The 65,106-nt window shown below is 31.5% G+C and overlaps 9 protein-coding genes across 10 annotated transcripts; 3 read left to right on the top strand and 6 right to left on the bottom strand.

The window, feature by feature from the left end:
- Positions 1 to 11,978: 11,978 nt before the first annotated feature.
- Positions 11,979 to 13,484, top strand: LOC120253400 (S-adenosylmethionine decarboxylase proenzyme-like). Its single transcript, XM_039261743.1, has one exon. The coding sequence runs from the start codon at positions 12,141 to 12,143 to the stop codon at positions 13,275 to 13,277; it is 1,137 nt and encodes a 378-aa protein (XP_039117677.1). The 5' UTR covers positions 11,979 to 12,140; the 3' UTR covers positions 13,278 to 13,484.
- Positions 13,485 to 19,112: 5,628 nt separating this feature from the next.
- On the bottom strand, positions 19,113 to 21,512 carry LOC120256165 (gamma-glutamyl peptidase 3-like). Its single transcript, XM_039263923.1, has 4 exons — positions 21,111 to 21,512; positions 20,414 to 20,581; positions 19,434 to 19,601; positions 19,113 to 19,324 (listed from the first exon to the last, which is right to left on the bottom strand). Exons 1-4 carry the CDS (start codon positions 21,495 to 21,497, stop codon positions 19,229 to 19,231), a joined length of 819 nt encoding a protein of 272 aa, XP_039119857.1. The 5' UTR covers positions 21,498 to 21,512; the 3' UTR covers positions 19,113 to 19,228.
- Positions 21,513 to 23,869: 2,357 nt separating this feature from the next.
- Positions 23,870 to 26,802, bottom strand: LOC120284180 (peroxidase 46-like). The gene is given in 5 exon segments (XM_039290976.1): positions 23,870 to 24,267; positions 24,269 to 24,555; positions 24,640 to 24,805; positions 25,230 to 25,409; positions 25,494 to 26,802. Coding segments are annotated over 5 exon segments (1,008 nt in total). The 5' UTR covers positions 25,737 to 26,802; the 3' UTR covers positions 23,870 to 24,135.
- A 235-nt stretch (positions 26,803 to 27,037) lies between these two features.
- Positions 27,038 to 32,278, bottom strand: LOC120254290 (zinc finger CCCH domain-containing protein 18). Its single transcript, XM_039262418.1, has 4 exons — positions 32,087 to 32,278; positions 30,630 to 30,947; positions 28,496 to 28,556; positions 27,038 to 28,219 (listed from the first exon to the last, which is right to left on the bottom strand). Exons 1-4 carry the CDS (start codon positions 32,225 to 32,227, stop codon positions 27,207 to 27,209), a joined length of 1,533 nt encoding a protein of 510 aa, XP_039118352.1. The 5' UTR covers positions 32,228 to 32,278; the 3' UTR covers positions 27,038 to 27,206.
- A 161-nt stretch (positions 32,279 to 32,439) lies between these two features.
- On the top strand, positions 32,440 to 35,111 carry LOC120283355. 2 transcript variants are annotated; one of them, XM_039290017.1, is made up of 2 exons: positions 32,440 to 32,593; positions 34,631 to 35,111. In XM_039290017.1, exon 2 carries the CDS (start codon positions 34,660 to 34,662, stop codon positions 34,948 to 34,950), a length of 291 nt encoding a protein of 96 aa, XP_039145951.1. In that variant the 5' UTR covers positions 32,440 to 32,593; positions 34,631 to 34,659; the 3' UTR covers positions 34,951 to 35,111. The 2 variants fall into 2 exon arrangements, with proteins under 2 accessions (XP_039145951.1, XP_039145959.1); XM_039290025.1 differs by having other exon boundaries at positions 32,447 to 32,593; positions 34,628 to 35,111.
- A 1,005-nt stretch (positions 35,112 to 36,116) lies between these two features.
- LOC120253290 (nudix hydrolase 3) lies at positions 36,117 to 48,555 on the top strand. Its single transcript, XM_039261623.1, is given in 22 exon segments — positions 36,117 to 36,302; positions 36,383 to 36,562; positions 37,067 to 37,149; positions 37,914 to 38,011; positions 38,486 to 38,619; positions 38,793 to 38,874; positions 39,761 to 39,847; positions 39,942 to 40,048; positions 40,719 to 40,890; positions 41,510 to 41,618; positions 41,650 to 41,776; positions 41,889 to 41,970; positions 42,789 to 42,854; positions 43,975 to 44,052; positions 44,121 to 44,216; positions 44,677 to 44,783; positions 44,941 to 45,109; positions 46,328 to 46,411; positions 46,993 to 47,087; positions 47,188 to 47,278; positions 47,367 to 47,513; positions 48,243 to 48,555. Coding segments are annotated over 22 exon segments (2,325 nt in total). The 5' UTR covers positions 36,117 to 36,228; the 3' UTR covers positions 48,300 to 48,555.
- Positions 48,556 to 48,875: 320 nt separating this feature from the next.
- Positions 48,876 to 51,749, bottom strand: LOC120256953. Its single transcript, XM_039264613.1, has 5 exons — positions 51,567 to 51,749; positions 51,396 to 51,491; positions 50,435 to 50,560; positions 49,331 to 49,370; positions 48,876 to 49,177 (listed from the first exon to the last, which is right to left on the bottom strand). Exons 1-5 carry the CDS (start codon positions 51,708 to 51,710, stop codon positions 49,110 to 49,112), a joined length of 474 nt encoding a protein of 157 aa, XP_039120547.1. The 5' UTR covers positions 51,711 to 51,749; the 3' UTR covers positions 48,876 to 49,109.
- Positions 51,750 to 52,643: 894 nt separating this feature from the next.
- Positions 52,644 to 56,676, bottom strand: LOC120283444 (AP2-like ethylene-responsive transcription factor At1g16060). The gene is made up of 8 exons (XM_039290137.1): positions 56,375 to 56,676; positions 56,151 to 56,233; positions 55,903 to 55,911; positions 55,699 to 55,787; positions 55,525 to 55,598; positions 55,401 to 55,451; positions 55,078 to 55,154; positions 52,644 to 53,288 (listed from the first exon to the last, which is right to left on the bottom strand). Exons 1-8 carry the CDS (start codon positions 56,554 to 56,556, stop codon positions 52,714 to 52,716), a joined length of 1,140 nt encoding a protein of 379 aa, XP_039146071.1. The 5' UTR covers positions 56,557 to 56,676; the 3' UTR covers positions 52,644 to 52,713.
- A 4,691-nt stretch (positions 56,677 to 61,367) lies between these two features.
- Positions 61,368 to 63,513, bottom strand: LOC120283801 (protein ORANGE, chloroplastic). Its single transcript, XM_039290544.1, has 3 exons — positions 63,274 to 63,513; positions 61,737 to 61,886; positions 61,368 to 61,652 (listed from the first exon to the last, which is right to left on the bottom strand). Exons 1-3 carry the CDS (start codon positions 63,490 to 63,492, stop codon positions 61,557 to 61,559), a joined length of 465 nt encoding a protein of 154 aa, XP_039146478.1. The 5' UTR covers positions 63,493 to 63,513; the 3' UTR covers positions 61,368 to 61,556.
- Positions 63,514 to 65,106: the final 1,593 nt, after the last annotated feature.

Here is a 65,106-nt window from a genome sequence, read left to right as displayed (position 1 = left end):
GCCCGAAGATCTACAGTTTTGGAGTGAACATATTTTAATAGCCATCTTCCTGAACTAAGAAGAGAAATTTCGTTTGGATTTCAGCCAATCCTAGCAAAAATGTCATACCAACAGTGCCTAATCTTGCTGTAGTTCTAAAACAAATGTTCCGCTGTTTCATCTACTAGACCACAAAGGGGGCAGGACATCTTTGGGTCAATATTGATCTGATATAAGTACTCTCCAGTAGTAATTCTCCCATGAGCAAAGAAAAACTTTGGCATGAGGGAGAATAGGCAGTTTCCAAATGACTGACCAGCCCATCCAAGAATCATCTAATGAGTCCAAACTAATGGCATGCTCATACGTAGTAAAAGCAACAGAAGCTTTGCAAGAATGCATTCTCCAACCCCAGAGATTGTTAGCAAAGTCATTAAATTTGATATTCTTAAGCCAATTCAAATCTAAATTGTTACCAAACAAATTACCAAGGGTGGCAGAGCAAAAACCATTACAATCTAAAAGATTTAAAAAATGTAACTCTTCCAGATTATCAAGAGACATATTTTAAAAAGTAGGCTTTTTAGCGATAGGAAGATCAAAAAAACAGCAGTCATGCCATAAATCAACATCCAAAGGATTGCAAGACAGCGGTTTAATATTAGGCTTAAGAAAGTTTGCCATGTTACAAATAGATTTATAGAACCAAGAGGAATTTGAAACACAGACCGGATTCCAAAAATGCCAACCATTGTATTTAAATTGGAAAATGTCAACCCAAATTTTGTTTTTAGAATTAAGAATGGAAAAAATGTTTTTGTCCATGAGCGAGTGTTTAACAAAGCGAAGATCCCAAATTCCTAGGCCCCCTCAGACTTTTTAAGAGTAGTAACTGACCAACCAGTAGAGTGGAAACCATGATTGCTGCCAGTTCTTCCCCAGAGAAAAGTCCGAGCAAGTTTGGATATACTGTCCAGAATTGTATTGGGAAGGTTCATAACCAAGAGGATATAGTTAGGTATAGCAAAAATGGTGCTATTGAGAAGGATAATTCTGCCGGCAGTGGTAAGAGTGGTATGATTCCAAGAGTGTAAGGCATTCTTAACCCTATTAGAAAGTGAAGAAGCTGATTTGTGAGCAATCTCCTAGGAAAAATTGGAACACTGAGATAATTGAAAGGAAATCTCCCTAAACTAATTCACAGAATATTAGAGATATATAGATTTGGCAAGTTTTCTATTACACCAGGAAGGAACATAGATGGTAGGTTTATGTAAGTTAGGTTTTTGCTTAGAAATGTCCTGGTAAATTTTAAGGCAAAGGAAACAATTGCGAGCCGATTTCTTGGAAGCTCTAGTACCCAAAATGAGATCGTCAGCAAACATCATGTGATTGAAATTTCTAGGAAAGTTGCAATTAAAACCTTGAACCATATCCAAAGATAAAGCCTTATTGAGAATAGCCGAGAAATTTTGGGAGACCAACAGAAAAAAATAGGGGAGATAAGGGATCCTCCTGCCTAACCCCTCTACTACTATTGATTCAAGGGGTGTGATGACCATTAATAATAAAGGAGAAAGAAGCTAAGGAAAGACAAGACTGGACCTAAGTAATCCAATTAGCATGGAAGAACGCATTCTCTGGAGGGTAGCAATTGTGGCAGGCCATTCAATAGTATCTACGGTCTTTCAATATCAATTTTACAAAGCATCCTAGGGGGATCATGAGAATCAGTTTCTAAGTTGTGAGCAATTTTCTAGGCTCATGTAATTCTGTAATGGAGCATATCTACATTAGAATCCAGTCAAGGACTATTTGAAACTTGGAAGATTAGTTTTTATATCTAGCATCAATCCTTGATAATCTACACTTAAAAAAGAAAATTACTTTCATTGCTTTGAATTGATAGGTAGCTCATCCACTGAATATCTATGGTTTGAACTATGTAGATCTTTGTATAACAAGAGATTAGCTATTGCCATTAGTGTTTAGTTCCAACACAATAAAATGCATTGGTTATCCCAACCAAACCAATTTTCTTTTACTTCATTTGCCATCTTTTGTTAGCAATTTTTTCCCCTTCTTTGTACTCTCTTAGGTATGAGGCGAGATGTTAATATCTTGATCTTCTTGGATGTCAGAAAGGCATTGGAAGGTATATACATTGTCTTGTCTTATTTTTTCAAATAGAATTCTTTGTTTCCAAGTTGTGTCCTAACAAGGATCAATTTTCATTTTAGAGGGAATGAATCTATATATATATATATATATATATATATCAGATAACAAAGTTATCTTGATTGAGGACTTAAATGGTGTAGTGCCTGTAAAATTTTTCAAGAAGATTGAAACATGGCCACGGAGACAACACATAACTTTTGAAAGCTGAAATTTTGGATGGTTTTACCTTGGTGAGTTTGTAATTTTGATGTTACATTGGTTATCAAGTTTTGATTAATTATTGTGAAAAATGAAATTTTTTGTTATAACTTTACCTGTCACTTTGTTATCTAGTTGAAATGTTGTAATGTTGTAACTGATGTTTATATGTAAGATTTTATAAATATAGAGGATTCAAGCAACACTCTTTATTTGTTGAAATGTTGTAATTGATGTTTATCCATCTTTAATGGATCTATTTTGTTTTCTGGGTATTTATAATCTTGTCCTAGTTTAGTTATCTACATTGTGTGTGTATTTTTTTTCTCTCTCTATATGTTTTTAGTGGTTTTTTTTATTTTCTATGATAAAATTGTAATTTATTTATTTATTTTTATATATTTTTATCCTTTAGAAATAAATGTGACATTTATCCACTTATATATAGATGGGAAAGTTGAATTAAAAGAAACATATAAAATCACTTAAATATTAATAATATATTGGTGATTATAAATTCAGAAGTTTATAATTAACCATCCCTTCAACATAATTTTCCCCTTTATATATACAAGTTTTTCATGATTTCACTATTCTTAATTAGGTCTATATACAAATTCATAATTTTAAGCTTTCAGCAGTTTATAATTTTTTTTATAAATAAGTGACAAATGACTCTTATTTATGAAAATACAGTAATTACAGTGATTTCAGAAATAAATGTGACATTTATCCACTTATATATAGATGGGAAAGTTGAATTAAAAGAAACATTTAAAATCACTTAAATATTAATAATATATTGGTGATTATAAATTCAAAAGTTTATAATTAAGCATCCCTTGAACATAATTCTCCCCTTTATATATATATAAGTTTTTCATGATTTCACTATTCTTAATTAGGTCTACATACAAATTCATAATTTTAGTCTTTCAGTAGTTTATAATTTTTTTTATAAATAAGTGACAAATAACTTTTATTTATGAAAATAAACTAATTACAGTGATTTATGAATTTTTTTAAAAAAATTCTTCTATTCTATAACCAGGGGTGAAACTGTTATTTTTCTTATAAAAAGATTTATACATGTGCCATGAACAATATTTAGGCCACATCATACAATATATGAACATTACTATTGAGGGAAAGATACACACTTTTTCTCTACCTTCTAATACTTTTGTGTCAATCCAATCGTTATTGTCATAATTTCATCAGTCGATGAAGATATCAAATAAGCAAAATTGCATGGCGTGAAACTTTGACATCTGTCCCAAATACCACAAACAAACCATGAATCATCACCACAAAAATTAAACAAATAATAAATAAATATCAACAACCGCCCTTGTTTGAATATAGCACTGTTTGATGCACATAAATAAGCATATTGAAGAAGCTTTAAGACTTTGTGAATAAAAACATTTTTTTTTAAATGTAGAAATAATTCATCAACCAACAATTTGAAAATTATTTTGGATGCTTCTCATTAAGAGTTTCCCTAAAAAATAATTAATCCTATTTACTCTTTCCACTAAATGATTTTGATTATTTGAATGTGGAATTATTGAATTTATAAAAAAAGAATCAAATGTGAAATTATTAAAGTTATAAAAATATCCCACGTTTTAAAAACATGTAATCATATCTATTTATATATTTTATGAAATGTTTGTATTTATTGATATACCTTATGATTGAAAATTAATTTATAAATCTTGTGAAAATATAGCTTGATCTTTTGGTTTTTCCATTTGTCAAAATAAATCTTCCAAAAAGGATAAATAACAGTTTTTAAATTTTTTTATTAATTTTTTATCAAATTGTATATAATAATATTTCATAGAATTATATAAATAAACTACATTTCAACAAAAGGTGTATAAATAATTTTTTTAATTTTTTGTTGATTTTGATCGAAGGGTATATAAGTAAATAAAAATCATTTATAAAATTTTATAACTAAACATAATTTTTACAAAAATAATATTATTTTGTCTTTCTTTTGAACATCTAAAATCCATTTCAAGGGATAATTTTAATGTGATTGTACTTTTTTATATTAATTGCACCTTAACTTAATCTTAATATAAAAATGAAATAATTGATAGCTCAACCAAAGACTTAAAAAAAATACATCTAATCAAATCAAATGGACGACATGGATGTTTCAACCATTATATTAACTACTCAATTTTTACTCTATTTTATAATTTTCTAATTAATTACTATAATTAGCTTACCTACTTTTCAGAAAATAAATAAATCAATCAATCAAAATTATAAACAATTTATAATATTGATACCTTACTAACATTACTAATTAAAGTAAAATGGTTATTTAATATTAAATGACTTGATCATGAATTTCACCTATCATTTTTTTCGAACTTTTATTTACTTTTTTATTTACAAAATTAAATTTGAGAGAAAAGTATTTTAACAACCAACAATCTTTTAAGCTATTGGTACCGAATCCTCTGTATAGAATATTCATTTCTCATTTAAAAAAATAAGTTCAAACAAACATGTATGTGAGGTATTAAATCCACATCTGTATACACTATACATTTTGTAAATAATATATATATATATATATATATATATATATTCTAACAAATTCTTACAAACTTCTTTCATTAAATCATCAATTGTCTTTTATACATATAAATGCACTTATGTAACCATATATACATACAAAACGATTTTGATTTTACAGTGACGTGTACAATGCACATAATTATAATATTTTTTAAATTTAAAAATCTTACGATATAGGTGTGTGTTACACGTGTCCAAGAATTAGAAAAGTTGTATACCTAAATGCTTTTTATATTTTTTATATAAAAAAGGAAAGAAAGATGCCTTGACTAGATTAAGAATAGATGCTCATATTTATATATGATGATTAATCAGCAAGAAAGGAATAAAGGCAAGAGAGATAACATTCCAATAATATTAAATACCTTTTTAAAATAACTTTTTGACACTCATTAGATGCATTTAGACGTATGGAAAATGTTTAGAGTTGTAGTTCTAGAGGATGGCAATCAAATATGAAAGGAATTTTCTTTCTTTCTTTCTTTTCTTTTTTTGTTTTTATATGTGTTTTTTTGCTTGAATTATTTCATAGAGAAAAAATAATTATTTTTTTATTAATTAAATAATATATTATTAATAAACCTGAAAGAATACTAACTAGTGATGTTATTTGAATGATTTTTTTAAATGAAGTGTGCACAAGATGCGATGCGGGCTTTTCATGCACCCTCACCAATGAACACAGGGATCGGATTGTATGCCTGTACCCATAATCAAAGACCTTTAGTATTACTCCATCTATCTCGATTTTAATTCGAATAATGACTTTCCGTATCATGTGTCTTTCATAGTTGGTAAGCTACCGTCACCGACTTGAATATATATATATATATATATATATATATATTATTAATAAATAATACTTAGTGACCAAAATAGCCATTATGATTTATGAGCATCTACTTTTTAATAGAAAAGATAACAACAAGATCCTCCAATTCTTTAAATTTTATAAAAATCCCTCAAATTTTTCATATTAATGAAAGACGTCTGTTTTTTTAGAAGTAACAAAAGGCTATTGCAATCAACCCAATGGTAAAAAGAAGGTTATCTTTTCCCACATGCATTGCATATATTATATATTGCCCATAAAGTGAAGGAATTATTTCCTCCATTCCTTCTTTTAGAAGTATTACTTTAATTTTTCTCTTCATTTTAATGTTATATATATATATATATATATATTAGTATATAAATGACAAATAAAGAAAGAACATAAAAAGAGAAAAGTGCTTATATGCTTTTATAAAAGTAAATAATTACTAATATATTCTCATGAATATCATATTTATTTATAGATTCTTATAACATGTTATTATTTGCTTATATATTTTTACGGTTCAAAATTAATCGTATAAATTTAATATATATATATATATATATATAATATTTTCTTTTTGTTTTTTTTTTACTAAAATAAATGAAAAGAAGAGAGTAAATAATACTTTTATGTTTTTTAATGAAATTTCTTAGCTCACTTTTGGTCAAAGGGTGTATAAACAAATAAAAAGTATATAAACCGTTTCTTTTTTTCCATTAATTGTTGTATAAACAAATAAAAATAATTTTAATTTACATTAAATTAGTAAGTAAATATTTTTAAAAATGTTAGTTTAAAGAAGTAAAAAAGAATTATTATGCAACTTAACCGAAGTTAAGACATAAAATTACTCCTAATATAATAATATTAACTTTTTAGAGGGGCAAAGGCAATAAATAAATCTAACTATTTTCCAAAGTGCAAGCCACTATTTAAATAAAAAATAATTATTATTAAAAAAAATAATTAGTAAATAATTATTATAATTAATTTAAATCAAATTTAAATATAATTAAATTTTGAAACTTGGGCTATAAATAGCAATCCATCCTTGTCTTCATTTCATACAGAGAGAGAAATCAGAGAGATTGGGATTGAGATCGAGACGAAACCCTAATTCTCGTTTTTCTAGGGTTTTCAATTGCGTTTGCTTCTCTTCTTGGATCAGTTGGGTATCTTTTGAGAAGGAATCTCTGGTGATTGAGTGTTCTTGGGGTGAAAAACTACATCGAATTGTTAAGTGAGTGATGTTTTCCTTTCAATTCTTTGTTGTTATTTATTTATTTATTGAAATTTGATGTTGGGGGTTTGGGATTAGGTCTGATGGATTGAGTTTTGTGATTTTGATTGGGGGTTTTCTATTCCGGCATGACACCGAGTTTTTTTTTCATTTGTTTTGGTATTTTTTTCTTGAATTGATCTTTGGTTTAGGGTTGTTGGTGGACTGGATTAAGTTTTTGGGGTTTTTTTTAATCAAATTCTATTGTTTTAGGGTTTTCATTGGACTGTTTCTTGTCTTTCCTTCAAGTTTCTCTCTTTCGAGAAGGAAACTTTATTAGTTGGGATTTTTCAATCAAAGTGATCGTATTTTTGTTGGATGATTTATTTTCTTTCTCAAGTTTGATTTTTTTTCTTTATTTTTTGAACTGATTTTTGTTCTGGGTTGTTGATGGGCTAGTTGAGTTTTAAGGGGTTCTTTAATCAAAATTTTCAGATTTAGAGGGTTTTTTTTTCCTGTTTCTCGAAATTCTCTGTTTTGAGAACGAACTTCTGTTGATTGAGGTTTTTGAATCAAAGTGAAAGATCCTTTTGCGTTGATTGCCTTTGGGTTTGGGATTAGGTCTGATGGATTAAATTTCGTGGTTTTGATTGGGGATTTTCTATTCCGGAATGACGCCGAGTTGTTTTTTCATTTGTTTTGGTTTCTTTTTTTCTTGAATTGATCTTTGGCTTTGGGCTGTTGGTGGACTGGATTAAGTTTTTGGAGTTTTTTTTTTAATCAAATTCTATTGTTTTAGAGTTTTCATTGGGCTGTTTCATGTCTTCCCTTCAAAATTTTCTCTTTCGAGAAGGAACCTTTGTTAATTGGGATTTTTCAATAGAAGTGATCGTATCTTTCTTGGTTGATTTATTTTCTTTCTCGATTTTGATTTTTTTTTCTTTTGGAACTGATTTTTGTTCTGGGTTGTTGATGGGCTGGTTGAAGTTTAGGGTTCTTTACTCAAAAATTTCAGATTTAGAGGGGTTTTTTGTTTCTCTGCTTCTCGAAATTCTCTGTTTTGAGAACGAACCTCTGTTGATTGAAGTTTTTGAATTAAAGTGAGCGATCCTTTTGCGTTGATAGCTTTTCCTTTATGAATATGATCTCTCTCTTTTTTAACTTTTTTTTCTTGAAATTGTTTTTGTGTGTGTGTGTGTGTGTGTGTGTGTGTGTGTGTGTGTGTGAGAGAGAGAGAGAGAGAGAGAGAGAGAGAGAGAAGAGTGGATGTTTTAGGGGCTTGTTTCTTGTTTTTTAATCAAATTGATCTTTGTTAGAAAGATTGGGGTTTTTTAATTTGTATTTTTTTTTCTTTGGTTATGTCTTTCTTGTTATTTACTTTAATTGATCTTTGGTTCCGGGTTGTTGGCGGGTTGGATTGAGTTTGAGGCTACCTTTTTTTAAAAAAAATCAAATTCTCTACCCTTAGGTTTTTGTTGGATTGTTTTTCTTGTTTTCCCCTCTTTTGAGAAGGAATCTGGCGGATCCCGTTCTGTTGATTTCTTTTCTTTCTTAAATATGATGGTTCTTTTTTGGGCGTTTTGTTCCTTTTGTTGTATTTCGGAAATAGATTTTGTATGTGTGTGGTTACTTTTGTTTGCGCTCGTTTTTCTCATACTTGATCTGGTCTTTATTTTTATTTATTAATGTATTTTTGCTTGGTCTCTTGTTTTCTTTAATCCTATGTTGATCCTTTTGATAATTTTTAGAAAATTTATTTCTGTTTGATCGTCTTGTGTTTTTTCCTTTCTTTATCTGTTGTTGTTTAATGTACCTATTTTTAATTAGAAATCCATCCGAATTATTAGTGATGCTACAAAAATTGTATTCCTTTTTTTAAATCTCTATTGCTTCTCTAATATGATCTAAGTGGGTTGAATTATGATCCTACTTATTGTTTGCTGGGTTTCTTGTTTTCTTTGGTCCAATGCATTAGATCGCTGCCAGGTTATGTTTGATTGCTTTGATAATTGTTGTGAAATCTATTCTGTGTAATGTTTGTTTCTTTGTATCCTTTCCTCTCAATTAGAAACTCATTGAAATTTCTAGCTACAAAAAGTGGATCTTTTTTAATCTCTCTTGTTTCTTTAGTGTGATCTAAGTCAGTTGAATTATGATTATGTTCATCTCTTGTTTTCTTTGGATTCTTTTGATAATATTTGTGAAATTTATTCCTGTATAATGTTATGTTCATTTTCCCTTATCTTCTATATATTTATTTATAATTCTATTTCTAATTAAAATTCCTTCAAATTTCCCGTGATGCTACATAGATTAGATCTTATTATATTTCTTGCTTATTTTATATGATCTAAGTTGGTTGAATTATGATCATGCTTATTGAGTTTGGTTAGGAGTCTTCTTTTATCTAGATGAGAAAGCTTCTTTGATATAACATTTTTGTGTGTTCTCTTTTGTTATCCACATTTTATATGCACTAAGTTCTGTGCTTCTCATACTTAATTGGTATGTTTTTTTTTGGTTAGGTTTCTTGTTATCTTTGGTCCAATGCATTAGATCCTTGTTGGGCTTTATTGATTATTTTGATAATTATTGTAAAATTTATTTCTATCTGATCTTTTTTTTTTCTTTTTGTCTTCCATTGCTTCTTTGTTTTTATTTGTGTATCTGTTTTAAATTAGAGACTTGTTTGAATTACCGGTGATGGTACATATATTGAATCTTTTTTTCTATCTTTCGCTTCTTTAATATGACCCAAGTGGGTTGAAGTATGCTTATAATTATTTTGACTTATTTTGTTTCTTTTATTTTTATTTTTTATTTTTTGTGAATTTTTTTTGTTTGATTTTTCCCCATTTAAGTTTATCTATGGTGTTGGGCGATAGGTGGGCTGCATTGAATTTTGGGGTTTGATTTTTATTTTTGAATTGATCTATAGTTTTCGGGTTTTTCTTTGGGTTGTTTCTTGTCTTCCCTAGGATTTTTCTGTGTTTGAATCCTAATCTTCATTAATGGGAGCCTTTTCTGTTGATACTTTTCTTTCTTGAAAAGGATCGTTGTTTTAATTTTTTTTTGTTGGATTTTGAATGTGGTTTGAGCTAGGTGGCATCCTGGTTGCTGAATTTTTGATAGGTTTTCGTGTTGTGGAAATAGATTGTGTTTTTGTGTTATCTTTCCCAATTAAACCAAACGTTATCCCAACTTTTTCTTGATTTTTTTAAATTTATTTTAAACCTGTAATTAGTAATTATTTGTAATTTATTTATTAAAAGTAGGGTTAATAAACTTCCATTATCAGTAAATAAAAATTATCTTTTTAATGAAAACATCATTTTAAAAAACGAATAGGTTTTTTTATTAAAATAGATTGCATTCTAACATTTGTATACAATAAGCAAACCGTTCATTGTCGAGGAGATTTTTATTATAACAGTACGGGTAAAATTTTTAAAAAAGAATTAGGAGGTATCTTTGTAAATAATTGTTAAATAATTTGGTATTTTCAATAATTAAAATTTTTAAATAGGCGCTCATTGTTATTTTTTTAAAATATTTTAAAATAATTAATTTGATTAATACTGGTCAAAAGTTGATTTTATTTAAATTTCAAATCATTTCGATGATAATTATTGCTCATCTGTATTTATTTGAGTCTTTCTAGGATTAGAATTTGGGCTCTTCCTAATTTGAAAGAGATTGAGATTGAGGCGAGACTCTAGTGCTCTCACGGTGATTGGGTGTAACAGTGAGAGTGATCTTTTCCTTTTGATTTCGGTGCTGTTCTTTTTGTTTGTTTTGTTGAATTTGATCTTTGGTTTTGGGTTGATGTTATGAATTTTGTAGTTTTGATTGGTGGGGTGGGGGGAATTTTTGGCTGAAGGATGACAAAAACTTGTTTTGATTTCTATTCTTCTCTTTTCCTTGAATTGATCTTTAGTTTTGGGTTTTTGGTGGACTGGATCGAGCTTTAGGGTTTTTAAATCAAATTGTCTACTTTTAGGGTTCTTAACGTGTGGATTTTTTAGAATTTCTCTGTTTTGAGAAGAATCTTTGTTGATTGCAGTTTTCTTGGTTGGCTTGAAAAAAAGTGAGTGATCCTTTTGGTTGATTTCTTTTCTTTGTCCAATATGATCTACCTTTTGGGGCTCTTGTTATTTTTGTTTGATTTTGGATGAGATTTGGTTTTGCGCTGATTTCTTGATAGGTTTTGGTATGTTGTGTTTTTGTGTTATGTTGATTCTTTTGCTAAAGTTTGTGAAATCTATTTCCGTTACATCTTCTGTTTTTATTTATTTAATTATTATTTAATTAGAAACTTATGCAAATTACTTGTAATGCTACATCAATTGAATGTATTTTCCTATGTCGTGCTTCTTTAATACAATTTTTATCCTCATCTTCCTGTATGTGTGATGCAAGCTTGATATGTGTAGATGTTACTGCTGTTTGTGCATCAAGTCTCATGCCAAGTAGTGGTATTTTTTTTTTTCTTGTATTTATACTCTGAGGCATCCAATGCTTCTGATGTATATGCTGAGACATGAATTATTACATGTTACTTGGTTTGATTTATCCCTTCAATGATCTTTGCAACCGTGTCTCTAATTTTAGCATGCATCCCACTGGACATGCTCTTGTAATTGCAAATGATGAGGGCTATCTAATAAATATATTTCTTGTCTTCTTTTCCTTGTTGTTGCAGGTTGTGTGAATGTTTTAATGGAGTCCAAAGGTGGCAAGAAGAAGTCTAGCAGTAGTAGTTCATTACAGTACGAAAGCTCCCTCGGCTACAGCATTGAAGACGTTCGCCCAAACGGTGGAATCAAGAAATTCCATTCTGCTGCCTACTCCAACGTGAGAAGAATAAAAAAAAGAACTCTTGCTCATTCAATTTCATTACTTAAATTCACTTTTTTTGGTTGTTAACCCTTGGTGTTGATTTCTTTTCACTTGCAGTGTGTTCGGCAGCCATCCTGATTGGGCTAACTGACTCAGTTCTTCAGTTGAGTAGGAACGTTTTCATTCTGCTGCTTTTAGTTTTGCAAGTAGACAGGCATTAAGGCTAGCTGCTGTCTAGTAGCCAACACCACTTCCTAAAGCTCTCCTTTCTTCCCTGCTTTCAAACCTGTTTTTGACCCAATGACAATCATGTCAGCTGAACTGATGAGTCCTCTTCCGGTTTCCCCAATTGGATTTGAGGGTTACGAGAAGCGCCTCGAGATTACTTTCTCTGAGCCGCCCATGTTTGTCGATCCTCAAGGTCGGGGTCTTCGAGCTCTTTCACGGTCCCAAATTGACTCAATTCTGGATAAAGCCTCTTGCACAATTGTGTCAGAGCTTTCAAACAAGGACTTCGATTCCTATGTCCTTTCTGAATCAAGCCTTTTTGTCTATCCATACAAGATAATCCTCAAGACATGTGGAACAACAAAGCTTCTGCTCTCGATCCCTGTTATCCTTGAACTTGCTTCGGAGCTATCACTCAGTGTTCTATCTGCCAAATATTCACGTGGGACATTCATATTTCCGGCAGCTCAGCCTGCACCGCATCGTAGTTTCTCAGAGGAGGTAACTGTGCTCAATCATTTCTTCGGTGGCCTTGCTTCAGGTGGCAATGCATATGTTATCGGTGATCCAGCATCACCCGCTCGCAACTGGCACATCTACTATGCCACCGAGAAACCTGAGCGTCGGCCAATGGTGACTCTTGAGATGTGTATGACTGACTTGAGAAGTGATAAAGCATCAATCTTTTTCAAAAACACCGCAGACGGGCACCCATCATTGGCCCAAGAGATGACAAAGCGCTCCGGCATTGCAGAAATAATCCCCGAGATGGAGATTTGTGACTTTGGGTTCGACCCATGCGGATATTCTATGAATGGCATCTATGGGCCTGCATTCTCAACTATCCATGTGACGCCCGAGGATGGATTCAGCTACGCCAGTTATGAAGCCATGGGATTCAACCCTGCCGTAGTGCCATATGGAGACTTAGTCAAGAAGGTCCTAAAGTGCTTTGCTCCCAAAAATTTCTCTGTTGCTGTTACAATCTTCGGTGATCAGACAGTTGATGGTGCGTGGAGCGTAGAAGACCTTGGAGGTTATGCTTGCAACGATCTGATCGAGCAGGAGCTCCCGGGTGGAGGGGTATTGATTTATAAGAGCTTTTCTGCTACCGAGGTGAGAGCCACATTGCCGGAAGAATTGACACTAAAGTACTGGGAAGAAGAAGATGTGGAAGTGAAGATGGAGAAGTTTGTAGTTGCTTTCTGATGTTTGGTGTTGGTCTATTGCTCAGCTAAGCCAGTTTTAAAAAAACCTTTCTTCATATAGTTATCATGCTATGTATTAAGAATAAATAAGCTCCAGACTTGCTCTTTGGAGCAGTGCTTGTTTGGTTTGTGCTGGTATTTTATGCTTTCAATGTTCAAATTCTGAATAATTTCATATGGTTTATATATCATGATGGAAAATTGAATCTATTGTACATTGTGTGCATGCATTGATTTTGGCTTTTGACTGCTCCTGAGAGATTTAGAAATAGAAGTGTATCATCTGTATCTAAATTAAAATCCTATGTATTATTAGATTCAAGAAATAATAAAGGATTGAAAAATGAGGACTTTGAAGGAAATGGGAAAATTTTAGATTGCAAATTACAGCATTAGTTGAGAACTTTAAAAGCAGATAAAAAGAGGGGGGAAAGGATAGAAAAGAAAGTTCAAATATCTTCTCTGTTGCCTGAATTTCAGCTTTTCTCAGATGTACAGCTCTATAGGAGCTCAGAACAACAGGACCTGCATTTCATTACTATAATAATAATAATAATAATAACATAATTTTCTCCACCTAATTCAACAACCATTGGGAAAAAAATTAAAGAAAAAAAAAAGGTCCAAAATGGGGCCATAATCCCCACTGATATGGCTCTCATCATAACAACACAAAGAGTGGGACAAATATGGATGCAGCTTCTTACTTTTGTGATTTGATTCAACCAACTGCTAATGCTCATCACAGTGATCACTTCTTCCTTTTTTCCTAATTTTTAATATGTTTTGCTGCTTCTCCATCTTCATCCTTCATTTCCCATCAACATCAAGTCAAGAAAAAGAAAACATAAAATAGATGAGACAGAACTTTCTTCTCCTTTTTTTTTTAACCATACAATTCACCCAAAATAAAACAATACAAAGCTCAAGCAAAGAAAATTAGCACATTGTACACAGTAGTACACTGTTAAACAAAACATGAAACATACATACAAAATACAAACAACATACATCATTCCCCCCACAAAAATCTCAACATCATCATCATCATCATCATCATATCAACCATCAAACAAACAACCAAACAAACAAACAACAACACCAACAAAAACCATTACAGAGACAGAGAAAAAGAGAGAGGGAAGTGATTGAGCCTATTTTGCCAATATCAAAGTGTTAAAACAGTCACACAAACTTACTAGTAGTAAAACAAGTACCTCTCCTTCAATGGATCTTCATCACCTTCATCCTCCTCCTCTTCAACTTCTTCTACTTCTACTACTACTACACCTACTTCCATCTTTGATGAAAAACCCTAATTAACTTTCTCCTCTTCTCTTCTCCATTCCCTTCCACTCTAACCCTTCTTCTGTTCTCTTCATGTTCATCTCTTTCCCAAAAACCAAACAGGTTTTGGCTATTACTACGCCCTTGTTTCTGGGCCTGCATATACACTGTGCCCGTTGCTTTCCTCTCAACTTCCTAACTCCTTTTAACGAATTGACTTTTTCTGCCCTTGTATTTTATGGTGTGATAGTTGTGAACAGTGTTTGATATTAAGGGTAGTTTAGGGATTTTACAGTTGTGAGGGAGAACCGATGCGACGTACTCCCCCGGATTTTTCGTCTTTCCAGTCACTTAAAAAAAATTAATTAAATTAAATTACAAATATTTACTCGTACACTTGTTTTTTTTTTCCTTCATATTTTTTATTAAATAATTTTTTTTTATTGTAACATGCCGACCGTGTTAAGTAGTATGTACGACCGTGGAGCAAATTTAATAAATACTTATGTTTTTATTATAAGTTCTCTCTTAAACTGATACTCTGTACGAACATATGTGTTTTCATAATGTAAATTTTACAACTCAATCTTATTTTCTTCTAGTTTAGTAATAAATCAAGATTTTGTTGGTTATTAAATAAAGTTAAATAAATTGATAATTTTGAGTTTATTTTTTTTATATACTATTTATTTATAAAAGTCAATTTTACCAACATGTCTTTGAATATGAATGGGTAGGTAGGTAGAGTAGAAAAGCAGTAAGAGGGTAATTTTGCCAAATTAAATGTAGATATTAAAATTTTGAAAATATGGTGGGGGTGAATAGCAAAATGTTGAGTGAAGTGAAAGATTAAAATATTTTCCAGGGGGTTATTTAATAAATGTGATGGGGACGTTTCTGGTGAGGAGTATTAAATAAGGGCCTGGGAATTCATTTATTGGGGGTGGTGTAAATATAAATATATAAAAATATTTGGGAAGGTTATTTTTTAAAATAAATAAATATAAATAATATAAAATAAAATAAAAAATAAAAAATAAAAATAAAATGAAAGAGACGTGGGATACAGTGTTTGAATATGTAGCAGCTGCCAACCTTTGCACTGTTACCTTGCAGCTGCTCCCATGTGCCCACTGACTATTTCTATTTATTTTTATTTATTTATTTATTAATAATTTTTTTTTATTTTACTTTTGATAATTGTTTTGGTTTCTACTTTGTTGATTTAAATTTTTAATTAAATGGTGAAGTTTTCAAATGACAGTAATGTCCCTCATTTGGGTATTCTGTTTTTATTTTATTTTTTAATTTTTTTACCTATTTTACACATACATGGAAAAAAAATAGATATAATACCTGAATTCGTCCATTTATTTTTCTCTCTCTTCCCTTTTGGCCCTTTCTACTTGAAACGCTGCTCTGACTAATCTCTCTACTCGAAATCGATCCATCTAGCTCCCCACTCATAATCTCTTTCGCTTTGAGTCTCTCACTCAAAAACGCAATCAATAATCGACCCTATTTGGGTAGAGGCTGACTAAATAGATTCATTTTCAAGTAGAGGACTATTTGTGAGCTTCTAGAGTATGGGACCAAGTTATAGAAAAAGTAGAGTGACTAATTCTGTGATTATACCTATACTGATATCATATATATATTCTCAAGTAAAGTTTTGGCACTTTTTAAGATTTAAATAAATATATTCAAAGATTTTTTTTTTAATTATTAGTACTACATAAAAAATGTTATTATTATTTATAAATATAATTTAAGGTTAAAATAATTATTTTTATTAGTATTAAATAAATCAAATTTAAGTCAATCTGAATAAAAAATCTTCTCAACTACTAAATACATAAATAAATTAATATATATATTTGTAAAATAAATAAGTTATATCAAGGATGTGTATAACTATAAAGTTATTATTTTAACATGGTAAATTAAAATATTTTTATAATATTATATAATTAAAATTAATTAAAATATGTATATATATATACATACCATAAGGGTATTGTTGTCATTTCATTAGTCAACAGTGTAAGCCCTAGAGAGAGGGTGGGAGAGAAATAAATTAACAAATAAATAAAAGCATAGAAACGAGCTTCAAGAGCAAGAGCAACAACAAAACGGGACATGGAATGTCTGAAGAAAGTGCCAATCTAATTATCCAATACCCTTTTTATTCTTTTCATTATTATTATTAATAATAATATATTATATAAATAATAATGCAATTGATAAATTTTATCAAATTATTAATCTTGTATTTTCTCTCAAAAAATTCACAATAAAATTCTAAATTGATAAATGTCATTGCATTTTTTTATTTAATTTATTTTTTAAAATAATGTTATGTATAATGAGTATGGTGTTTGATTTAATTAATAATTTTTATGAAGGTTAAATAAAAAAAAATTAAGTTGGTAAAAAGACAAGATCACAAACTAAAAAAGTTAATATGAGTGAGTGAAGACAAGGTTGGGAATTACAATGGAGTAGATGAACAGTCCATAAAGCTTAGTCATTTTCTATCCATATCTTTGTGAATCCATTGATCAGAATCTTTTTTCTTGTTTTTTTTATCCTTTACTATTTGGTACTGTATTATTATTATTATTATTATTATTATTATTATTATTATTATTTTTCTTTTATTATGTCTTCATTGCTTTGGTGATTTTTTTTTAAATAAAATACCAAGTGATCAAAAAAGTGGAATTAATATCTCTCAATATACTTGTATCTTATTCTGTATGAGTTGAAATTATAATCTATCTCTTCAGTACATCCCCTCATTCTGTGTGAGCTGACATTATAATTTGTCTCCCTCAATAAAAAAGATCATGTATAGATGACCAAATATTAATTAATCAAAAGATAATTGACCATCTTATTTTTTTTATTATTAAATTAATTGATTTTAAAAAACAATTAAAATTTGACCTAAATACTAGACTCATCATTATAAACTTGAAAAAAATAAATTACAAAACTACCTCCCTACACAAACAATATTTGATTTTTTTTAAAGAACTAAATTTATTAAAAATATATTTTACAACTACAAATAAAGGGGGGATAATTTTTTTAAAAAATTTTATATATCTACATTAATTGTTTATATTAAAATTTTAACTAAATCATGAGAGATTGATTCAAGTGATAGAGACTTTAAATCCAGAGTGATTGATTCAAGCTGATTTGAATCTTTTATATATATATATATATATAGCTCTCTATACCTCGTTCTGTTTTTATGACTAATAACAAAAAATAATTAATTATGTGATTTAAAAAAAATAAATAAATAAAATACTTGGTTTTTATTAGAAGAGTGAAAATTGAGTTACTTTTGGAAAGTAAAGATAGATTATAAGTGTTTATTTCAAAAGTCACACTTTATTATTTGTTATTTTCAACTTTAGGTTGCTTTTTGTTGAATAGAAAATAGAAATAATTAATTAATTATGATTACCACTATTATCACTCTAGAAACATATCATTAGGGAAAAAAGTAATGGAGGCAGGCAAATCAAGAAGCAAATTATGGGGGGTCAATTGTGTTTATGATTGCCTTGATTTAACTTTATTGACCATAAAATAAAGGTAACACTTCTTTTGATCATCTTGTTTCTTTAAATAAACTATGTTTAGAAATAAGAGCCACTGAATTAATTAATAAACATTTTTGTTTTTGGAAACACCAAAGACGAGGATAAATTGTAATATCAATGTTTTAAAAAAAATAAATAAATATAGGCAAGTCATATGTTAGAGATAATTATTTTATGTGAGGGATTCAGTACCAGTAAATTAGATGAGTATTGATGTAATTCCTAAACTTTTTCATAAAAAAATATATTAATATACATTATAAGTTAGAATAAATAATTACCTCAGCGTGACAAAAAAATATCATTACATATATAAAATAAAATTGATATAATTTAAAAAAAAATGTGACAAACATAGTCATGAGCATACGCAAAGATTATGAATTAATCGTTCAAGACATGTGTTTCTCAATTAATAACACAAGATTTGATCTGCAAGTAACATTCATAACCAAAAACTATTACTACTATTATGTCTAGCAAGACTTGAATTTAGAAATTAGGATTTAAACTCCCCACACTAATATTTTTCGCAGTGGAGTCAATGTGCTAAGTTATAAACTCTTAGATAAATTTAATGGTGCATGGCATCTACACGGATAATTTTTATTACATAGATAACATGCAAAAACAAGAATACATACATTTAACTGATAACAATTTGAGAAATTAGAATTAATATTAGATGTCTAATCTCCGCCTTGAAGACTATGATAAATTAATCTCGATACTTAGAGACTATGATAATATTTCTAAGCTATACTGCTTTTCCCTTCAATCGCTAAGATATTCATAAGAACAATAATTGGGAAACCCTGGTATTAGTCTATATTACAGTAGTACTTTATTTTAACAAATTTTGTCATTCATTCATTCATTGCAAAAAATTAATAAACCAAACTGAATACTCATGAACGGAAACTAGTTAATTAGAAACTTAATTAACATATGATCACTCATGCAACAACAACCAAGAAAAAAAAAGGGAGAATTAAGATGACATGAGATGAGAATGATCAACATATATAATTAAATATGATGTTCATCATCCCTTGAGAAAGCTCTTGCATATCTTTTGCCAAAACTTCCAATGAGGCTCCAAAGTCTCAAGTTTAGACTTCAAATCCTCAGCATAATCCCACTGAAAATCAAATGTATATAAAAAAATTCAATTAAAAAGAATTAATGGATTAATGAAGAAGTAATTAATAAGTTTAAAAAGAGTAAAAAAAATTTAGATCTATATATACTTGGATTGAATGATTGGCAAGTAAACGTTGAATAAGTTCAGAGATGATGTCCTTAGTGTACTCAGGGTGGCCTTGAATTCCCAAAATATGATCTCCAATTGTGACCATCTCCACCCTTGTTTTCTCTGAGAACGCTATCACTTCACCACCAACTGGAACTTCCCACACCTGCATGTGTGTTCTTGCTATATATTATTTCACAAATATATCAACTTGCCATATTTGATCTTACAAAGTTTATATATATATATATATATTTGGTTGTTCTATCAATTTTACTGATCTTTATAATGTGTTGTTTCCATACCTTTTTGCCTTTTTAAACATACATACATATGTGGCCCATTTGAATATTGTAATTGCATGTATACCACTGTAAATCATATAAAATGGTAAATTCTGTTGAGAAAAATTAAAATGAATTTTTTACTTAATAAATGAAAAATAAATGATATGTAACCTTATATATATATATATATATATATATATATATAGAAATATACTAAACGTTATAGGTGGAAATATTTAGAGTTGTTATTTAAAAATGTTTGATGATAACTTTATGTCATCATTCATTTAATGACTATTGTGGGGCTGCTTTAAATTTGAAATCTAAAAACATCCCTAGTAGTAGAGGCGAGAGAGAGAGGGGCAGGGGGTGACCACCCCTATCACCAGCAGACCCTTCTCCCTCTTCTGTCTCTCCCTTTTACTACTCTTTTCTCTCTCTCTCACTCAGTTTTTCAATTTTTAATTTTTAAAAAATATTTTTTTACAAATTAATACTTATAATTTAAAATATAATATTAAGAAAAAACATATTTATAAAAACTTATTATTTAATTAATTAATATTTTATAAATTGTTTTGTAATTCACCACGCTACCCTATAATTTTTTTCTTCACCTCTTCCTAAGATACATCCACATATTATATATGTGTATATATATATATATATATATAGATATATCATTAATTACCTCATCTTGGTGGCATTCAAGAATGGAAGGGAATAAAGGAATAAGTTCTTCATCACTTGGGAGATACTTGCACCAAAATGAGTTTTCCACCATTATCAACTTTGTTACACCAATGTCCCAACCATGACAAGCTTTGCCAACCTTTCCTCCCAAAGCTCGACATATAGCCTTTTTTTTTAATAAAATCAAAAAATATGAGAAAAAGAGAGATTACATAGTACCATAATCCAAATAAATGCTAAAATAAATAAATAAAATTATTTTTTAATAAAATAGATAAGTTGCATGATTAAATTCTTAAGTTGGGAATTCAGAGAAGTAAAATACTAACTCTCTGTAATAACTTGATGAAGCGAAAATTTGAAAGCTCTTTCTTTCTTTAGTATAACATTTCAATTATTAATTATAATTTTTTGTTTTCGGCCATAAATATAAAATCTTTCCCATACTTATCTAATAAACAAATAATAATGCACATATTTGGTTATCCTTCTAATAAAATTGTAAAAAGTTGTTTGCTTAAATACATACAGAAACATAGACTATATAACACTAAAATCAGTTCGCAATTACAAATACAATAATTTCACTTCTAAATTTCAGTTTTTAATCCAGTAAATTCTTATAGTCATAAAAAAAAAAGAGAAAAAGAGACAGATAAAAGAGAAATAAAAAAAGAAAGAAAGAAAGAGTGCACCTGATGGCCAAAACAAACACCAAGGAGAGTCTTGTTCATGGTATACAAAGTTTGGATGAAAAAACAAAGTGTCAAGATCCAAGGATCATTAGCATAAGCATCATAAGGACTTCCACTCACTACAAATCCATCAAAGTTATTTATATCCTCTATTTGTGGGAACTCCCCATCCACAATCCTAAACAAGTCCCACTCCTCTCCTTCCTCTCCAAATGCCTTCACAAACACATTGTAATACCCTCCATGCACCTTCTTCACGTACTCTGAATCCTTGCATGCAAGCAATAACCCATACCTTCTCTTTCTTTTCTTTTCTATGATCATCATCTTCTTCTTCTCTTCGCTTTCGACTTTTTTTTCGGCTTTTATTTCCTCCTCTTTAACCATTTTCACCTCTACTTCTTCTTGTTTTTCAATCATTCTTTTTGCAATCTTTTTGAGGTTGTTATGCTATATGTGAAATTAGTTATAAGTCATGGTTTATATATATATATATATATATATATATATTCATGCTTGAATTATATTGTTCTGATTCTGTGAGCAGGAATGGGAATGGGAATTTAGAATCTGATTCATGGCCATCAATTTGGACCATGATTTGCATGTTGCACTTGCACATTTGATTTATTTTGAGCTTTCTATCTCTCTTTTGTTTTTGGTAAGATATATATATATATATATATATATATATTATGAATAACTCTTGAAATTATGAATGGCTACTGTAGTAAAGCACTACAGTAACTAGATATTTCTACTGTCTGTTTTTATTTCATTAACTAATGATCATTGGATCAAATTAATTTCAACAGTTATTAATCTAATGAATGGTCATAAATACCCCTTTATTTTATAAACGAGAGATAAAATAAAAGAAATAAAAAAAATATAAAATAAAAGCAAGGGTGTTTAGTAATTTTTTTTATTTATATTTATTGTATATTATTCATATATATATATATATATATATATATATGATTGTGTTGAGAATGAATTATTAATAGTACATACAATAATATAATTATTATCAGGATGCTAGTTTTTATTTAATAAAGTTGATAATTAGACCATTTTTAAAGTAAGAGAGTGTATTTCATTTCCCTCCAAAATTAGAGGTTGAATATTCATGATTTATTCATATTTATAAAATAAATAAATAAATAAAGTTCATAGTTAGAAACATGAGATATAAAAAACAGAGGATAAATTAATAAAGAGAACGACTAAAGAATTTAGTTTGGAAAAACAAGGCAGAATCTTAGTAAGAGACAGGGCCACAGCATGTTGGCCATTTGCAACACATTTCTTTTGAATAAAGAGACCAAAAGTCTAAAAGTAAATAACAATAATAAATAAAAATATAAGTGATTTATATTCTTGAAAAATGAGAACAAACATTACTTACATTGAATCTATGAACTAAAAAACATTACTAGAAGATATGAGCATCTCGTTAATAATATTTATTAGTTCATAGAATCTTTTCATATGCCATGATCCTTGAAGCATCTAACTTTATATATATATATATATATATATATATAAAGTAATTTTATTGAGAACTCAAATAAACAAATTTAAACTTTGGAAAAGACGAAAAAATAACCAGAAAAGTATTTTGATAATGACCACGGTTAAATTAAGATTAAAGCTAGTTCAACTTAGTTTATTTTGCATTAAATTCTTGCATGATATTTTTTTGCTAAAATATCAAAATAATAAATATATGGATGATTTAAATCTTAGTTTATTTCTATATAATTAAACATTTCATTCAAAATACCAACTAGTTTGTAGATTTTTTCCTGTATCATGATATCAATATATGCAATTTTTTTTTTAGTTTTAATGGGTAATCATGTTATTTATTTGATGTTGTTTCAAAATTGAATGAATTGTCATTCAAATCAAATATTAAACTCTATCTTCTAAGTCCGAAAAGTTATGTTAGACTAAGGACTAAAGATACATTATTGACGTATGAGAATAACTTTATATATATATTATATTCGATGAAAGCCAAAACAAATATCTTGATTTGTAAGAAAACATAATTTTTTTGTCATCCACTATGAAATTAAAGGTATGAATGAATATGACAGTAACAAAGTGCATCTTTTTTTCTATTTTGATTCTCTTCACATGTTGCCCAAATTTGAAAATTCCTCAAAAAGAATAACAACAAGCTTAGCAACATGTCATTTGTTTTTTTATTTTTTATTTTGTTTTGGACAAAGACCACAAACACATGTATAATTATGAACGTATGGATGAAAATAATGACAGTGCAGTCAAATATGTTTATCTGATAAATACGAAAATTGAGTTACAAACCCAGCTCAAATGCACTTTTACTCTTATGCTCAAAGTATATATAAAAATAATGACAGCGCAATCAAATGTTCTCATTTGACAAACACGAGAATTGAGTTACAAACTCACTCAAATGCACTTTTACTCTTCAACTCAAATGGATAATTTTGATTATTAGTTGAGTGGGTTCAAGTAAAAATAAGTTAGTTTGACTTAAACCCAATTATATTCTATGTTGTATAAATATTATTATTTAAAAATTTCCTTAAATCTTAAAAAACAAAGTCACTCAAGCCTTTCGGCCAATAATCCTAAAAAATCCCTCCTTATAATCATACAAAATTCTTTATATTATTATCTCAAAAACATTTCCATAAACATAAAATTACCTTCTTAAAACTAGACCCTATACACATTTATAAAATCAAAAACAGTAAAAAAAATGTTCCCATTGATACACTTTAATCATTCTCGTTGATACATTCACACATACTTTTTTACCAAACAAATAATAACAATCAAATGCAAGTTTACATCTTCTTCACAAAACACAAAACCATCTTCCAACCTTTAAAAGCCGAAAAATCACTCGATAATTATTCTAACCGATAAACCGAATTTAATTCATGCATAACATACATACAAACAGACATAAGTATAATTCATTCACATTTCCTCCATTTCTAACGTAATGCATGGCTTTGCATGCTCAAATATTGAAACTAGAACAGCTTGTACGTATCTCCCCTTGATCATTCCCAGTTTTGACCCCAATGCTTACCATCCTCAAGAACGACTCTGACCAGTTCTTGAAGAACTCATCCTGATTTGCAGACAAAGCTCTCAACTCTGTTTCTAGTTTGCGAATCGCTCATCAGCACCGAATCAGAGCTAAACAGGCCCTTCCCAGCGATGAGGTTCTTATAATACTGAATATCAAAGATAGAAGCAGTGACAGGATCATTATTCACAGTCACCGCCCCGCTTGCTCCGGCCGGACATTGCTTGATGAGCTCCATGGCATAGTCTTTGTTTAGAGAGGTGTCTATCGGCTCTAAGGTACCTTTCGGTCCTTCTTCGAACCTCTCACTGAATGCACTGCAGTGAGCCTTGCCTATTGTGTGAGCTCCTGTGTGATATATATATATATACTCTTATTAGTTCCGTATTTAATTTACATAGTTGTATCAAAACATTGATGAGCATTTAATACCTGATAGGATTACTAAATCATCTAAGGATAAGCCTTTGGAGGAGAAGAGCTGAGTCATTTCATCTATGGAGAAGCTTGTGTCAACCATGTTTGGCCGGACATTGGCCGCTGATGAGGTCCGGCTGTCGAGACGGCCGAGTGGAACTGCAACTGATGGTCCTCCAGCCTTTGCAGTATGATCATAGACACAATCCAAGATTGAAAAGGTTAGCTTGTTCTGCATTGTTATTTCTGACAATTAATTGTTCCTACTTCCTACCAAACTTCTTGTTTTCATTGGCAATAATAATTTCGCACTATAAATGCCAAGAATCAGATGGCACTAGAGATAAGAAAATCAAGATGTTCGGCACTCAAAGGTTCCAATATGCATTAAACATCTGTCTGAATTGAAAGGAAAATCGATGAAAATATAGGATGAAAGATGTTCTTTTGTTTTGCTCTATTTTATGGCAATACAAGGACAAGTCAAAGATCATATATTCCTAAGTTTTTTATATCAAACATGGAATCAACCGTGCATGAAGGTTTCTTAACTGAAAGCAAAAAATATAAACAAGAAAGGGAGAAAATGAAATCAAAGAACTTACAATCTCAACAGCATCTCTTGCAGCAAGCACAAGAATGTCAGCACAAGACACCATACCAGGACATAACACTTCCAACCATCGTTTGGCATTCTCCACCACCTCAAACCCACCGAGAGATGTGTTCGCCGGATCACTCCTCTCCGTATTGTTTCCTTGCACGAGCACTGATCCATCACAACCCTGTTTTATGCAGAACATACATAAATTTCAATCACCATTTTTATTTATTTTTTTCAGTCCAAGCTTGGAAAATACAGTATGCACCTCAACAATGCAGTCATGAAAGACAAGTCGGAGAAGTTTTCCGGGGATAGTTGGGTCCACCGCGGTGGCTGAACGCACTGTGTCCTTGATCAGTAGTTCAACATTTGGACATGAAGATGAGTAGAAGTCTAAAGAAAGGCTTACAGAAGTTACACAAGACGAGATTAGCAGAAATGTCAAGGAGAAGGTGATCAAAAGGCCATCAGTTCTGAAGATCAGCAAGAAATTTGGAAGATAAGACATGGTTTTTGCTGAAGTGTAATGCGGCAGAGAGGGGGAGAGAGTAGTAATTGTAGGATGTTTATCAATTATGCAGAAAAAGAGAATGTGTTTGGTTGGGAGTAGAAGGATAAAGAGGGAACTTATGAATTTATTGCGAGATGGTGAGGAACAGTAATGTCTTTCAATACTGAATTTAAGTAAGGGTTGTAGTGCTGTCAGAGAAGAAGAGGTGGAGGAGATTTACGTATACTGCATCTAATGTTTTCAGAACTGTCAGCTATATTTGACCTTGTAGTGTAACTTTCACTAATCTATTCTCCAGATCCACAGAAAAATCCAAAACAGAAATCAATCTGGTGATCAGAGTTTGGATTGTTTAGTTACTTTGAACAGAAGATTTGAACCTAGAAATGGCTACTTGGCATAGCGAAAAGTTTGATATACAATGTCATTTAACCTAATGGAAAACATCGAAAAACACTATCAATGTTTATAATAGGTTACTCATTTTTATATGTCACCCTTTCATCAACAATGGCATCAATCTCAATAATCCTAAACTCTGCTTCAATCGGATTTAGTCACAACTCTTCATTGCCAGAACTTGCATTGCAGAAGGGACAATGGATTTTTCCCATCTTTCTATTGCACAAGCAAGGAATCAAGTGCCAAATTCTTGACAATATACAGACTAGTCCATTATGTGTCAGCTTCCGACTCGAATGTTTACTGCAACACAACTTCTATATGAGGATTACAAAAGGTGAAAAAACATTATAATATATTACCTCTTATCAGGGAATAAGCAGGCGAACAATGGAGTTTTCCATCTTCCTATTTTCAAGTTGACAAAATTTAAGATACTTGTACCACTAAAGAAAGCAAATGACAAGCATGAACATTAATAGATACCTTGAACCAACATCACATGTGCAGAACAAAATCTTGAAACATATAATCAAACCCCAGAAAAGAAATTTGAGAAGCAATATTGAAGTCACTGACCACAGAAGCTGGTGAAGTCATTCAGATAGATGAAGAAGGGTATGATAAATTGATAATGCCCCAGCAGATGATCTTCGCCATCCACCCACCATGATATGATCCTGTGGCAAGGTTCTTTATGGTCATTAATTCACATAAAAACACCATTAGGAATAAGAAGTTTCCAAAACGCACCTTCAGCATCGCATCCGTGCCAAACTATTCCCTTTCCTGTGCTGTATGTAAGTGATTAATCACTGCAGAAACGTAATCAACTATACATCCAGAAACTCAATAAACATTGATCTAATTTTACACTACGGATTAATTGAAGTATATAAACATTTAATAAAGGGATTAATTGAAGTATATAAATGTATACACATACACAGAAAAAAAAAATTAACATAACAGGAAAACCTAGATGTTGGCAATGATTGAAAGCAAGTCCAATACAGAAGGCAAAAGAGGGCAAAAAGACTGAATGCCTAACATGGTTGTGAAACATCAAAATCTGAGCCACTTCTTCTCCTTCTCCTTGTTCACAACTGCATTAGAGGCTGAAACATGGGCAGCTTCAGCATCTGCTAGAGCCTTGCGTGTCTCGTTCAACTTCCTAGATGCCGCTTCATACATTGCTTTATCCTTGCGATTCCGATTTACCATCTCTTCCAGCTTCTCGACCCGGTTTCTTAGCTCTTTTACTTCATCTTCATATGCAATTAATGACCGCCTATCCACCTTTTTCATGCTCCCACTAGTCCCATCTGATTGCTTCTTCTGTTTGTTTCCTGAACCATTCACAACATCTTGCCCAGTGAGCTGGCTATTGATAAAGCTGAAAACATCAGGTGCCATCTCCTCTTCAGCTTTAGCGGCCCGAGCTGCGGCAGCATGCTTCTTGTCACGCTTTCTTTTGCCACCCCTGCTACGCTTTTTGTTACGATCAACTTTTTTCTCTTCACTCTCATTAGATGCAAAAGCATGATCGAGTGATTGCCTTGGTCGGAGAATTTTCACAGTGATCGGATCAACAATACCCTTACCAGATGCACCTAATGCCATACCTTCTCGATAACCCATGCTGGCCATCATTTTGGATGCAATGCCACGAGTGTGATTTTCCCATTGTGCAAAAACAGCAGTCTCTGTTTGAATACCTCTTTGTAATTTTGTTGCTTCTAAAAAGCCAAGCCCTTGATGATCTGTTTCGTCATCCAAGTCTTCCTCTTCTCCAGTGGATTCTGAACTTTCTGAGCTCAAGTCCTCATCTTCATCATCACTACTCATTTCAGCATAATTCGATATTGAGAGAGCTTCAGTCTCGAGCTTGGCTGATGTTCCATCATCTAGGAAAACAACCTGACCATGCCCAAGATCATCATCCAATAATTCAAGCTCGGCTTTCCTCCAAATGCCAGATTGGCTCTCTGAGACAGCCCAAATGTTGGATCCCACCAACAACTGATGCCATTTGGTGGGGATGTATTGCTTTAATGAAGATACAGGAACATCAAATCCTGTTCAGGTGATTTTATATCAGTGAAAAACAAGAAGAGTTAAATCAAAATATAAAAGGATTTGTTCTTCAACTATGTGGACAAGAAGGAAACGTGAGTAGCTATATATCAAATTATTATAAATAATAATCATCAAATCTTATATGTATAGCTCATAAAGAAAATTCCTAAGGTACATTGTGCATTTCACATTTTATATTTTATAATAAGGAATAAACAAGAAGTAAAGGTAGTATATAGGATTTTCTCCAAATAGGAAGCCTAAATGTATCATACCATGTGATAATCGGCAGTTACCACCAAATCGACATCGCTGCTGTAAAAAGAACTTGCACATCTGCATTTTGGGTGGCTTACATTAGTAAAATGGGCTTTGTGCTAATGAGGTTTCCATGGTTTTTGAGTAACATTAACAAACAAAGCAAGACTGCAGAGATCATAAGAATGAAAACAACTAATAAACCATAAGCTAGACTGTGGCCATAAAGACTTGATACAAAATGGAGCATTGTATCTCCAGGTATAGCTCTTCAAGTTTTCCCCGAACAAGGTCATTTGTTATAATGGAAAGTAAAGGGACTATCAAAGCCCAAAAATACCCATGACCCTCATAGCATATACACTTCTACTTTGTGTGGTTTGTGCTTTACAATTTGCAATCACAAATTCTGATGAATATATGTAAAAAATCCAAGTATATGGCCAGTTCTAAGTTTCTGTGGTCATAAATTTTCATAGGCAGTGAAAATAAACAAAAGTAAGACCAAGGAGTTACTTTCAGCAATAACTAATAAGTAAATTGGAGATCACCGCTCAGTCCAAATATCATAATCAACAGTCAGGAATCTTAGCATGAAATGACACAAACCAAGATAATCTTGTGAAAATGGAAAAAAGAAATTATAATTGAAGACAAAAGGCAGCAGGTCATGGGATGAATGGAGGAAGCTGTATGACAGCTTTGTCATTTGCGTTTTAAGCATCATTATAGCTAATGATAAACCTAGATATAAGCCACAACCATGCACTATTGAAAGGCATGAGAAATCCAAATATCAATCATGGATGTTGAGTGTCCAAAGCTGATACCCAAAACATATTGATGCATATAGGACCTTTGCTGACAACATAATTCAACCTTATCAGCATATCACATCAATGATGACCTTCATTATGCATAAGAAGACCAGATCCAAACTTGCAATTTGCAACATGCTTGTCAATCCTCGTCAAAGATACCAAGATGCATGCAGGCATGGGAATGTACAAAGTGTCTGCAACCTCAAATATCCATCAACCAAAAGCAATTTTGTACAAGTCAACCACGCATTGTAACTTCTGATTCTTATGACCCAATTATAATATAAGACTATAAACCTAGTGTATTCCTGCCACACACCATGGAACCTGAAACCTTGCAAGTCACACTTCACACAATTATATAGGGGGAAATAGGATAGCAATCTTCAAATAGTCTGAAATTTATCATCTGTAACAATGTCAATAGGAGGGAAACAATATTGTATATTGGTAATCCGTAATCCTCAATTTTCATCCACACTGAATCTTGCCACACATTTTAGTGTTAGAAGAACAAGCACAGATTCTCTAGTAGTTGGTTCCATGACAAAGTACTCACAGAAACACAGTTTAAAGAGGCTTGCCAGTTATCTAGGTACTAGATCAAGATAACATAAAATGCTAGCCCAATAGAGTAAGATGGTGGAGAGACATATTAGTACCCACAGAACATGCCTAACTATAACAACTAATTAAAGGATGATTACTCAAGATGTAAAAACATCTTGCAGATGCACAGGTGACCACTGAATATGTTTAAACACATGGGCAATGAATACCAAAAGGGCTTTAAGATAGAGAAACTCTGATAATCAACTACTTTCTATTGATGACCTATTTTGGCTTCTACCTGAACCCAGTACGACAATAAAAAATAAAAAATAAGTAACAAGCTACCAAGACATGAAATGCCCAACTTACTGTGCTACCTTAATCATTTTATGTAATTAATAGTATTATGCTTTTAGCACAATATTTGAGTCAGTAATGCTCTCCCTTGGTAGAATTTGTAACTTATTGCATGCATGAATGAATTTGAAGCCCTCTGAATGAAGCTTCACAGATTCAATCCAAATAATGATATATCTAGGGCAGTTATATCACTTCCTAACATCTACACAACATAAGTTAAATACTAATTTTGCTTGCAATACTGCAGTAACTAACAAACAACCAAGTTATTTATTAGAAAAGATGCACAAAAAAATAAAGAGAGATAGAGATAGAAAATAAATACAATATAACAGCAATTAAAACTCAATCCACTGGATTGTTTCATTCCTTGTGCAGCAAAGAGAGCAGAGACAAAATCGGAAATTAATCCACATACCAGCATGCTTTCAGATGTAGGGTTGAGAAAAGAAATCCTTGCCGAACTATCTCCTTCAAAACTTATGATGTTACCATTATACCACCGTCCATCCTTGTGACGGAACCTACACTTCGATCCGATAGAATAGCATTCAGATTCAAGAGGTTCTGGTTTGACCTGTGCTGAATCCAAAGCCTCCACCTTGACATCCTCAATAACAGAAACTGCTGCCTGTCTTGTAAAGATAACATCAGCTTCTTTAAGTAATCGAAAACGTTTTAAATGAAGAAGGCCCTGTTCTGCATCTCTGATCACTGCAAGTAGCTCTTCATGAACCTTTACAAGATAACAATAAATTCCTTGGTTAACAAAAAAAAAAAAATGAAAAAAAATGAAAACAGAAATCAAGCAATTCAAGCTTCTGGGCAGACAGGTGATTAGTAATCAACAAAACAACTCAGCATGAAGTATATAAAAGGTGAATGAAGCACATAAAACAAACCATCATCTTGAAGAGTTTCAGGAACCACGAACAACATATTTCTATATTGGCAACCTATGGCATATTACTTTTCCATATGCACAATAGTTGATGAGCTAGAAACTAATAATTAAAAAGAAAAATAAAACAATGTCAATAGAAGGTATTTGTTGTTTCACAGCAAAATGAGAATAAAGAAATTCAACCACAACACTTGCAATCCTTTTCTCAGATTCTTTAAATTCCACTAAATAGTTCCTCAAGAATCAACTGTAGGAATAACCAAACATGAATGCCAATAAACAATAAACATCAGGCAGTGTTTCACTAGAAATTGCTACTTGGGAACAAAAGGTATAAAAGATAGAGCCTCGAGCAAGTATTTTCCTAAGCAAACCATTGTCCCATGATCTCTCAATAGCCATATCTCCAAACTGCACTGCCACATCAATGACACGCCAATTGTTCTCCAATGGCATTCATCCTCAAATTTGCTAGCAAAATATGTCCTGATTTCCAGTTTAATATTACATGCCTGAAACATAGCCCAGTAGGTTGAACCAGATATTCCAAGGAAACAGATGGATCAGAAGATTCAGAACAGATTAAATCTTCATTTGAGATTGAAACTAGACAAGAAATATGCTCAAAGTTCAACAGGAGACCTTGACTCGCTAATAACAACCTATTACTCAATTCATTCACAGGCAATTGCTGTGACTTTCGTTCTCCATTAGCATAACCAGGATTTCAGTCACCCAAACGAAATGCCATCTTTTTTGAGCTTCAAAATCCTCAACGCCTCCCAAAATAGTTGGAAATTTATCCAAAATCAAGCTCACTAATCCCATCCAACAAAATAACCAAACATACATCCAAAATCAGAACTTTTACCACCAAACATCCAAGAGACAACGAGTCCGAAAGATCAGCACAACAATAAACTGAAATCAAGGGAACCCCTCGTTTCAACGAACGGAGAAAAGAGCATTACCGCAAGGAGTTCCGGGTTGGCAGGATCGCAAGCCAGGGCTTCATCCACGGCCGCAAGGGACTCCTTCTGTTCATTTAACTGCTTCTCCAGCTGCCTCTCCACCTCCTCCTCGCCGCCGCCGGCGCCGTCGTCTCCCGCCATTAGAGCCGAGGAGAGAAGGGATCCAGACAAAGATAAGCGATCAGATGAACCTTCAGAGCACGTTTAGAGAGACCTTATACTGTTCCTTAAGTTGTCCCGCGAGACATGTTAAGCGTGATTGTTAAGTTAACGACCTTGGATTCTAAAATACACGCCTTTACTCCAACGATTCCTTTGTTTATGGAGAATAAAATGAATTATTGGGCGTGAAGTTATCATTCGCTCTAGAGGCTGGCCACCACCTTCATCAAAGCGCGTTCTCTCGTCGATAAAAGAGAGATCTTTTTTTCCCCTCTCCGATCTCACCTGCTCCGACGACTCCAACGCCGGCGACCCCGACGTCTACGGTGACTACCAGGGTCCAAGGTAGTGGTTCCCGATCTCATCTCCTAGGGTTCCTTGTTCTCTCGATCCAGATTTCCATGGTTTTGTCTCGTGTTTCCTGATTTTTATATTGGTTCTGGATTCTTTCAATGCTGCTTGGTTTTTGTGATTGATTGGTGTTTGGCATTGTCTCTTGGATCTCTCTCCGTGTTTTTAGTTGGATTTTGTGTGAATTTCCATAAGGATTGGTTTCTTCGTTTGGATTTGTGGTTTTTATTTCACTAGGATTGCAATGCTTGCTGGAATTTGGATTGACAAATGAATGAGAATGCGGAGATATGAGATGATACTAAGAAATAGATAGTGATGCTGGTTTCTATTAAATTATAAACATATTAAAAATCTCTTTTTGCCTTTATCCTCTGAAAGTTCGTTTGCATTAGTTGCAATTATTTCTCTACTTCGTAAATCTTCCATCTTCGTGCATATATCTCTGGCTTAAATTTTTTATTGCGAAATATCCTTTGATAGAATGAAAATGATGGAATCGCGGCAACAGGCTTGAATCTATGTCTCCAATTGTGAATTAATGTTCAATTTCATTGACTGAGCCTTCTAGGAAAAAAAGTTGCTATACTCCTAAATTTAGATGCATTTTGTTGTATGGGTTATCTTGTTAGAGTTTAACTAAAGTTGGGTAGCTTCAGGTGATTGGAAAGAGGTGATTTGTAACAGCATAAGTTAGTTATTGGTGCATGTTATACTCTAAAAATGTGACTTTTGAGATGGATGTTCTGAGCTTTTGCATTTCTTCTCTTTGTCCAGAAATCAGAAAAATGGTCACATAATATCTGCAAATATAGTTGGTTTTGTAAATTGTGTTAACAAAGCTTGTATATTATTGTTTTTGAGCAAGTCTAGGATTAACGATTATGATTCAAAAAAAAACATGTGCATTGGTCTAGTTTCAAGTACTTAAAAATTTAAAATGCTTTGTGAAACTGAACCATAGGTATTCCATCTTGATTTTTAGTCTCCCACATTTCCTATGGATTGCTCTATGAATATAAAGCAGATTGATCAAGCAAACGACTGGAATCCGGATGTACGAGTATAAAGAAATAATATATGAATCACGGGATGAGCATGTATGAAACATCGGGAGAAGCGATCTTGTTGGGGAGAGATTTGAACCCATGATCTCCCCTTACACTTTGGTATCATACCATTGGACTATCCAATGGTTTATGGATTGCTCTTCTCATATTGAATTTTGATTTTTGGTTTTGATTTTTGATTTTGATTTTGATTTATTTTTGACGGCATTGCTTGTAAAGATTCATGATGCCCCATTTTCAATATCTATTGTAGTGGTGATTAACCACGACTTCAAATGTGACTTGTAACTCCTGACCTGCAAATTTTCACTTACCTGTGGCTTAATTGCATTGCCTCTTTGCCATTACCCAAGAAAGTCATCGAAGGGCCTTTATATCTTGGTTTTGGACTATATCTGTGACTGCCTATGCAGTCATGGAAAGGAAATGAACAAATGCGGTGAAGAGTAGAGAGAGTTCAAATGCACTTCAACTTCACATTTTCACTATGAGCTTTATGATTGTTAGCTTTCTGATCAATATTTCTGTATGCCTGTCATTATTTTTCACATTAACTAAATATTTCCTACTTACCATATGATTAGCAAGTTTCATGAAATTTTCTAAAATGATCATGCATTATATATTGCCAGCCTGCAAACATCATTGTGTCCCCACATGTAATTTAACTAAATAATTTCAGCTAACCATATGATTACCAAGTTCCATGATGATTTCTTAGGAAATCATGCGCTATGTATTTCTTACCTGCAAACATCATTCTGTCCTTACATTTACATTAATTCCATATTTTCGGCTAATTATCTGATTGCCAAGTTTCATGAGATGGTCATGCAATATTTATGTCCGACCTGCAAACATCATTGAATTTCTTGAATACTTTTAAACATTGAAACCTTGTGGAAACCAAAGTGAATCATCGAATAACTAATCAGTCTTTTGTCATACTGATGTAAAGCAGTCAGGTTGTAACTGAAGTTCTTGCTGACAATGGTTCTGGATTCTATCTCATCTCCGCACCGGAGGCCGCAAAACTCTTCATTCTTGTCAACCTCATTCAAGAAGCAGACAGCAAGCCGTGACACGTGGTCTACTCTCTTCGAGCGACATCGGTTCCTCTTGACAATGCTAGCTTTATTGGCTTTCTTATGCACTATATATCTCTACTTTGCAATCACTTTAGGTGCTACAGACTCTTGTTCTGGCTTGTCTGGCTCAGAGAAGGCTTTATGTCAAACAAGATCCTTAATGTCCCACAAAGGAAAGCTCAAACTCTTCTAGCTTTTTATGAGTCTTTGTTTTATCAGCAATCCATTTTAACTATGTCTTGGATTGCATTATTTATCATTTTTTTGACACCTTGTTCATGCTGTCTAAATTCATTGTAAGAACTATATATTTGTTTTGTTTTTTTTTTAATTTAATATTATTATCTTTGACTATGAAGTATCAATAAAAAATGTATTTGGTCTAGGCAACTATTGTGTGAGATCAAACTTTGTTTGCTAAACTAGAAATGTTTTTCTTTTTTCTTATATATAAATATGAATAAGTTGCGTGCTGCTGGTGGATACATACGCAATCTCTACAATACTTATGTCCTCATTGTGCGCAATTTGAAATTTCAATCTGTTTTCTCAGTAAGACAGGAATGTCTTATGCAAGCGACCACCAATAGACTTTGGCAACTAAAAATTAACATCCATAACAGTAAAAACTCAAAAAATGATTAATAGAAAAATTATATAATTAAACTAAATCTTTTTTAGGGTACCTTTATTTATTTGCGGGGAATCAATTAGAGAGGATTTGAAAGAAAAAAAACACACACACACACAAACTAATCAATATGCAACAAATGGTAGGGCATTTTAGAGAGAGTTTGAGAAACTATTAATCAAGATTAATTTATGTATATGTATAAATACAAATAAAATAAAGATTATAAAAAAAAAAAATCCAAAACATTTAGGCATTGTTTGGATTAATTTATAAAAAAAATGCTTTTTAAAATTTAGTAGAAGTGCTTATGGAAAAAAATACTTCTCTAAAGTAAATTAAGCACTTTTTTATTTTTTGTGTTTGTATTAGACACTTTTACGTGAGCGAAGGTGTAAAATAAAGTTAAAGAACAACTTTTTAGAAGTTGGTTATGATTGAAACACGAAAAAAACTTGTTTTTTTCATTTCTTTTTCTGACAGAAGCTGTCAATACAAATGACTTTTTTTGAACCCAAAAATACTTAACTTGTAAAAAAACACTTCTGGGTTTTTCAAAAGCTAATCCAAACAAGCTCTTAATTTAAAACTGATTATTAATTGTAAAAATGTGAGAGTAACATTAAAAATCACAAAATTATACATTTTTTTAAATTAAAAGCTTCACTTTTGAATTATCAGCCATCCTTCCCAAAATACCCAAAGGAAGGGTAGATCGGGAAGAACCGCGGGTCATCAGTTCGAACCTAGAAAAGTTTTTTCTTTCCCGTTTTACCCCTCAAGCGAGAACCCTTTTCATCTCCAACGCGAGCTTCGATTCCTTGCCCTCCTTCTCCGGCGATGGCGGAGCACCAAGAAGAGCTTCTCGATGTTCTCACGAAGACCGGCGAGAAGACCGGCGAGAACAAGCCCAGGCAAGTGCTTTTGATGGTTTATCTGTCTTCTCTTCTATTTCGATCGGATTTTGAAGTTGTAGTGCTTGTTGGCTACTCAGGAGTCTCGTCCATAGAGATGGAGACTACCATCGGGCTGTGCATGTGTGGATCTACGCGGAGAGCACAGGGGAGCTCCTCCTTCAGCGACGTGCTGATTGCAAGGACTCGTGGCCGGGGCTATGGGATATCTCGAGTGCTGGCCATATCTCTTCTGGTGATTCCTCCCTCCTCACTGCCAGGTACTTCATTTGCCATTAGGTTGCCTGAAGTTTGCCTTTTTTTTTGGTGATTTTATTGATAGAGTTATTGCGTATAAGAGTAATATGTTTCTGTGATACTTGTTGATTCTATGTAATCTGTTAAGTTGCCCTTATTGTTTTGATTATTTATGCATTGTTTGATGTACTTGTTGGATTAGATGGATCACTTGACATTTTCTAGTGCATTGAAGGGCAGACAGAAGTACTTTTGTGTCATGAGAGATCATATTAGTACAAGATTAGACATTTAGTCATGCAATAACTTGAAAGAATACATGCGTTCCGGTTTATCATTGGAAGAATCACTCTTTCTAACATTGAATAGTTTTCTAGATTTTTCTTTTGTTATTATGTACATTATGGTTGCATGCTAAAATTTGTTGTTGCCTTTAATTTTGATTTTCTTTTTCATTATGTTTGCAAAAAGTAATTTTAAGCTCTATGATTTTTCAGAAAGTAATTTTAAGCTCTATGATTTTTCAGGAGGGAGCTTGCTGAAGAACTAGGGATTCACCTTCCAAATAATGCATTTGAGTTGATATTTTGTTTTTCTCCAAGAGTGGTTGGTTCACTTCCTTGTCCAGAATCCGGATTGTAATTTGCCCTTTTGATAATTAACTGAATAGCTGATGCCCTTTATAAGAAGTTGTGCATACCATAGTTTTGATTTTCTTGCATAAGGCAATGTGGTTTGGATCTTGTAAAATATGCTTCCCAATATCCCTACTGTTCAAATTATATGATTCAACTAATGCTGAGACAAAAATCTTGAGAAAGTACAGTGGAATATAATAGTGCCTCAATTTCCTTTATGATCTTTTTTTATCTTTAATTTGTTATCATTTATCAAAATACCTTCCTTTCTGTTAGTTAATTATCTCATACCATATGCTTTAACGTGATGCTTATTTACATCTGCAGAATCATATTGCTGTGGCAACTAGGAAATTGAAGCTTTGCATTCTTGAATAATGATGGAAAACAAATTATGCATCATTAGTCTGTGACTATGTGACAATTTGTGTGTTCTTCCCAATCCTAATCGCCACATATGTCTTAATTTAGATTGCATGTATATTATCCTCCCTCTTTTTTGTAGAAAAGAGTCTGGATGACTGGTTTGGACCTTAGCTTCTCTCTTACTAGCTGCTTGCAACCTGATGCGAGTCTCTATGTTTGATGTCCAGTCTAGGATTGTGTTTGGCAAATTATCAGCACCAAATGCAAAATCGAGTCGTAATACTCTGTTAGCTATTACTTGTTTATCCTAAAGCTATCTTGCAAAACCCAAACAGCTAACACAATCATTTGCTCCTTATGCATGGTGCAGTGCCATAAATGACGGGAAAGTATATCAACAATGAGTATAATGATGTATATCTTGTCACAACTTTGGCCCCTATTCCTATGGAAGCCTTTACTCTTCAGGTGAGAGATAATGACCTTTTCAATTTCTGTTTTTCATGTTTGGCATATTTTCCATAGATTTTTCCCTTTACTTAAGAATAATGCTATGAGTGTAATGTTGCTTATCTTGTCACAATTTTGGCCCCTTATTCCTATGGAAGCCTTTACACTTCAGGTGAGAGGAATAAACATTTTCAACTTTCTGATTTCTTGTTTGCTGATTTTTCATAGATTTATCCCTTCATTTAAGAATAAAGCCTTGATTATCTATTCCTAGATCTCCCATCTTGGAATGCTGCAAATGCTGAGAAAGCTTATTATTGTTTGTTTTTGCAGATATTAATTAGTAACTGAAGTTTTTTTTTCTTCAAGGATCAGAACTGATTGTTTTTACATAAATAATTAAAAGAAAAACCTTATCTACGAGTGTGAAGGGGAATTTTATAATGATGCTATTTATGATCAGTTGCTTATACAGTTATACTTTATTCGTAGGAAACGGAAGTTTCTTCTGTCAAGTATACGCCTTGGAATGAGTATAAAATCCATCTGGCAAATGATGATGTAGATTATGTCCCTTATGATGTACATGGAGAGTATGGGCAACTTTTTAATATTATTGAGAGCAGGTATGCTGATATGAACAGTTACAGAGAGTTTATGTTGTTTTTAGGTTTCTTTCTAAATGCTAATGTTCAACTTGCATATTTCATTGATGGATAAACTGCCTATTGATCTTTGAATTGTATGTGTATCCATCCTTTTCCCTGGTAATGTTAAATTTCTCAGTTAATTGCTGTAGGTACAAGGAAAACTTGGAGACTCGCATTCTAAGTTTGGAGAAACAACTTAGTCGATACACTCCGATACATTTGAATCCTGAGGTACTAATCAATTTATATTGTTGTTCAATAGAATTTATTCAAATATTTGCTTCCATCGTTGGGGTTGAATACCCCTCTCCTTGTGCATGTGCATTTGTGTGTTCATGTCTCATTTTGACAAGCTTTTTGGAGTTAGTCTTAACATGGTTGTCAGTCTAAATTCCAAATACCATTTCTCTAGCTGTTTATGTGCATAGCAGCATAACACAATTAAATGTGAGATATTGCATAACTTCTTTTCTTTTAAAACAATGTGTCTTTTTGAATTCATAATATTGTTTAATTTTTAGTTATGTATTGTATGATTCATCATAATTTTGATGTTTAGGTCAAATCTAGTTCAAATCACCCTTCCCATTTTAAATGGTAATTTCAAGGTTAGAGATCATTATTTCCTGGTAATATATATGTCAGTTAACTGACAAGAGTTGAACCCTTAGAACTTTCAACCATCCAAATGTTGTTTGTTTCAACTTTCAAGTTACTTAAATTCTACAATTAGATACAATGACTTCTGGTAGCATTCTTCTTATATAGAGGTACATTTAAGAATGTGTTCCAAGTTTCTCTTCCAAATAGAGCATTATATTAAAGAAAAAATAGGCCCAATTGCTTGGGTGACATACATTCTTATTAGTTTTCAACTCTTTTAAATGCAGTGTTCCACATTAATCATGTGATTAACCCATTTGACTCTCCTATAGAACATACATAGATTCTGACAAATAATCACAGTTCATGTCTTCAGGAGAAGAAGTGACTTACGCAAAGCCATAATTTTAGGCATAATATTTTAGTATTATGTATGCTATTTATTTTCTTGATACTTCAGGGACACTAGTTTTACTCAATGATGGTTTCCTTGTCTTTTTTTTTATCTGAACAGTTGGGTGAGCTTTCAGAAGCAGAAAAAGAAGCCTTAGCCTACATCATCAAAGCATCAATGGTTATTGATGATATTTTCTATGAGCAGGTCAGTTGGCTTTGTAATTGTATTTTTACTGTGAGACATAATTTTCCCACAGTGCTAAAAATTTTGAGAACAGTAATTCCTCTGCTTTGTACAGGTCTGGTACGGCAATCCTCTTGTCCGAGATTGGCTAAAAGAATATTCTAATTCTTCGAAGTTTGATAAGTTGAAATGGATGTACTATTCCATAAATAAGAGCCCATGGTATTTTTCCCTCATAGAGTATTATTTTATACATCCTCATCATTGAGTTTATCAAATATGTATTTTCTTCAAGTGCATCATACTTTCCAAAACATTATGTTATGCTAGCAAATTTTTTCTTGCATTTTTACCCTGGAAATATCACCTGAGGATTTTTGTTTTTCCTTGACTCTGAATTTCCACATTTGAGAAGATCATCACAGCAATAAGGATGCTTGAAGGGGATGAAAAATTATTTTAAATGCTTTAATCATTGGTTTTGTTTTTGACATTCCAAGTTATGATAGACGTGAACTGATATGTAGGATGCCCAGCCACCATGAAACCATGAAATTTGGAATAACTCTTGTCATGGCACTCTTATCCAGTTTATCTACATCATGAAAAAGCATAATTCCATATTTGGATGATCAGCATGATTTTTCTGGTTCTTTCTGATTTGGGAGCTAAGAGCAAATAAATATTTTCATAATGGATTTTGTAATAGGAAGTCATTTTTTTTTTTATGTGAGTAACCAAATTCTTACTGTAATTGCTTCCGTCTCTTTTAAACTACTGGAGACAATCTGTGAGAATATGAGGAGGGAAGATCAAGAGAGTTTATGAGTAGTTTCTTGCCTTTTCTTTAAAACATCTCTTACTTTATTCCAGTGGCTCCTGTTCATCACAGGTCATCCCTTGATGAAAACAAGGCATTTTTGACAACTGCTGATTCTGCTGTCAGATTGCTTGCTGACGCCACCAGACCAGTTTTGGGTTGGAAAGGACTTGAATATAGAATTGCATTTCCAGTTCTGAAACCCCCTGGTGCAAGTTTCTACCCTCCAGATATGGACAAAATGGTTAGAGAACTTTTGAGATCAATTTACTATCTTAATTTGACCATGAACACAATTCTGAATGACATCAAGACTCAAGAGCATAAATATGATATTGGTTCTTTACATTGGCTATGTAGACTTTTGATGATTACTTCTGAACTATGCTTGACCTCATTCATGCATGATATCTAACTAGGTTTGCTTGCTTCCTTTACACTTGCCTAGGATACTTTCATTTCTTCAGGGCCAGTTCTAGGCATGTTTGCAAAATGAAAATATATAAGGTATTCGTCAGAACCTGCTATTCAATGCCAGATTCCGGTGAGGCTATTGTTGCTTGTAAAGATAATTTTATCATATTGAGCATAAAGGGGCTAATATGCTGCTGTAATTGTAACTTATTAATGTTCGCTAATATCTAGCTATCTCACTGCTTTTGTTTGCATAATATTAAACAAAATCATAATGATGGGCAATGAAAGTATTAATCCAAACTGCTATGAGTTTTATGATATTCATTATAGTATTTGACTGGTCTGTGCAGTCACCACAATCATTTGCCTGAGCATATATATATATATTTATTTGGGGTTCTCTTTTCCTCAACTCTTTGTAAATTTTTATTTCCATGTTTCCCTAGGAGTTCCAGTTGTGGAAGAGTAGCCTAAGCGTCAGTGAACAAGAAGCAGCCATTGGATTTTTCAGTGTGATAAGGAGGCACTGTGACACCGATGTGAATAATTCTTCATGTTATTCACTATCTAGTACCGCTGATCAGAGTGGGTTCGAACCATCAGTCGAATTCCAGTGACCTATTTATTGTTCCATACTCTCAAGAATATAGATTTTTTCTCACTAAAGCAGCTGAGCTACTTCATAAGGCAGCAGCAATGACTCAATCATCAAGGTAAATCTGCTATCCAACTCTGAACCTTCTTTGCTACTTCTGGCAGAATATCTGATCCTTCTACTTTCAGATTTTTGGTCTTAAAAAATCTTACAGTAATCTCTCTTTGAAGCCTGAAGAAGTTGCTGCAAACCAAGGCAGATGCATTTTTGTCAAATGACTATTATGACTCTGATATAGCATGGATGGAGCTGGTTAGTATGCTGCATTTCTACTATTATTTTTTATAACCTACAATATAGACTCTATTTTCAAATTACATTTTAGATTCTGTGACTTGACTATTTGTACCCTTGTTCTTATGCTAAGCTTTGTTTTGTGCGCTTGTTTAGTCAGTACTCCATTTTTCTATCCTCATTCCTCTGAGTGAAGTGATTTTGCTATGCAGTGTAGCTTGTCGCCGCCTAAATTTGACTAAACTGATATTTTTGTGCTGTTTGAATTGCACAACAGAAACATATCAAAGCAATCATTATATCATAAATGTGCAAATCGTTGTGGCCCAAATCTTACTTTAAACCATTGTGGAATTTTTTTTTTTAATTATCTTCTTGATTCTTTGTTATAATAATTGCTGAAACAATGAAATTATGAAGTCAATGATGGACATTTCCCTATATATAACTGGCATGCTCCTATGTGATATATTTTATGCCTTTGTTGCCCCTATGCCAATTCCTAGTGGGAATTATTATTCCAGAACTATGGTGATGAAATCATTCCTCTGATTGGTGACCTACTTGTCATTAGAATTGTCTGAACTTGTAGCATCTCCTATTGTAATATCCCGTGCATTTAACAATGCTTTATTGTGATACTTATATAATTGGAGATCATAATGTTGACTAGATTCATCCATGTCTCCATGATTGTGGCATGATTAGTTTTTTAGGTAATGAGATACAAAATCCTAATATTTACAAAGCTATAGTCATCAGATTTAGTTGTTATCCCCATATTCGGTTTTCTCTTTTATACTACCATTTCAATATTTTCTTCATCTTATCTGTAGGATTCAAAATTGGATGTTACTATTGGCCCGTATGAGACATATGAAGATTCACTTTTTGGATACAAGGTGATTTTTAGCATCCTTTAGATAGCATTTATGTTGTTTTCTTGCCAGTAAACATTTAATAAAGGTTTATGCCTGTATTACTTTTACTGCAGTTCTCTTTCACATGAAAATTATTCTAGTTTATATTTGCCTATCAAAAGATACATCTAATGCTTTATTCTTTGTAAAGCTATGTCCTAAACACATTGTAATCCTCAATCATATAGAATATCTATACCTTTCTTAAGAGAAAACGGAAAAAAAATAGAAATGTCTAAAGTTTCATGTTGATTCATTAGCTTTTAATTTAATGAATTGTGACATCAGGGTTTGAATATTAAAATACCAAATTGAACTCAAGAATCTGGTATTCATTCAGTTAAAATTAAACCAGGAATGCAGTTTCTGAGTCTCAAACCAATGTGTTTATCTTCTCTGTAAACATCCTGGTTATGCGTCAAAAGAAAAGGATAAAAAAGGTATCACATTGATCTCAAAGTCTCCATCTCGCAACTCTTTAGTGATAGTTAAACAGATGACACAAAGATCAAACCTTGTAGTGCTGGAACTGGTGAGCTTTCCCTACTCTGCCGCTGTCATGATGACAAGAAGACTAAGTTAGCTCCATTGGTAATGGGTGGGGGGTTGATGAAAGAGCATTTAGAGGTGGCAGGTTGCAGGGCTAGATTAGAAGATTTAGAAGGTAATGTGGGATAGATTGCAGCTAATAGGCTGCACGTGAAATGGAGTCAATTAGAAAAGTAAATGTTACATATTAGATCTTTGTATAAGAGATAAACTTAATCTAACATATATTATTTGTTTCTTTGGTACTTCCTTGGAGAAAGTTTTTCATAAAACATTTTTTGTTCTTTTTCCTTCTATTTTTATCTTTAGAGTCTGTGATCATATTACAATCCAATCTTTGAGCTATATTGATATTTAATAAGCAAGTTGCTGTTTTGCCTGTTTTGAATTGATGTAATGAATCTCATTCTACGTTTCCACTCATATATCAAAACGATATGAGTATTGATCCATGACATTTGTCTTAACTAAATTGAGTGTGATGAATTTTGCTCTTGGGTTGTTTGAGTCTCAATGATATGTTGAACTTGATTGTTTTCTTCTCTTTCTGAAGGCTACATTTGAGGCATTCATTGGGATACGAGATGATATATCAACAGCCAAAGTGAAACTCTTTGGTGATCATTTAAAGGTGTATTTGATTATTGGTAATTTGATTTAAATGTTTATTTTATCTAAACACTGGACATGCCAAACCAGGATTTAGAGCAAAATCTCCCATTTGATGATATCTACAAATCTAAAGATGTATGTGCTGCTCCTATCCGTGTCATTCAGCTCATTTACAATGCAGGGGTAAGCTTATGATTATTTCGTGTTTTGTCAAAACAATAGTTATTTGGTGACCTGAAAAACATATCATACAAAATGCGGTTACCTTTTTGATGATGGAGCACATATTAATATTGAAGAGATTTAAATTTGAGAAGACCTTAGATCATCCCAAACACTTCAAAATTTATTGTAGAAGAAAGTCAGGAAGTCTCAATTTGGCCCTCATAGTGTTGAAGTTTATTTATTAGAATTATTTTCCTGATTAGGAGTCTTATTTTGTAAGTTCTTTTTCTCATAGGAGGTTTTGTCTTTATTTTAATTTGAAATCAAGTGGGATTATTTGAGACACACACACACACACACACACACACACATCACACACTCTAGGCATCAGTGCCTTAATGTCTTTAGTCTTCATCACTTTTGCTTTGCATCAACTTAGTTGGGATGAAATTTTGTTTAAAGCAGCTCTTTCTGGCAGGATGTGAAAGGTCCTCAAACTGTGGCTTTTAATTTGCCAAATGATGAGCGAATAGTTAATGAGCATGGAACATCAATGGTCTTGCTGAAGAATATCTCTGAAGCCAAGTATATTTCTTCTGTTGTTGTTGTTGGTCAATTTATTTACTTTCCAGGACTCTGTTGACTTCCAACATTTTTTTAAAGTTTGTCCCTAAAAATTTTGACAGTGTTTTTGTTTCGTAGTGGTGGTAAACATTGACCATCGCTCTATCCTAATTTGAAGGTTTCAGCATATTCTTCGACCTATAGCTGATATATGCATTAAAGAAGAGCAAAGAGAATTTATTGATTTTGAATCTTTCTTCACACACACTATCTGCCATGAATGCTGTCATGGGATTGGGCCTCATACTATAATCCTTCCAAGCGGGCGACAATCAACAGTTAGACTGGTAAGAACTGCTATGAGTCTTCATTTTATATTGTATGTTTATTGATGCTTCAGGTTTTCTTTTCAATTTGATACTTGGCCTTCATTTTTCACTGTGGTTCTTAACTTGTAAATGCAAAATCCACAACTTTCAACGCTAAGTCCACAATTTTCTACATTTCTTCGTTTATTGAAACTTGATGTTATTGGATTATGTGGACAAGATTGTGTTGATCAGATTTATTCATTAAATTTAACTGCATGATGAAGAATGTGGCAGTTAGAATGAAACATATAATATTGGACAGGGTTTTATTTGGGTCTATTCCTGCAATGCAACATAGTCCTATACTTCATTGTTCAATCAGCGAGCAGAGTTTCTGTTTTCTGTATCTTCTGCATAAATTAGCCTCTTCTGAATCTTGGTATAAGGGCATCAATAAATGGATAGTGCAACATTTAAAATACTACAGGGGAACTGCTAGCAAGTCTTTTAGCTGAAAGCCTATGAAAGAATGACATATTCTGATTTCAAAGTCCTGTTGTTCAGTCACTTTCATTTGATATCTTCATTTTAGGGATGCTTTTCCTCTTAGTGAAGTTCATCATTTCCCCATGATCTTTCAACAAAATGAATTTTGCCCGTGGACCATTGGAGCATGATTCTAATGTGAGTGTGTCCATGTATAAACATACAATTTCAAGATATTACCACGGTGCCTTAACTTTTAGAATTTGTGCTGTATTTTAACCATCATAACTACTTCCCATAAAAGGGGCTAGATGGAACAGGAGGAGCCTTATCAGTCAGATTTTGTCTTGCAAAAGAGAACCGGCCATCTGAAATCCTAGGTTTTAGGAGCCATGAAACATTGCTCTAATGAAATTATTGATGTCCTTTTTGGACTGAAGCATAGAAATTTCATTAGGACAATTGGCTATAGTGAAATATCCCTCAAGTTTTACTAAAGAAAATGAATTTATTGATGTGTTTTATATTAGAATAACTAACAGTCCCATATCAGTTAATTTGGTGAACATGGAGTTGAATATGAAGTCTGGGTTTCTCATCCTACGAGCTTAGCTTTTTGGTTGAATCAGGCCTTACTTGGTTTGCATGTAACGTTTTACTCATCATTTTTATTTTACCTTGCTGTCTTTCTTGGTGAATTTGGCATTCTCTGTTACATTTCAAATATTGCTTTCCTCTGATCTGCCATGCCTTATTGCTGTTGTCAAGGAACTTGAAGAACTCCACTCAGCCTTAGAAGAAGCAAAAGCAGACATTGTTGGCTTATGGGCATTAAGATTTCTTATTAAACAGGTTACTCAATTTTTTATTATTTTGTTTATATCTTATACCTTGTTTTTTCTCCCTTTCCACATTGCAGCCCCTGAAAGCCATGAATCTTTTTTCCTAGTCATATCCATGCCTTTTCTTTTCATCTATAAGCAAACTATATCGAGAGGTATTTGTAGAGCTTCAAATGGTTTCTTCTTTTGTGCTAATTAATGTCCTTTGAATAAATTTCTCATTATTCTGTGATTCATTGAACCACCAACCATCATATATTACATGTACAGTGAAGAAATGTTTTTAAGTCCTGGACAGAGAATCATCAATCTTCTTTCTGACATCATGGTGTACTTTATGGAAACTGCTTGTGATTTTTTAAATTAATAAATAGTATTATCGAAATATCATTAAAAGTGCTTTTGAGAAAAAAAAAAATGAAAAATTCATATACGTAATGCAATCTTGTTGACTTTGTAATTTCATTGTACGAAGTGTTGCTGGATTAAGTTTCTGTTAAATTTGTACTTGTACCTGCTAGTTCTTTTGTTTGTTTTCCCTATTTGTTGTTCTTTAGTAATGAGATCAATATTTCGCTCTTTTCTCATCAGGGGTTACTTCCAGCAAGTTTGTTGAAATCTATGTACGTCTCTTTCTTAGCGGGATGCTTTCGCTCTATACGCTTTGGATTAGAAGAATCTCATGGGTAACAATGTCACCCTACCATAGATAGGTTACCTTTTTAAATACTTATACTGAATGATTTATCGATGCAATGCTGATTTGATGTTCACTTGCGAAAGCAGAAAGGGGCAAGCATTGCAGTTTAATTGGTTATATGAAAAAGGAGCATTCCTTTTGCATTCGGATGGAACATTTTCTGTTGATTTTGGGAAGGTAACATCTGAAAATATTCTCACTATAGATGCACTCTTGTGTGAGTTGAACTCTTTTATTGAGACATGTAAATATGTTCTTTTTAAAGGTTGAAGGAGCTGTCGAAAGCCTCAGTAGGGAGATATTGACAATACAGGCTAAAGGTGACAAGGCTGCTGCAAAATCACTTCTTCTCGAATATGCGAAACTGACAACACCGTTGGATGCTTCTTTGAAAAAACTTGAAAGTATTCAGGTATCAGATCGATTATTTTTATATATTTGATTGATCAAACAACTCTTCGGTATCTCAAAATTGCTGTAGACATAAGTTCGATATTTTTATTAGCAGCATGCATTTTATTCGATTATGTAAAAATTGCTCAACTTATCACTAGACCCAACAAATAGACAAGCCTCGGCTTTTTGCAGAAACCTTCAATTTCTTGTTTTTATATTTGGCAAAGTCTAGAATTGGTCATCTGACACTGGAGAAATTTATATGCCATATCTCATTCATATATTTTCCTAGTTTTAAATGAGTTTCTAAATTAAAATACTGTCAAATAACTAGCTTGAGGAAAGGATTCCCTCCGCACTCAGATTAGTAACATATATTGTCACCAAAGTAATGCTAGATGATCTATTCAACGTGTGAAGTTGAGATCTTGTTATTGATATAAACAACACGAGGAATACAGAAAACATGTCTACACTGTTTCCAAAGTAAATTGTGAAGCTGCTAACGGAAACAAATCGACTCAATATAAATATTTTGAAACTGGTTTGAAGAAATATATTATAATTTTTCTTCAAATAAATGCGCTCTTTTATTTTTGCTAATCAAGAGAAGTTAAAGCTCATTCAAGCCTTACTTATGTTAAAGGCTGAAATCTTTTCTTTGAAGTTCTTGGAAACTCAAGTCCACCTAATACCCACATGTTATTGTCTTACCCATAACCATTTAATGTTGTTTTGTTTTCAGGTTCCTGTCGATATAACGCCAATATTCGGTGTGGTAGAGAAAGTGTTCGGCAAGTGATGATGGCACATTATTAACAGCCAGTGTTTATGTCAGGCCCAGATGTTCCTGAACTCAAATAAAACAGAGATGAAGATTGCCCCATTGTTGTTTTTGTTTTATGGACAAATAAAGTGTTGAACAAAGTACCACAGATACTATCAAAATGGATGTTAATGTCTCTCTGAATTTGTGATATTATGCAAGGAGGGATCAGGGATGTAAGCAAAACCTAAGTTTAGTTCCTGACTTTAATGTAGCTTATTTACAAAAGTCATACTTGCTTGTATGTATATATATATATATATATATATGCCCTTGTCAAACTTAGAATCTTGCCAATGTGTGTGAATCAGAGTTTATGCAAACATTAATAATACAATTTATTTTTTGCATATAAATATAATGTAAATGGACATTTTATAACTTTGGTTAAAAACAACCATTGGTTAAGAATGAGTTTTGAGTCATTTGAGTGACATTTAGTTCTCTTTTGCAATAATTATTAATTTCAGTAAGTTATTAGAGATTCACTGGTCACTAATAAAGAACAACAGAAAACAACAGACAAACAGAAAATGAGGCATATAGTGGTACACAATAAAGACAACGAAAAAACAGAAAAGAGGTATGTATCATACATGCACTCATACATATGGATGTTCAAAGAATATATTTCAATCTTATCAAAAAAAAAAGAAAGAAAGAAAACCCTAATTTTCAGATCTATAAAAGAGTCTTTGATTAAAGCAACAGTGGAGTGAAATCATAACCAGATGCAACTCATTTGAAGAATTTGAAACTTGTTCCTCTGATATCATTGTAAAATATTCAGTTGTTTTGAACAATTGCAGAGAAGAGCATCTGATTAATGTCTTCTTCTGCATTCTGTTCATCCCCTGAAAATCAAACCAGCAGAGTTAAGCAAATCATTGAAAATTTTTTCGATTCTTTGATTACAACTGCACATACACAAACCAATGTTCTCATCCAAACATTGTCATTGGAATCCTTCTGTAGTTATAGAAAAAGAAAAACCTTTTTAGTATTACCTGTCTTTGCTCTCACTTGCAATGTCCATTCATCAATGACCTGCTTGTATTCATACTGAAGATTAGAACTTACAAAACTAAAGACAAAGAAATAAATAAAACAAATAAAAGGATCATTTATTCATAATGATGTTCATGAACTTCAATTTGTTCAAAAAGCAGAGTACATGTCAAGATTCAGGACAAGGAAATCCCTAACAAAATTCATTACAAATTGGACATGGTCATTAACCAATGTGAGGTTTATCGAATTCGGTACAGTCTTATAAATGAAAACCAGAGGCTAGAAACCTTTAATTCTTGTTACAATCTGGACCAGATCAGGCTTGAAACTTAAGATAAATTGCTATAAGTCTTTATTCTACCGCATGAGCGCAACTTTGTTTACACATGGTAGAAGTATAACAGACGTATATGCTTTTAGGAGCAACATGAGCCCAATTGCATGGGAGGCAATATTATACAGCTAGTTTTGTAGTCAATAAATATTGTTCTTCTAATAGAGCTTAAATAAATATATAAATGAAACAAAGTTTCTCATTTGAACATCATGCAATCGATATTCTAGAAACAGCTAGCATAAACTAATTTTTATTTTACAGTTTGATAAGTAACACAGCATAAGGCATTCTATTTGCATCACATACATTCCTCCATTGTTATTGTCGTCTCTTGGTTTGTCACTGTGAATATTAGCAAGCTCAGCATGCTATGACATCAGCGAATTTCTCTAGAAATCATGTAAAATGCTTCAATTTTGTTTGCAAAATGGTTTAAATTAAAACGGGTGTGACGTTGATTTCTTCAGCTATCTGAAGCATTCTGCTGAATCACATGAACTTTCAGTTTTTCTTCCAATAAATAAAATATGTTCTTCCCACTTGAGCGAATAGACCAACATTTGAATGATGAATGAAAAATATTTTGTGTGCAAAAAATATGTTATATTCCAGTCATCAGAGAATTGGGTATACAAATTACGCGTCCGTATGTCAGTTATATCTGCAGTTGCCTTTCATGTTATAAGACTTAAAGCCATCTTCGATGTCCTCAAAAATCAATCGATGGAGGAACAAGTAAAACAAAAAATGGAGAAAAATTCACCTTGTTCAGATTTGTGTAAGCTTCATCATCAGACTCACTCATGAGTGGTAGCCCAGAGGATGCTAATAACTGCTGCAATGAACTTCTCTGCCCAACAAGGTTTGCCCTGGCTTTGTCGATCAAATCCTGTAAGCAAGCGAGCAAACTAAATAGCTAAAATATTCAAGTCTTTAGAGAATTCAGTTGAAAAATAAATAAATAAATAAATAAATAGGCCATCACAGGTAAATTGTCCTATAAAAGCTTAATTGGATCCTCAATGAAACAGGAACTTTCAGTTTAAGCTCATGGACAACTCAACTGCATTGCATTTCACTGCTTAATGTTTGATATATTAATTAGGTGAAAAATTCATGCTTATTGTCATATAGACCACATAAGCATTCATGGATTTTGCTTTCTGTTATTTTTCGATCAAGCATGAGATTAAACCTGGCCATTTATCTTCATATACAAGATTGGAAGCAATGACGAAAATTCAACAAAGCAATAATCCATCATTCAAACACTCCAACTTCACTGTATAAATCACCCAACTTTTCCTACTCTAAGAACATCCAAGAATGAAAAAATAACTAATGATCTAACATTAGCAACATCTTTCTCTTGTAATAAGCCTGAAATCCCCCAAATATTCCAAAATTTTGCACCAATTAAAAGAAAAATCCTCACTCCAATCTGAAATTCCTCAAATACCTCATCACCATGCACAAAGGGTGCTACAAAGATCCTAGATTTCCACACTAAAACCTTAAAACATTTCCACAATTTTGCACAAATTAAAACAGAAACCCCAAAAGATCAAAACCTTTCACAATCAACCCAATCTGAAATTCCTCAAATTTTCCACTAAATAATACTCAAATCTGACAAAGATTCAAGCTTTCCAGTAAGAAACCTTAGAAATTTCAAAGTAATTCAATAAAAACCAACAAAAAAAATCAAATCAGCAAATTGATACCTGCTTCTCCGCAAGGAGCGCACGACACATCTCACCGAGCGACACCAGTTCCTCCTGAATCTTCTTGATTCGTAACACAATCTTGCACGGATTCACCTACAAACCAAACCCAAAAAACCCTAAAACCCAAAGAAGAAAACACAAATTCATAGAACAATCAGATAAGCATACATGGTCAGGATAGGATCGCTGAAACTCGGATTCAAGGTGGCGTTGGACGATGAGGAGATCATGATTGGATTTGCTAAGAAGCCTCATCACATCGTCCACCGCCGGATGCTGCTCCTGCTGCTCCCCTCGCCGGCGCTCCGCCATTCTCTCTCTCTCTCTCTCTCTCTCTCTTTCCCAAATGAGTTTCCCTCCCAAATATTTCAGATTTGAATTTCAATTTTTATATTATATATATACATACATGCTTTTCAAAATTGTCATTATCATATATATATATATATATATATAGATGAAAAAGCTAGGGTCACTGATAACTACTCACGTCTTGAATCGAGAATTTTAAAGTTTGAACCTTTTTGCTGAGAGTTTTTATATAATCGAATCACTTACAGCCTTCCCTCGCAGCTATACAGTGACGAGTAGAATATTCCCAAGAGATCAATCAGTCACCCGTGAATTCAATCGTAATCGATCGATTTTTTATGCGTCATCCTTTACTTTTGTCGATACTTTTGTCAATATATATATATATATATAGATAAACTGGTTATAGAGATTACAAAGACACAATTGCGCTGCATGGCATAAAGAGTTTTTATAAATTTTTTTTTAAAATAATATGTTAGATTTAAGATAAATTGCCCATTGACTTAGTGGGCTTTTATTATTGTTCTTCATTCTTCAATCTTCATCAAAATATTATATATGTGTGTGTGTGCGCATGTAATAGGAAATTTTATTCATCAAATTAAACAAAGTAAAAATACAAAATTAAGAAAAGAAAAAAATCCAAATGATCAGCATTTGATAAATGGAAATCTTATTAATAACTTGGAACAAATGAACAACAACACAAAACATTAAATGATAGTAAACATTTTTTTTTTTTATCAAAAACATAACATCAAAAAAGTCAAGTGTATCTTCTCATCCAACATTCCTTCCTTATTTGAATCACATATTCAAACCAAATAAACTTCTATCTACATCTACACAACCAAATACAAATGAAACAATTCATAATTAGCACCCTCCCTCCCCTCATTTTAAATAATTGACCACTTAACCCCTAAAGAAGACCCTTCACCAAGTCCTCTTAACTTGATAAATTAACTTCATAGCAAACCCTAACTTGTTGACATTATAATTAGTGATTTGCCAATGTATCAAGCTCACATTGAAAGATAGGATTAGAAGTGAAGGTGTTTATATCACCAAAAATAGCATCATCACCTTCAATGAAGTTCCCGCCTTCAAAGTACGTCTGTATATCGTCCGGAAAGCTGCATTTCGATGATCTATTATTAAATTTGAGTGGCAACATAGTCGGAACTTCAGTTGCAGAAGAAGTTCTCTCAAGCATTTCCTTGAACTTTGATGACTGAAGTAATAATCCTAGAGCCGATGATGTAGTGTTAGTCAATGTTTTCGATTGAGGGGTCACACTTGTTTCAACAGAGCTTTGTTGGTTGTGTGGATGAGAACTTTGGACTTGTTCATCTGCATGTTGATGATGATCACTTGGTGAAACTTTTTGGATGATAGAGTTGAAATTAGGGTTAGGGTTAGGGTTAGGGATTGAGATGAGATTAGGGTTAGAGTTCTCAGGGTTAGGACGAAGCCATTTGATGTATCGACTAAGATCGAAGTTAGTTACTGCATTGAGACCTCGATATTCAATTGCTGCCATATCATATGCAGTTGCAGCTTCTTCTTGTGTTGCTGCATGAAATTAATATTAATGTTGAATTAGATATATAATATCAAAATTTATGTGAATCATAATAATCAATACAAATTAATTAAGTTCTTGATTTTGAATGATCATTCTTTTATTCAAGCACAACTTTTGTTTCTTTGTTGTCATTGTTTTATAAATATTGGACTTAGGATTAGGATTAGTAAACTAAAATCTTAATCAAACAAAATAATAACGAGAATTCTACATATGGAATTATAACCAATGAAAACACACCTTTGATGAAAACATAGACATTCATTGTTATTACTATCATCACTGGCATCTTTGTTAATTTACTATTATAACATTTCTAGGGTTAGGGTTAATGATACAAAACCTATATATTAAAGAAATAAGTCTATAGACACTACTAATTATAAATCAATACCAAATCTAGTTATCTAATTTGGAATCAATGCTTTCAATTTAAGAATTTTTATAAATATGTTTGGCCAATTAGGTCAAGATTCTCCAAAGAAGAGTTAATGAAAGCATAAAAATATCATAAAGATTCTCTTAATTAAAACCAAAGTGAGAATAAATTAAGGTGCATATAGCATGAAAAAAATTGAAAAGTACCAAAAAGTGGACTTAAAGATTTGAGTTTATAAAATTGAATTTTCATGAGAAATTTAGGTGGATGGTTGGAGGAGACCATAATATATTGATGGTACTATGAAACAGTTGGGAGTTTGGTTTTCAATTGTTTTTTCCCACCCAACCCATTAATTCCATGAAATAATTAATAAAAATATATAAATAAATCAACTATAGATTTCTTTGAGAGTGAAACAAGTATACTCTCATGAAATTTTAAAATAATTTAAATAAAATTAATAGTATGAGTAGATCAAATCAAATTAAACCAAGTTAACTCGAGTTTTTGATAAAATTAGGAGGTTAAAATTATTTGATTTATTTATACAAATTATATGTGTTTTTGTTTACCAAGAAAATATTAATTTATTCAATTGTATTCTATACTATTTTTGCTTTAATGAATGAGATATAAACCAAAAGGGAAAATTAATTAATGCATACTTGGTTTTCAACATAAAGTTGAAAGCAACTCAAAGAATTCAATTCTTGTTGTGCTTTTAATTTCATTTAATTGTAACCAACCTTCTTTGGTTGATTCTTAAAATAAATTGAACCATTATAAATAATTGCTCCATCTTTACTAGCTTCCCTCTTCCCACCAAACAACTAACTCATGTATCTATATATATAATGTTATATTTATGTTTCAAGAGAGAAATAAAAACAAATAATGTAAAAATAAAGAGATTTACATCTCTAAGTCAGAGTTCACGTTTAAAAAATTAAAGAAAAAAAGTAAAAATACAATTATTTTTTTTGTTTAAATTCTATTGGAAATAATATTTAAAAAATATTGGACTAGTTAGTTGATGTATAATATTGCCCTTGATCATTTCTTTTTCTTTTTCTTTTTTTTGAAAAAGTTCTTTTTTATATTTTTCAAATTATTAAAATTTACTCCTTTTTTTTAATTCAAATTAATTTAACAATAAAAATCCACATGATAACCTTTCCCTTGTATATATATATATATTATGTATTATTATCTAGTTCATTAATCTCAAAACCACCCTTGTTGACCTCTTAATAAATATTATTTTTCGTATTACACATTTATGAAGAGAGAAAGAAAACTATTTCATTTATGGTGATGCCATATGTTCCTAAGTAGAGATATATGAATTTATAAAAGAAAATTATATATGTATATATAAAGAGAGAAAATGATACCATATGTTCCTAAGTAGAGATATTTGTTGCCAAACACTCTTCCGATCCTTGCTTCCCATCTTCCATTATGGTGATGCCTGTTAATATAAATAAATATATAAATATTTTTTTATTTTTTTATTGCTAATAAATAATAATAATTTATAAGAAAAGAGGGGGTGATTATTGCAAAACATACATAGGATTAATTCAATTCAATGCTAAAATGAAGGGATTTTAGTGCATCCAAATCCCACCAAATCCTCAACAAACGAACAAAGAGTTTGAAATTAATGTTTAATTAATTAAGAACTTAATTAAAGAAATTAGAAGAACTTACTCACCTTGCTACTCCTCTATACTTTGAAACTCCTCTTGAAAATCCACTGCTTTTCCTGTTAAATATCAAAACCAAGATTAACATTAGATAATTAAAACTTGTATTTAATTAAATAATTAATTGATTACCTTCTAAGAGATCCAATATATTCCTCCTTTGATTGCCCTTCCATTTCTTTAAGCTCTTCTTGATATGTTGATAGCTGTTATCAATTGATCAAAATGCATAATTAAAATAAAAAATTAATAATTAATTCAAAGAATAAAAAAACATAAAAAACAAAGAAAGAAGATCATTTATACAGGGAAGTTGAGGATGGTATCATGGCCCCAATACTTCAATGCAGCTAAGTCATAAGCATGAGCTGCTGCTTCTTCATCATCATAAGCTCCTATTAATAAAATAAAACTCATCAAAATTATTCACATAAAATTCAATTCTCTTTTATATATATATATATATATAGAGAGAGAGAGAGAGAGAGAGAGGAAAAAAAAAGAACTCACCAAGATAAACTGCATCCATTCCATGCAAATCCCAAAAAAAAAAATGTTCAGTAAAAAATTAAATAAATAATTAGAAAAAAAAATGAAGAATTGCTACTATCAGTGCAATAGGAGAGTGGTATTTTATTTCTCTCTTAAATTAAAATTTTTATTCTTCCTAACTCATTGGTTGTTGCGGGTTTGCAGTTTGTCCGTATTTATCAAAAAAATAATTAATTAATTAATTAATTAATAAACAAAATCAAAACCTTGTCTGCCTTTCTTGTTCTGAGATTCATTCCAACAATTCTTGTCCCACAAATGAGCTTCATATCTTCCGGTCCATCTATGTCTAATCAAAATAATTAGAATAGAATTCTTCAATAATAATAATAATAATAATAATAATAATAATAAGAAGAAGAAGAAGAAGAAGAAGAAGAGCAACAACAACAACAACAACAACAAAAAAATACAAAAGAATGAAATAAACCTTGTGACACCACGGAAAATGGAACTACGTTGAGAAGGAGAGTCTCTAGGAACACTCTTTCTTGTTCTCTTGACTTTCAAAGCATTGTTAGTGTTGTTGATGTTGTTCATGGTGGTGGTGGTAATGGAGTTATTGTTGGAATAAGTGGAAGCAGAGAGGTTGTTCTTTTGAGGTTTGGCCATTGAAGAGATAATGATGATGATGATGATGAGAATAAAAAGACTTGGTCTTGAATGAGAAATAGAGAGAAAAATAGAGAGAAAGAGAATTTTAAAGGGCTAAAGAGAGAGAGAGAGAGTTTGTGGGGGGCGGCAAAAGAGTGAGTGAGTTTTTGGATGGAATTGGATAAATTTTAATGGAGATGAGAGAAAGAGTGCCGGCTATCAGACATTAATTAATTAATTATTATTTTACTATAACTGTAACCAGCTTTCTTCTCCATATTTTATTTTGTTTTATTTTACAAATATGACAAGCACAATGGATAGGGTGCGCACCGGTTAGAAATTGATATTTTACAGTTTGTACGTCTTCACCCAGTGATACATGATTTATGTTGTTTTTTTCTTTATCTTTTTTTTTTTACTTGATATTACTATTTTTTTAATCTCATACTTTTATGAGCTGATATTTGAACCTGTCTATTTGGTGGAACGCAAACACCTTACACAGGAAACTCAATGCCAAAAGACCAAGATGCCCAACCATTTGTGTTGTTATTGTTTTCTCACTCAAGTATATTTCTATTTTATAAAAAAAAATCCTTGTGTTTTGTGTTTTTTTTTCTAATTAAGATTTTAATCTATACTGGTTTTTTAAAAGTCACATATTCTAACACAATCCTATAAAAGAGTAGATATTTTTAAAGGTGTTTTTCATATACACAAAAATTAAAACTCAAAATTACTACTTAAATAAGTCAAATCTCTTATGTTGGAGTTAAACCTCCGATAGTTTGTGTAACTTTGTAATTTTAGTTTTTAACTTTTAAAATATTTAATATTTCTGTATTTTTTGTCTACTGTAATTCTCCTTTAAAAAAAAAGTATATGACTTGAAACTATACTAATTTAAGACAGTAATAGAATAGTGATATAACTTATTGAATTAATTATAAATTTTACAATAATTACTATTGATAATAAGTAATTTAAATTGTTCTAAAATTTTGTAAAAATATTTTTATATTAAAAAAATAAATTACATTGAGTATTTTGGAATTAAAAAAAAATCCAAATAAAAAATATTTTTAAATACTTCAAAAGTACATATAAATAAATATTAATATTGAGCCAATGAACCAAATTCCCTGAAGATTTTTATTTTTATAAATTTTGTTAATACTTTCACTGTCTAAAAATGGCCGTCTTTTGTGGTCTTCTCTCTCGTCTTGTCTTCGTTTTCCCTCTCAAAAGTACTAGCAATTTAGAATTATATATTATATATATTATTTTTTTTATTTTTAAGTGAAAACCTTCCGTGATGAGATGATGAGAAATTAAAATTCCATACATTAACTTAAAAATAAAATTATCACAAAATGAAGTATTTGATAATATATATCTATATATAAGTACTAAAAAAACCATAGTGGAGCAAATCATTGAGAATGAAAATATCCCGGAAGAGAAACCGTTGATAGTGTAATCGTAACTCATCATAAAATACGCAAAAAGTAAAAACTAAAGATTCCAAATTTTACTTTTGCAACACTATTTACACACTGCACATTTGCTCCCTTGATACTATTTATTGGCTCTAGTGTAGATCCTTTGTAGAAGAAACAATGTTTTATTCTCTCCATAGTTGCATAGTAAAGAAAATTTATTTTTAGAGGGTCATTAAATCATCGTAATTGATATACTTTTATACTTATCTGTCCATTTGGTAATATTTGTCGTTTTATTAAAAAAAATCTGGAGATTAATGAGTAGCTATCCCATTAATGAAAATAATTGGTGGAAGCCATATAAATAAAGAGATGTCGATTTCAATAATTCAAATAATATATATTTCATTTAAAAAAAATATAAATTTACTAATGATTTACATAGGGTATTCATGTTCTAACTAAGGAGCGGATTCGAATCTTAACTCACATAAAATGAGACAACAAATATGTTAAAGTATTAACTCCATATCTGTGCATACCCTAATCATGATTTATTCATGTTTCATTAAAAAAAAAAAAAATTTGTTAACTTAGATATATATATATTGAAGAGATAATAAAAATATAATATTTAAAAAGAAACATTCATCTCTCTTTCTCAAAGAGGGTTTGTCTCTAGTTAATGTTGCTTGTGAATTGATCATTGTTGGAAGTTCCATGTATTTAAACATTAATAACTTCATTTTATGTCCTCTTATGGTCATTTTTATGTTGGTGAGGTTACCCTAATATTTCTTAATAATTTTTATTCTTTATTATATTCTAATTCATTGTATATATATATATGAATGTAATTACAATAATAAAATGTAGGCAATGATTTGACTTAAATTCACCGGAGGTAACCATAACAAGACCATTTCTAGAGAAATAATATTTGGATTTCAATGGCAGGATCTAATTGGACAAAGCTCCTCAAGCTGTACAACAGTTGGATTTCCATTTATTTTATAATTTTTTTAATAATTATTTTTATATAAAAAGTAAAACAATAACATAAGTTCATATTATCATTATTATTATTTTAAAAAAAGAGCCTTTTTTTAATGGTAGGCAGTGGAGGTTGTGAATTAACCACTGGCAGTTGAGCCTTGAATGCAATTTAGAAAAAAATTATTTTTAAAATTTATTTACAAAATACACAAGAAAATAAATATAAATAATTTCTTTTTAAAAAAAATTATGTTACTATTACTTTGACAATTGAGGGTGATGCAACTAAGACTAATTTATTTTTTATTTTAATTAATTTAATATCAATAGGAGAAGTAGTCAACCAAACAAAATCAACATAAAATAATTAGGGTTTTGGTTTTCCTCCATGGCCTCTAACAATTGGTCTTAATGGTAAAGGTTAAAATGACAAGTCACAATCTTAATAATTCTTTCATTGAAGTTATTGAGAGGTATGAAAAGTTCATAATACTTTAAATAAGCAAACATGATAAGATTACCTAAAAATGATTTGAAGGACATGTATTAAAGTTATATGCCGGAAATCGCGACCGGATGATATAATCGTCATGGCTTAACATATAATTTAATTATAACTAAAGGAATAAATCGAAACTAATCATTATATATGTATCAAAGTATAGCATTACTTTTTTTTTATGCTAATTTAAACCAAATTAGAGTAATAAATGAATTGTAAAAGGTAATCTAGTTTGGTGCAAAAAAGAAGGTGATGAATTATGGGAAGGACTAGGTCAATTAGTTAATTAAATTATCTCACTAAGCTCCATTAACATATGACCAATTATGGCTTATCATGGCCCATTTGTCTTGTATTCAGTCTTTTATTATTCAATAATTAATGAAAAATAAATGGAATAATTATCTATATATATATATATATATATATATATATATATATCATTTTATATATGACTACAGATAGGTTATACATTTCTTTCTAATTACATTTTTAGTTACAACAATTTATGAAGACAATTTTTTTTTAGAAAAACATAAATTTAGTTATACACTTAACACATATGATTGTGAGAATAAGGATTATAAAATACTCTCTCCGATCCTATTCTTATGTATTCTTCTCTTGTTTTTTTTTCATATACCCATTTAGAAAATCTACGAAGCATTAGATAAATTTTTTTTTCAAATTTATCCTTTATTTTTAATGTATTTCTACATTTTTAATATATTTTAAAAAAACATAAACCACTTAGAAACAGGGAATAAAAGATATAATTAAAATAGAGAAAAATTAATAAAATCTTCATAAATCTTTAAATAAAAATAATTCTGAAAATTTGGTATAATTTTTTATAAATGTAAGAAACCACCTAATTTTAACTGACTTTTAAAGTAAATATATAAATAGGACCAGAAAGAGTATTTAAATGATGAGGGGAAAAAAATTTCTATAAAATAATTTAATTATGTATTGTAATAATCCACTATTAACTACTATAAACCTATATATGAGAAATAAAACTTTTCCAAAGGATATATGAAATTTCTATTCTCTCATATATCATCATCAAAACTATAGGAATAATTAATTATATTTTTAAAAATATTAATATGTTTTCTAAATGATTACAACTTAAAAACATTTTCAATCCCATCACTCCCTCTCTCAAGGAAGTCTAATTAATAGATATTTTAGAATAAGGTTGAGTAAAAAGAACAACATAGATGAGGCTAGCAACAACAATATATGAAGATTGTTTCCATTGAGGAGGAAAACTAAGGCATGAAATGAAGGTATTCATTCATTTGTTGACTTAAATATCAATTTGAACAAATCATAGTTCAAAGAACACAACACAAAATGGTACAAACAAGAAGACCATGCCATATAAAAGAAAGCGAAATAAATTTCGTGAGCCCCATGAAAATGAAAACATGAAACTATACTCCACTTGATCGATCTTTTATTCGATTATGATAGCCTAAAAGGATGTTGATCTTATTTATATTCTTCTCATTAAATAGAATGTCATTTTAATCACAAATAGATTAACTGGTTTCAGATCACTTTCTATATATTATGTTTATGTGACATGGTCCACCTATTTCTGTTTAAATTCATCACTAATGAAACAATAATTGGATAAAGGTTCATCAAATTCTAATATCTGTCTTAGTTTTCGACATATTTATATCTACAAGAACCTCAAACTTATATGGCTATTCAATACACACATTTATCAAGTTATTTTTTATTAGGGGCATATACACAGAAAAAAAAAAAGCTAGAAACTAAACATTTACCAAAGAGAAGCAGGAATATTACCCATCAAATTCATAGTCAGTAAGAAAATGACATTTAGGATGATGAATAACTGAAAACTGTATTTTTTTTTTTTTTGTATATGAATGAATGAGGCCTGAGTGGTACATATCTAGTATTCATTCATAAATATAAATCAAAGCAAAAATATATGTGTGTGTGTAAATATAAGTGCTAAAAGTGAATTTGCAAGCTTATATTGGCAATATAAATCAATCCAAAAACGAGGATACGGGAGGATAGAAAAAGCTTCACTGGTGAGTAGGAGGAGGTGGCGGTGGTGGTGGATCGCCCAACCATTTCGCGCGAAAACCTGTGCCTTTGCAATCGGGACAACATGCAGAACCCTATAAAAGTAAAAGAGATGAAAAGTTAATTACGATTAAAGCTGTATTTGAAATGTGAGGGGATTATGATTGGATCAGCGCTACCTTCCCTGCACATATGACACAAGTAGTGTTCCTTGAGGGTACTTCACACAGCAAATTGTTGCCGAGGATGAAGAAACCTGTGCCTCGACACCATTTGCACTCGACATATCCATTTGATTCACAAGAAGAACAAGCGACCGGCCCTGGTTGCTGTTCGATTGCATGTTTAAAAAATCTTAGTAACATCAATCATATGTAAAAAACGGAATACATTTAGATATTCACTAGTTCACTTATGGGTCCATGAGGATGCTGGAAATCAGATGATCAGTGTAAAAAGTTTGTAATAAATTCTATGTACCAATGCATATGGAATGATATCAGCATATCAAGACATAACCAGAAGATAAACATATAGGTTTCTCGGAAACTTAGAAAACAAATCTTGAGAAAAGGAAGACAACTGATCAGGTTCTGGAAAACTTTGTTGTTCTAATTACATTTATATACCAAATACTGCAACCCAATGTATGTTAGCTTGCAACAGCATAAAAAATGAAGCAAATTCAACTGAAAGAATTAAGATCTTATGCGTCAGATGTTATGCCAGTTCATAGTATATGATCAAGTCATTTGCCAAACAATCAAATCTTCAAATCTCAAAGTACATAAAACGAACACGAAGTTTCAGACAAGCAACAATCATTCAATTGTGTCCTCTGCTGCTCGACTTAAACATCGAAGCGACAATCATTCATTTATGACAAATATTTTGACCAAAGTGAGATTAGATCCAATAAAATCCAAGAACAAGCTTAAAGAAAAAATTGAAATATAATTCAAGCTAAGCTACCCATCGATTATCAGGCTCAGTTTATTTTTAAGAATAGATGTTGTGGAATGGTACCACAACTCAGATTCACATTATTCACCCAAAAAAAAATCCTGCAAACACAGCCCTGCTCCAAGAACAAATTACTCGCAAACAATCTCATCTTCAACCTACCTGCCCATTCACTCATAGTATGAAATGGGATACATTAACATCCACCAAATGGAGTAGAAAAAAATTAAGAGATAGAAGCAACTAACATAGGTTTCAAAACCAACAAAGAATCAAGAACTCTGATGAATCCCATAATTTGCTCTAAGCTATGTAAGCGTTAGAGCTTTACTGGAGTTCTATTAAATTTCGATCAGCATCACTATCAGCGCTGTCTAAATTTCCTATTCATTAACAAAAAAAAAGTCATTTTCTCATTGCTGCAGCAAGAATCCCACAACTTTCTATTGACAAAGTTAGCACCTTTCTATTGAACGATGCACAGGAATGCCGAAATTACAAAACCTAGCACACCAAATTCGATCACACTAGGAACAAAGGACCTAAAACCAAACCAATCAAAATCACAAATAATCAAAATCATAGACATGAATCAACACAAAACACAATAAACCAACAAAACTCAAGCTTTCACATCAGCTGAAATCCATCAAAAACTGAGAAAAAATCAATCACTATCTAATCAAACCCAATCCGAGTACAATCTTCAGAATCAAAAACAGATAAAAGAAGATAAGAACGAAAAGGGCGAACTTGGGAGATGAGCCAGGCCTGCTCCATCCGCTTGGCGAAATCCGAGGAGCTCTCATGCGAATCCACTATCGATGCCCTGACCACTAGGCTCGGAGCCTTCACGGACTTCATAGAAGGAGAGAAGACCGCCCATCCCGTCCCACCGGAGCGACGGCGGACGATGAGCGACGGCGGCACGGCCGCCGGAGACGCGCAGGAGCAGTACAACGTCGTCCCCATTCGCGAAGATCCTCTTTCGTATTCCCTCTCTTAATTTAATAATATTTTTAAATAAATAAATAAAATTTAGAACTTTTCCTCAAAAATAAAAAATAAAAATAAAAATCCCAATTTTCATATTTTTAAATTAATACTAATTAAATTTTCTTGAATTATTTATTAGAAACAACTCCGTTTTCCTTTATATTATTATATTATAAAGAACATCCTCAAGAGGAAAAAAATCATGAAAAAGAATATTCGTAAAAAATAAAAACAAAAAAGGAATTTTCTACCGATAATTTTATAAAAAATTAATTATTACTCTTAATACAGAAAACTCAAAAGCCAACCGGGCTTTTTTTTTTTTAAAATACTCCAACACTGAGATTACATTGATAATAAGAATAAAAAAGTAAATTTTAAAACTATTCTAATTAATTGTTTACAATTAAAATATAAATATATTTATAATAGGATATCAAACATAAAGTCTTTCATGGTGGGCTAATATACAAGGTATGCATAATCCACTATATCAAAATTTACAAGGGTATTTATGTAAATAAAAGCATCATTTTTTTAATTTATTTTTCAAAAAATTATTCATATTATCTCTCCAACTTTCTTATTTCATCAAAAAAATTTATAAACTATTTCATATTCTCCGAAAAAAAGTTCTTTTTTGTTTTTTTACACCCTTTAACAATTTATTTTTCATTACTTTTGATTGAAATACCTCTCAGCATTTTTAAATGGAAACACTAAAATAATAAAAAAACTAAGATATTAACTATAAAAAATAAATATTAAATAAAAATTTATATAGTTATACATAAACACAATGTCAAATAAAAAAATATTTAATAAAAAAAGCACATTTCGCAAGTGGAATAAAATTAAATTTTTAAATAAAACAATGTGTGGACTTAAAGTAAATATACTATAAAAAATTATCTAGAAAATTAAAATGTCGGAGAGACTGTAAAGTATTAAGAATATTTTATAAATATAAAGAGAGTAATAAGAATAGAGAGTCAGAATATTTACCAAAAACACAAAAACCCTGTAAAATTGATATCTTCTTCTTCTTCTTTTATTTCTCTCTCTTTTCTTTCTCTTCTTTATCACCAAATTATACAAATGAGGGGGTATTTATAAGGTTACAAGAGTTGAATGAACGACCAGGATCGATTTGATCCGACGGTCCAAAATACCCTGGTTGGTAAATAGTAACAGTACTATCTGCTGCTACAGTACCACATTGCATCTGCTACAGTAACACAGTGATTTGCTACAGTGTGCATCCATTATAATATTTATTTATAACACTCCCACTTGGATGCCTACGATCAAAGAATATGCCTCGTTAAAACCTTGCTAGGAAAACCCAATGGAATAAAAAACTAGCTAAGGGAAAAGAGTACACTATCTTTGGTATATTCGAGGATTACTGCCTCATTAAAAACCTTGCCTCGGAAAAACCCATTGGGACAAAAAACCTTGGCGAAGGGAAAAAGAGTGCAGTCTCCCCTCAAATAAATAACCTTTAACTTATATCAGAAGTACTTACATCCTTAAGTCTTCTCATCCCAATTTTGTGTATAAGTCTTTAATGAATGCACTTAGGAAGTG

This window comes from Dioscorea cayenensis, chromosome 3 (assembly GCF_009730915.1).
Source record: "Dioscorea cayenensis subsp. rotundata cultivar TDr96_F1 chromosome 3, TDr96_F1_v2_PseudoChromosome.rev07_lg8_w22 25.fasta, whole genome shotgun sequence".
In the NCBI taxonomy this organism is placed as follows: Eukaryota; Viridiplantae; Streptophyta; class Magnoliopsida; order Dioscoreales; family Dioscoreaceae; genus Dioscorea; species Dioscorea cayenensis.
Note: the sequence above shows the minus strand (reverse complement) of the source record. Positions and strands in the feature narration are given on the sequence as shown.

Bases quoted from the DNA above. Each gene is read 5' to 3' on its own strand.
- LOC120253400 (XM_039261743.1), top strand. From the start codon at position 12,141: ATGACAATCATGTCAGCTGAACTGATGAGTCCTCTTCCGGTTTCCCCA.
- LOC120256165 (XM_039263923.1), bottom strand. From the start codon at position 21,497: ATGGTTAAAGAGGAGGAAATAAAAGCCGAAAAAAAAGTCGAAAGCGAA. The intron at 19,602-20,413 runs GTAATTAATGAT...ACACACATGCAG, and splicing joins TTGAATGCCACCAAGATGAG to GTGTGGGAAGTTCCAGTTGG. The intron at 19,325-19,433 runs GTATATATAGAT...TTTGATTTTCAG, and splicing joins TTGCCAATCATTCAATCCAA to TGGGATTATGCTGAGGATTT.
- LOC120254290 (XM_039262418.1), bottom strand. From the start codon at position 32,227: ATGGCGGGAGACGACGGCGCCGGCGGCGGCGAGGAGGAGGTGGAGAGG. The intron at 30,948-32,086 runs GTAATGCTCTTT...TATCTTGTAAAG, and splicing joins CCAACCCGGAACTCCTTGCG to GTTCATGAAGAGCTACTTGC. The intron at 28,557-30,629 runs GTATGTGGATTA...CCCAAAATGCAG, and splicing joins CTACATCTGAAAGCATGCTG to ATGTGCAAGTTCTTTTTACA.
- LOC120283355 (XM_039290017.1), top strand. From the start codon at position 34,660: ATGGTTCTGGATTCTATCTCATCTCCGCACCGGAGGCCGCAAAACTCT.
- LOC120256953 (XM_039264613.1), bottom strand. From the start codon at position 51,710: ATGGCGGAGCGCCGGCGAGGGGAGCAGCAGGAGCAGCATCCGGCGGTG. The intron at 51,492-51,566 runs GTATGCTTATCT...TTTGGTTTGTAG, and splicing joins AGCGATCCTATCCTGACCAT to GTGAATCCGTGCAAGATTGT. The intron at 50,561-51,395 runs GTATCAATTTGC...GCTTGCTTACAG, and splicing joins CGCTCCTTGCGGAGAAGCAG to GATTTGATCGACAAAGCCAG.
- LOC120283444 (XM_039290137.1), bottom strand. From the start codon at position 56,556: ATGGCCAAACCTCAAAAGAACAACCTCTCTGCTTCCACTTATTCCAAC. The intron at 55,599-55,698 runs GTATAAATGATC...AATTGATAACAG, and splicing joins ATACCATCCTCAACTTCCCT to CTATCAACATATCAAGAAGA. The intron at 55,452-55,524 runs GTAATCAATTAA...GATATTTAACAG, and splicing joins TATATTGGATCTCTTAGAAG to GAAAAGCAGTGGATTTTCAA.
- LOC120283801 (XM_039290544.1), bottom strand. From the start codon at position 63,492: ATGGGGACGACGTTGTACTGCTCCTGCGCGTCTCCGGCGGCCGTGCCG. The intron at 61,887-63,273 runs GTTCGCCCTTTT...GCAATCGAACAG, and splicing joins AGGCCTGGCTCATCTCCCAA to CAACCAGGGCCGGTCGCTTG. The intron at 61,653-61,736 runs GTAGCGCTGATC...TTACTTTTATAG, and splicing joins GTGTCATATGTGCAGGGAAG to GGTTCTGCATGTTGTCCCGA.